We start from the raw sequence: 70,670 nt of genomic DNA on the forward strand, positions 1-70,670 counted from the left end.
TACTTCGCCTCTGGGGGAGGCAGAGGTGGGGAGGCTCCTCCGGATTCTTCTCTGGATTGTCTTGAACCTGGGTCACCTGGGGAGTGGGCTCTGCCCTGCTGTCTTGGTTGACAACCTGATCCAGACACCGGCCCACTCCCCTGAAGTATGGGGGCCAGGGGAGGCCCCAGGCAGGTCTGGGGTCCGAACCCCTGTGACCCGGCTCAGACCTGGGTCACAGGCCTGTGGGTGTGGCCAGGGTGCACAGAGGTTTTCCAGCCTCTGTTGGGGGTGAGCAGACCCACCCCCTTCCCCTGGAAGGAAAGGGGGTGTCAAGGCCGCGATGGCTTCTCTTGGTAAAACATGCAGATACGGATCCCCAGACCCAGGACACTGCCTCCTCCCACCCCTGCAGGTTCACCCGGACCCTGGCATATTGGGTGCCCCCACACCACCCACGCCTGCACATGGGAGGGCCCCGACACCCCCGCACGTCCGTGGACACATACAGCCTGGGCAGCGACCCCACTGAGTTCATTTGCATCCCCTGCTACTCCACGGGGTTGCTGGCTCACAGCCTGGTGCTCACACCACCCACCGGGTGCACAGGTTTGCTTAGGTCCCGCCCCTCTGCCTGAGCCCCGCCCACTTCTCTGAGCGCCAGTTTCCTCCCATCAGAGCTCTGCCAAGTCCTGAGCCCCGCCCACCTCTGGCCCCGCCCTAGAAGCCCCGCCCCTCCTCTGGACCCACCCTGGCTCTAAGCCTCACCCCTCCACCTGAGCCCCGCCCACTTCTCTGAGTTCTAAGTCCCAAGCCCCGCCCACACCTGGCCCCACCACACTGGCCCCATCCCTCCTCTGGGTCCATCCCTGTATAAGCCCCGCCCTCTCCCTGAGCCCCGCCCCCAGGGATGGGTAGGCCTTCGCCTTCCCGGAGGCCCGAGGCCCCGGAGCCCCAGGGGAAGGACAGAGGAGGACCACAGCCACCAGCGCGTCCCCAACCTCGGCGTCCTACTCCTGCTCGGCCAGTTCTGCAGGATCCTGGCAGAGCGTGAGTGCCCAGCCGGCGCCGTAGTGAGGAGGGCGGAGGGGATTCCTGGGGGGCACGGCGCTCCCCCGTCCCCGAGCCTCTGTGTCCCCGCACGGCGTCCTCGCCGCTGTGAGCGTGGGGAGGGGGCACAGGTGGGCTCCTGGAGGGTCCCCTCACCTGTCCCCATCCAGATACCCTGTTGCTGCAGGCTCGCCCACCTGTGGGACTCCATCCCCGTGGGTGTGCAGGCCTTTGGGGAGGGGATGCGCAGCCTGTCAACAACCCGCTGCCGCCCCCAAGGGGTCTGTGGGGAGGCGAGGGGGGCGGGGCGTGAGAGGCGGGCGTCCTCAGAACAGGGAGCGTCCTCGGTGAGGGGGAGCAGCAGCCCTGCTGTGCCACCGTGGCTGACCACTCCTGCCACTGCAGAGCTGCCCGCAGGGACGAGCTCCACCTGGACCCCCTGGCCGGCATCTCCGTGGTCGGCGGGGAACCCAGAACCGTCTGCAGGGTCCCCAGTCCAGCAGGTGAGGCGTCCCCTGCGTTGTGGGTACTTGGGGGGCAGCGAGGGAGCAGGTGGGACTCTGCAGCCGCTGGGGTCTCCCAGCTGAGACCTGAGCCCAGTGTGGGGATGGGAGGGGCCCCTGTGCAGTCAGCACCAGGGATCCAGGCGCTGGTCCCAGTGACCCGGGGCCACTGCATGCACCATCACCAGTGGCTGGCTGGTTGTCAGGTGGCCCAGGCCCCGCTGAGCCACCCCAGGTGCTCTGATACCCCAGGTGTGGACTGGGGCTCACTCGGGAGCCTCAGGCGTGCACCCAGGTTCACGCGGCTCAGACCACAGGGTCGGGGGTGCCCTGGGGTCTGGCGTCCCTCCTGACTCCGGGCTGGGGCAGTGCTGCCAGAGCCCCAGTGAGTATGGGCCTGGGACGGCCCTTTAGGAGCAGAGGTGCCCCTCTCCGGGGCACCTTGTGCAGACCCCGCGTGGTCAGTGCACCAGCCCAGGAGGGTGCTCTGGGCGGGAGTGCGGCTGGCCTTGCCCCCAGCCGTCTTCACGGCCCCAACAGCCACGGCAGGTGAGGGTCCCCCGTCCGCTTTCTGGGGACTTGCCAAACTGTCCTTGAACTGACTGGGAACCACCCTGTGGGCGGCCACGTGGTCTGGGCCACGTGGCCCCACGTGGTCTGGCTATGCGGGGGCCAGCTCCTCTCACCGCCAGCCCTGCCGTGGGCGCGTCTTCTGTCCAGCGCCACGGGCCCAGCTGCAGGGTGGACAGACTCATTCCCTGAGGTCTGCTCAGCACCCAGACCTTAGACGACCTGTTCCTGGCCCGGGCAGGGGGCTCGTCGGCCACCTCCCCCTGGACACGTGGGCCGTGCCCTCCCTGTAAGTCTCAGGTTGGTGCCGACTCAGCCGGGCGGACCCAGGGGTGGCCCGAGCAGCGTGGAGGGTGGGTGTCGGGGCCTCCCCGTGGTGTCTGCAGGGAAGGCTCGCACCCCCTCACGCACAGGTCAGAAGTGACCGTGGGCGAGAGTGGCCATCGGGTGGTGTCAGCCCCACCACCGTGGCCAGAGGGTCAGGCTGTGAGAGCCCCGGGGCCCAGGGCCTGGGACCTGCGCCCCCGGCTCCTTGCCCTGAGGGCCTCCACACCCTGCGGTCTCCCCACAGTGACACCACCGTCTGTCCCCATGTCCCTCTGTGACCTGAGTTCAGAATCCCCGGCCGCTGTGTCCGTTTTTGCCCCAAGGTGAGCCTGGGGCTGAAAATCTTTAAATTCTTTATTTGAAAATACAAACGTGATCTCATAAAACATTTTTAAACTGCTCTGCACAGCAAATAAAACTCAACTTTACATATGCTGTACATTTACACAAAAACAATAAAAGATATGCTGATGTGGGCGCTCCCTCTGGGGGAGAAGCTGCGGCCGGGACAGTGGCCCCTGCGGGGGCGCCCACGGGATGGAGGCGCAGGGGCTCCTGGAATGTTCCTGACGACCACACCCCTCCCTGAAGTCAGCGCACATCCACGACCGCAGGCAGATCTTCTGGGGCGGCGCCTGGTTGCCACTCAGCCAGACGACGCGAGCCTGCAAACACCTACACTTGGAAGCTGGACAGTGGGGCCAAGGTCACCCTGACCGCTGGGGACGCTGGGGCGCGTGCGTCCTCACCGCCAGGCTGGGCCTGGGGCTCTCGCACGCGCGTCAGCTCCTCCAGGGCGGGTGGGGACCCACCTCAGTGACCGTGACCATCTCTGGCCAGCTTCTGTGCTGAATAAATAAGGTCTCTCCATACAAACGCACTTCACTTTCTGTAAAAGGGCTCAACAAGCACACAGTTCTGCTCCTGAGGCAGAGGCCGCGTTCACGCCCCACAGAGGCCACAGGTCACGAGGGCGGCAGGTCGTCACCCCTGTGCTCGTACTCATATAGCTCGACGGCGCCCAGGCCGGTTGGCACCTCGAAGAAGGGCCTCTGGGCCAGCGGAGACCGCAGCGCGCTCAGCTTCTGGTCCACGGGGCTGAGCTCTGCCTCGTACCTGCAGGGAGGGGCTTGGTGAGGATGCGGGCAGGCGCGCGCCCCACCTGTGCTCCCCTACAGCCAGAGGTGCTGCTGGCAGCCCCCCGACGCGTGAGCGCAGGACTGCCACGCCGACGGCCTCCTTGCTGAGTCCTGCCCGCGGGGAAAACAGGCACGTCCTCCACCCAAACTCCTCCAGAGGGTGGGTGGAGGCACCCTCACTGTTGCAGGAGGCCGTGACCCCAATTCCAGGATGGTTGCCAGGAGGCCAGCGTGACCCCGGTGCCAAAGCAGGGCACAGTGTCACAAGAAAGTGCAAGTAATCTCTGCAGCACAGTCCAAGGACAAACGAGAAGGCCCATGAACCGTGACCAGGTTTGTCACGGGAAGGCAAGGCCGGCTCAACCACAAGAACCTCGCCGTATCTGTATCGGCAGACGACAGGCGAGGAGCCATCTGGCCAAGGCACCTGACAAAGGGCAAGATTCAGAGTCTCTGCGGACGGCGGTGAAGCGGGGTGTCCGCAGGCTGGGGAAGCACGTGGGCGGAAACATCCCACAGCAGCGTCACGCTTCCTGGGCAGCGGGGGACTCCACGCCTGACGTGGATCAAGGCCAGGCCGTCTCCCTTCACCACTTTCCTTCAGCATCGTGCTGGGTGGTGGGGGAACCGCAACGAGGGGAATAAACCGTATTTCTCTACATCACCAGTGAACTGCGGGGATGGAGACTTTAGCAGGACCTTTCCAACACCGAAAACGATGACGCACTCAAGTACAAATCTCACAAAATACACGTAAGATCCATACACTGGAAATTACAAGACACTGGCAGGAGAAATCAGAGACCTAAATAAACGGAAAGAGTGCCTTGTGGATCAGGAAACTCGATGTCACTAAGGTGTCACTGTACCCAGAGCGCTCGTTCCTTCCTCAGAGTCTCAGCTTAATATTGTGTAGAGACAAGCCTGTTCCTAAGCGTCCACATCAAAACAAAGGAACCAGAGCAGCCAACACCACGCTGAAGGGTGCAGGGTCTCACCACGCAGAGGCCGGGTTACCTCGGAGCTGCAGGAAGCACAGCCGGGGGGTGGGGCGGCAAGAGGCCAGCCACACCGGTCACGGGACAGACGGTTCCGAGACCAGCTCACAGGTGGTCACCCGGTCACGGTGCCAAGTCTCACCATGTAGAGACCCGGCTCAGCCCAGTAAACGTTCCCCAGGCTCTTCCCGGACAGTCAGGCCGACTCTATATGATTCACACAGAAGCCAGAGCAACTGGAGTGACCCAGACGATTCTGGGCAAGACCAGAGTCGGAGGCCTCGCTACATGAGTCCACTGCCCCCACCCCGAGGCCACGGCAGGCGAGACGGCGTTGCACTGCTGGCTGGACAGATGAGCATCAGCAGAACCGAAGGAGCTCACAGACAGACCCCACAGACACGGTCAACTGATTCTCCACAGAGATGCTGACCTGGGGGTCTTGCGTTAAACTGGACATCCACGTGCATAAAGAAATAAGCTGGACCAGACCCCATGCCCCGCAGGGGAGGTCACTCAGAGCAGACCACAGACCCAGCATAAAGTGGAAAACGCTGAAACTTCCAGAAGGGTCTCTGTGGCTTTGGATTAGGCAATCCTTTCTTACACGCGACACCAAAGCCCAGCCCGTAAAGACAAAGTGACAAATGGCAGTTCATCAAAGTTCACAGCGTCTCCTCCGTGATACACAAGGTTAGGAGAAGGAAGAGATACACCACAAACCGCTGGAAAATACAAGTCCCCTCCCTCCAGAAGGACTTGTATCCAGAAGGTAAAGGACCCCTGAGACTCGATCAGAAGGAAACAAGTCACCCACGATGGGGAACAGACAGAAGACACAGCCATTCACCAGAAAAGGGCAACAAGGACACGAACAGCTAAAGCCAGGGTGCAATCCTGCTGCACACGTCCGAGTGGCTACAATTTAAAAAACAAGCCAACCGTAACCACGGCAGAGCCGGCGAGGCTGTGCAGCTGCGGGAACGCACGCCCAACGCTGGCGGGGACGCAAAGTGGCGCAGCCACGTGGGAAGATGGGTGGGCGGCTCGTGGAGGTAAAGGTGCGTCTGTCTACCAGGTGACCCGGAACCCCCTGCCCAGGTTCTAAGCCAGGAGACGAGCGCTTACAGCCCCACAAATCCAGCTCGCACAGCTCGACACCAGGGCCGGCCACACGTGCCCAGGCCCGAAGCAACGGACACCAGCAAGCCAACGTCCGTCGCTGCTGAGGACGCGGCCAGGTGTGAAGGGGCCCAGCTCCTGACGCGCCCAGGGACCCGCAGGGCTCTCGGAGGCCTCGTGCTGAGAGCAAAGGCGGGCATTCAGGGGCTGTGGGGTTCTACCTCTGTGACCTTCTGGAGAAGGACCACCTGGACCAAAGACAAGGCCTAAGGGTGGGCGGGATCTGGGGTGACGGGCGTGCTCACCCTCCTGCCCACTCGGAACCCCCTCAGGATGGTTCCCTGGGCAGGCAGAGCTGCTATCAGCAAACTGAAGCCCCTCCTCAGAGGCAGAGGGTGACCCTCAGGCCCTGGGCTTCACCGCCACCCCATGCACCACACGAGCAGCCGTGCCAACCCCGGCCCCGGTGCCGAGCAGCCCCGTCAGGGGAAGAGGCAGGTCGGGAGGCTGTGGGCGGGGGTCCGAGCCCGCCAGGGACGCAGGCATGAACACTGGACCCCAACACTCCTCTACTGCAAGGCTGCTTTCAAGCCTGAGGACCAAGGCCCTGGGGGAGACGCCCAGTCCCCAGCCCCGCTCCCCTCAGCTGTCCACACCCGTCAGCCACGGGGGAGGAGGGACATCGTCGGCAGACGTGCCCACTGAGCTACAGCCATGCTCCCCGACGGGAGACTCCACGAGGGGCTGCCGTGCCGGCTCCCCCGGCCGCCCCTCCGCAGGGGTCTGCGCCCCTCCAGCCGCCTGTCGGTCCCACCCGCAGAGGGCAGAGGGAGCTCAGGAGACGGAACCCTGGGAGAGCCCGTGGGAGCCGGGGAAGGAACTACCTCAGCAGCAAGCCCTCCCGGGGTCAGGGCGGCGTGAGGCCGGGCGGTGGGGAGTGGGGCGGGGGGCTGAGGGCCCGGCCTCCGTGGGTCCCTGCCCTCCGGGGGGACAGCGGCACGTGGAGCGGGGCAGGTGTCTCTTGCCTGCGGCCTCAGGCCTCAGGCCGTGACATGGGGCGAGTGTCCCCGCGTCCCGGGCCCCCATGCCCGCCGCACCCTTACCCGTCCTCCCAGGGCTCCCCCATGGCCTCCTCAGCCACCAGGATGTCGTACTCCTCAGCGGCGTACCTCTCCCAGTCAGACAGCTCGGGGCCCTCGCTCTCGCTCTCCTGCGGGAAGCATGCGCGTCGTGTCACACGGGGCGGGGGGGGGACCCAGAGGTGCCCCCCTGCGCCCCCTCCACGCCCCCCTACTCACCCTGAACAGGGAGATCTGCTCTCTCTGCTCGTGGTCCAGGTACTTCTCGATGTTGAAGAAGGTGTCGAAGAAGACACTGGCCAGCTTGCACCTCTTCAGGTCGTGAAGCGTGATCCTCCCTGCGGGCGAGGGCGGCACGTGAGCACACGCGGCTCCCACGCACGCCCAGGAGCCACGTCACCTCCGTGCGTGCGTGCGTAACGACACGCCTTAGGACACGGCACCCCCTGCCGCGAACCAGGCCACGGGTATGCGCAGAAGCCCGGGGGGTGGAAGGGGTCGGGAGACAGGGCCCAACACAGCGAGGGCCGCCCGCCAGTCACCTGAGGGCGGGACCCAAGCTGCCCTGGACCCGCGGACATGGGGCAGGAACCCGCAGCCAGGGCAGGAAGGCCCAGGCCACCATGGCCCCCGGTGACGACACCTGAGACCAGGGTCCAGGACACGGACGCACGACACCGACTAAGGCGGGTGGGTTCGGGCAGACCCTCCCTTTGACCCTGGAAGGTGTCCTGAGCACCCCAGGACAGACGCACCTGGTGGGCTCCCGGCTCCCACACCCACCAAACACAGCCCGGGGGCCCCAGCACAGGCCCTCTGAAGTGCTCACACCAGGGGTCCCGGGCTTGGTCTCCATGTGGGCCCTGAAGGAGCTCAGGCACAGGACCACGGGGCTGGGGACCACCTTCCCAACCCCCAAGAACCCACTCCCCCGGGGTGTCCCTGTGCCACTGGGGGACCCGCCCCCCGGCATCACCTTCGCTCTGGGGCTTCACCAGGTCCAGCATCTGGCACAGGCAGTCCTCAAAGGGCAGGGCCTCAATGGCCATGCTGTCCAGCCGGCGGCACTGCTCCTCATAGAAGTACTCCAGCTCGAACATGGACAGCACCCCGTCCCCATCCAGGTCCATGCAGCGGAACCAGTACTCAATGCTGTGACACCGGGCCACGGTCAGCATGGCCGCCCAGGACGGACCCTACCACCCGGGGACCCCTCCCCCAGTGCGAGCCCCGCCTGGGACAGGTGCCACCACCTGGGGACCCCTCCCCCGGTGTGAGCCCCGCCTGGGACAGACGCCACCACCCGGGGACCCCTCCCCCAGTGTGAGCCCCGCCTGGGACGGACCTCACCACCCGGGGACCCCTCCCCCGGTGTGAGCCCCGCCTGGGACAGACGCCACCACCCGGGGACCCCTCCCCCAGTGTGAGCCCCGCCTGGGACAGACCTCACCACCCGGGGACCCCTCCCCTGGTGTGAGCCCCGCCTGAGACAGGCGCCACCTCCTGGGGACCCCTCCCCCAGTGTGAGCCCCGCTTGGGACAGACGCCACCCCCTGGGGACCCCTCCCCCAGTGCGAGCCCCGCCTGGGACAGACGCCACCACCCGGGGACCCCTCCCCCAGTGTGAGCCCCGCCTGGGACAGACGCCACCACCCGGGGACCCCTCCCCCAGTGCGAGCCCCGCCTGGGACAGGCGCCACCACCCGGGGACCCCTCCCCCAGTGCGAGCCCCACCTGGGACAGACGCCACCCCCTGGGGACCCCTCCCCCAGTGCGAGCCCCGCCTGTGTCTGACCTTGCTCAGGTGGATCACGGAGCGGGGGCGCCCTCGCTCAGGGGTGACCAGTAGCCCCTGCTTCTAAGTGTTCTAGCAAGTGGAGCAGAGGACAGCTGCCAGACACTCACCTGGTCGGGGTTTTCTTGTCTTCCTCGGAGATCAAGAACCAGACAAAGTCAGCGTAGCTTATTTTTCCTTCTTTCTGCACTTTTTTCCCTCTGGATTCAGAGCCGAATCGAGAGACAAAGACTGCGTCAGGGAGAAGCAGCCTGAGGACGGGTCCCCGCCCACCTCCCCCGGGGCGTGGGGAACCCTGCGTCTGGCCCAGTCCTGTACCCTTGGTTCCTACTCGGGACAAGGCCTGAGACAGACCATGTGACCCGGAGGAGGGTCCCTGGGGCCCAGCTCCGGCAGGAGCAGCTGCCACGGTCACAGCCTCAGGTGCAGGGGCCTGTGTCCCCCGACTCACGACCTCGTGGCAAAGGCGTGTATGTGTCCCAAGCTACGACCCCGTGTGACAATGGCGTGCCCCTTACATGTGACCTCATGTGGGTGGCACGTGTCCCTGACTCGTGACCTCGTGTGACAAAGGTGTGTACGCGTGTCCCTAACCCACGACCTCACGTGACGATGGCACGCACTCCCAGAGCACGGCCACCTCACATCAGGAGCGAACGAGTCAGGTGCGGACGCGCGTGCGGAACGTCAGCCCACACGCTGACGGGACCAGCTAGCTGAGCGGCGGGCCTCACCGCGTCACGGCTCCCGAGAAGATCCTCTCGATCATCTTGGTAGATATGGCTGCGAAAGAGGAAGCAGGCCGTGAGCCCCGCACGCCGCTCCCGGCCCCACGTCGCAGCCTCGCAGGCGGCTGGGCAGGCTCAGGTCTGAATGCCGAGACCCAAGCCCAGTCAGGCGGAACCCTCGGGACCCAATCTCCTGCTCCCGGCCTCCCTCGGGCGCTGCCCGGCACGTTCCAGTCCAGGACCTGAGCCCAGAGCAAAGCGAGAGTGAAGAGCTGGCCCAGGGGCCCCAAGACAGAGCGGGCGGTAAAGGCAGGACACACACGTCTGCCCTTGCAGAGGCTCTGCCTCCAAACACTCAGTTTGCTGTGATCAGCACACAAATGCATCCAACCCCCAGGCAACTAAGAGGATAAAAGAGTGAAAGACACCAAATTAGTGGGCTGGGGCTGCCATAATGACGGGCGGCTTCAACAGCACACGTTATTTCTCCCCCAGTCCCGGAGGCTGGAGTCTGAGATCCAAGGGTCAGCAGGGCTGGTCCCTCCCGAGGCCTCTCCCCTGGGCGTGTAGACGGCCATCTCCTCCCTGGGTCCTCACAGGGTCGTCCCTCTGCGTGTGTCTTGACCTCCTCTTCTTATAAGGACACCAGTGCTATGGGATCAGGACCCACCCTAGTGACCTCATTGTACCTTCGTCCCCTCTTTAAAGACCCCATGTCCAAATCCAGTCACATCCTGAGGTCCTGGGGGTCAGGGCTTCATCGTGTTAATTTTGGGGACACTTTTCAGCCCATACCCGAGACCTATAACCACAAAAATGGAGAAATAAAGACAAAGTGTCTTTTCCCCCAAGTCATCCTGCCTCAATGAAAGTCACCTCTAATGGGAAATGACTGGATGGTGTCAGAGGCTGAACAGTGTTTCTCAGAAAGACATGTCCACGTCCTCACTCCTGGGCTGTGAACGGGACCTTATGTGGAAACAGGGTCTCTGCAGAGGTGATGCAGTGAAGGGTCTGAGATGAGGTCCTCCTGGAGGAGGGTGGCCCTACATCCCATGACAGGGTCCTTCTAAGACACAGAAGAGGAGAGACCCAGACACAGAGGAGAAGCCACGTGAAGATGGAGGCAGAGACGGGAGGGACGCGGCCACGAGCCCAGGGATGCCTGGAGCCCCCGGAAGCTGGAAGAGGCGGGAAGGACCCTCCCCTGGAGCCTCTGGAGGGAGTGTGGCCCTGGGACACCTTGACCTCAGACGTCTGGTCCCCAGGGCTGGGGGAGGATGGATTTTAAGCCCCTGATTTGCAGTCATCCGATACAGCCGCCTCAGGAAGCCCCTCCTGGATGACAGTCCTTCATAAATGCGTTGATTTTGGACCTCTGGCCTCAGAACTGGGAGGATAATTTCCTGTTCTTTGAGGGCCCGCCCCCACCCCCCGCCTGCCACGATGAGAGCCCCAGGGAACTGGACAGCTGACTCAGACTCACTGCCATGACCGGCAATCTGAGAACAGAACCTGCTCGTCCGTGGGACACGGGAAAGGTCAGCTCTGCCCCTCTGCCCGTTCCTTCCCATGACGTAAGGAGGAGCCCTGCCGCCTCTCGTGCAGGACCTGGTAGGTTAGGAAGCGGCAGAGGGAAGGGAAGGGACGCATCACGGCGCTCACGTCCACAGCTGGGGGGCTGTGCCCGAAGCCACCCAGTGTCCTGTGCTGGCCGCAAGACCACGGTCCCCACAGTCAGTCGTGTCTCGAGGCCACAACGCCACCAGCCTTTCCTGGTGACAAAGCCCTAACACCAGCCCCACGAGATGCCCTGACGTGAGACCTCGACGGGGTGGACACAGGGATGTGGGCACCAGGAGAGAGTCGTGGGGACGGGCGGGAACAGGTGACCCCCGATCTGGGGAACCACGTGCCAGCCACCACGGGTCTGCGCCTGGAGCTATTCCCGAGATCACAGAGGCAGTTGGAGTTGAGACCAGGCGTTGAATTTAGGGACGGAGTTGAGAGAGACCCACATCCGCTCAGGCGTCCACACGCCAGCGTTCACGGCACCCTCGCGAGGCCAGTCAGAGAGATACAGCAAGCAGACGGTGCGCCGGGGAGCTCATGTCAGGGGACCGTCCGGGTCCCGTCGACCAAAGACAAAACATATGCCCGGAGGATTGAGAAATTCGGTCGTGCGTGTGGGTATATGAAAAATCCGTTATGTGAAAATGTGCAGTCTTAAGAAAACTGTTTCTAAAACTAAGAACCCGCGGCGCACTTAAATTCTGGTCCACTCTACACTCTGAACATGTGATTTCTTGTCACGGGAGGTGGGAGATGATCATTTTCTCTTATCCCAGAAGCATTTACACTGGATCCCCCGCTGCTCCTGAGCTGTGCGGAGGCCAGAGTTCCCCTTTTCAGGCCCCTCTGCGATGAGAACGCAGGGAAGCTCAGACAAACCCAGAAGCCAGAAGTGAAATCTCTCAGGGAACCGCGTCTCTGCTCCGCCGCTCCCTCCCCTCAGGACGACTACTGGGGGGCCACTGCTGTCCGACCCACCACAGCCCGAGAGGCCCCGAGCTGGAATTTGGCCTTGGGACGGTGCCCCGAGCCGCCCACGCAGACAGAGCACCGTCCACCCCACGGACAGGCGCTCGAGGCCCCGACACAGAGCAGGAAGCCGCGGGAGGAGGGAGGGAGGGGAACGCTGCCCCACCTGCAGAACAGGTGTTTGCTCAGCTACGGGAACAGGTGCTGGGAGCTCAGGGCGGCACCCAGACTGGCCCACACTGGGGCTCATCAGGAGACCGGGCATGAAATGATGGGTGGGGTGGCCCCCAAATACCTGAGGACAAATGGAGGGGAGGTGGGGCGGGGAGAGCGGGGGGATGGACGGATGCGGCCTGTGTGTGGCAGCCACTACCTCTACTCAGGACGGGGCTCCACGCCCCCAGAGAGCGCCTCCACCAATGGCAGGGCCTGTGCATCCCGGTCCCCGTGCCTCCCGTGCTGTGACCTGCGCCCGCCCCGGTCCCCGTGTGTCCCGTGCTGTGACCTGCGTACGCCCCGGTCCCCGTGCGTCCTGTGCTGTGACCTGCGTCTGCCCCGGTCCCCGTGCGTCCCGTGCTGTGACCTGCGTACGTCCCGGTCCCCATGCGTCCTGTGCTGTGACCTGCGTCCGCCCCGGTCCCCGTGCGTCCCGTGCTGTGACCTGCGTCCGCCCCGGTCCCCGTGCGTCCCGTGCTGTGACCTGCGTACGCCCTGGTCCCCGTGCGTCCCGTGCCGTGTCCCGTGCCCACCCCGTTCCCCATGCATCCTGTGCTGTGTCCCATGTCTGTCCCGGTCCCCGCAGGTCCCGTGCCGTGTCCCGTGCCCGCCCCGTTCCCCATGCGTCCTGTGCTGTGTCCCGTGTCTGTCCCGGTCCCCACAGGTCTCGTGCCGTGTCCCGTGCCCACCCCGTTCCCCATGCGTCCCGTGCCGTGTCCCGTGTCCGCGCCGTTCCCCATGCGTCCTGTGCTGTGTCCCGTGTCTGTCCCAGTCCCCGCAGGTCCCGTGCCGTGTCCCATGTCCGCCCCGTTCCCCACGCGTCCTGTGCCGTGTCCCGTGTCCGCCCCAGTCCCCACGCGTCCTGAACCATGTCCTGTGTCCGCCCCGGTCCCCAGGGTCCTATACTGTGTCCCGTGTCCACCCCAGTCCCCACGCGTCCTGTGCCGTGTCCCGTGTCCGCCCCAGTCCCCAGGGTCCTGTGCCATGTCCCGTGTCCGCCCCGGTCCCCAGGGTCCTGTGCTGTGTTCCGTGTCCACCCCCGTCCCCATGTGTCCTGTGCCATGTCCCGTGTCTGCCCCGTTCCCCACGCATCCTGTACTATGTCCTGTGTCTGCCCCTTTCCCCACGCGTCCTGTGCCGTGTCCCGTGTCTGCCCCGTTCCCTACGCGTCCTGTGCCGTATCCCATGTCCGCCCCGGTCCCCATGCGTCCTGTGCCGTGTCCCGTGTCCGCCCTGGTCCCCAGGGTCCTGTGCTGTGTCCCTGTCTCCCGTGTGTCCTGTAGGAGGAGACCAGAGGCAGGACAAGGTTCAGGCCTCGAGGGTCAGGGGAGGCAGCCACGCTGGCCTCCCTGGAGACGCAGGAGCCCGGCAGGGCAGCGCCCGCCCCAGTGCTGTGTCCCCGCCGCCCGCAGGCCGCGTCCTCACCGTGGTCATTGTGCCGGGCCAGGTCCTGCGCGTCAATGAGCAGGTCGTGGTCCGTGTCCAGCTCCCAGAACTTGCAGTAGATGACGTAGAAGTGCTCGTAGGAGAAGAACTCCGTCAGCTGGTTGATGTCCACCTCGTCTTCCAGGAGTGCCACGTTCTGCCAGGACACACCCAGAAAACCGCTGCCAGGAACCTCCGGCTGCAGCGTGGAGACGGGCCTCCCGCAGGAGGGACACCCCCCAGGAGTCTCACGTCGTGAGGGCGGAGGGTCAGAGCTGGTGGAGACCTGCTTGAGGGCTGGGAGCCCAGCACCCAGGTCGGGGTGCGCCCGGTCAGGTCTGCGAGACTGCAGCACGGAGCAGCCCAAGCACGTACGCTCTCGTGGCCGGGGGCTCCTGACGCGAGCGGGTCAGCCCCGCGCTTGTTGACACACACACGTCCACAGAACCCGGGTGCACCGGGGCGGGGCCATGCCTCCGGGATGGATGAGGGGAAAGGAAGGGTACAAGACGAACGGAAGAAGACAAACGGTGGGCGGGTGGATAAATGAAAGGCAGGAAAATGAATGGATGATGGACGAGTTGGGGGATGAGGGATGGATGACAGGTGGGTGGGGTGATGGTGACAGGTGGGCAGATGAACGGGGTGGCCGCTGAGAAGGTGGGTGCTGGAGGGAGGGATGGAGGGAGGGAGGATGGGAGGGGGGAGGGAGGGGTGGTGGTGAGGGATGGAGGGTGGGAGGGTGGACAGATGGATGACCTAGGAGTTGGTGTAGCGACAGGTTACTGGTGGGGGCTGGAGGGATGAACGAGAGCGTGGGTAGACGAAGAAGTGGATGATGGGTGGGGGATGGATGCAGGCACACGTGATAGGTTGCTGGAGGAATGGGTAACGGCCGGGTAGATGGACAAGAAGGTGGACGACGGGTGGGTGGACTGGCTGGGAGAAACAGGTGATGCGTCAGTCGATGGAGGGACGGGTGACAGGCTGGTGGGTGCAGGGAGAGACGACGAGTGGGCGGAGTGGTGGGTGGACCGACGGATGACGTGTACGTGGGTAAAGATGCACTGCTGGAGTGTGGGTCGAGAAATGGATGACGCCGGGGAAGGGAGGGAGGGAGGCGGGGTGGGGTAACGAGGACGGCTGGGTAGACGCGTGCGCTGACCGCTGACAGGCTGGTGGAGGGATGGGGGATCGATGCGGGCCAGGTGCAGGGATGGGTGGATGGGTCGCGGTGGAACCTGGGGAGGACGGATGAGTGGGCGGGGGCATGCAGAAGGCCCTGTGTCCCCTCGGCCAGCCGCCACCCACCTGCAGGAATGTGCTCCTCCGGAGCTCTGCGCACGTGATCCTCCCGGACCAGGACCTGTTGACCGTGTAGAAGATCCTCTGTATGACCTGTAGGAGGAGGCCCGTCGGCTGAGCACCGGGACGTGGGGGGCTGGGGGCCCTGCACGTGACTGTGCAGCAACCCCACGTGTGGTGCTGCAGGAACCCAGCCTGGGACCTCGCCTACGAGCTCCTGCCTGGCCTCACCAGGAGCTCCGCACCCTGGGCTGCAGGGCCCCATGTCGCCAGCAGAGGGCGACCGCCCCACATGTCACCAGACCGGGGCGGGGGGAGCAGCCCCGCCTCCAGCTGCAGGGAGGACACAGGTGGCAGGAGAAGCGGACCTGCTGCCACATGTGGGGGGATGTCCGGGTGAGACGGCCGCACCTGAGCTGGGACAGCACAGGCACGCAGTTCCTGCGTGGCTGGGAGCCCTTATTACACTGCGGGTGGTTTGAGAGACTGCCCCGAATGCTTCCGCGGACACTCAACTGACCACTGAATGAAAAACGTTAACTTAAAGCCAGAGAGTGGCCCCTGCCCCCTGCACAGTGAGGCCCACCTTGGCCACGGGGCTCAGCTCCGCTCCCAGGTGGGCATGTCCCCAACTGTGATACCCCTCACCTGTCCCAGGGCATCTGCTCACCTGTCCTCATCTGAGACGTCCCCTCGCCTGTCCCTGTCACGGGCTGTCCCCTCACCTGTCCTCCCAGGGCATCCCTGCCAACCTGTCCTCGTCTGAGACATCCCCTTCCCCCGTCCCTGCTGGAGGCTGTCCCCCCACCCCCCGGACGTGCCCTGCCTTGTCCTGTCTGCGCAGGGAGGTCGGGGCATGGGAACAGAGCACCTGGCGCACAGCCCCGTTCACACGCAGCACTCCCTGCTGCCGCTGGAATGAGGAACGGCTCCGGGCACCGCTCTTCGGAGACGGGCCCTCAGGGCGATGTGGAGCGGTGAGGGGGTGGAGGGAGGCCTGGGGAACCACGGGCACGCGGACTGCCACGAGCATGCGCTCCGCTCCGCGCCGCGCGACAAGCGTGCCCCCGGCCGGCGTGCCACGGGGCTGCCGCGCCGCCCACCTCCACCTAGAGCCGGAGGGCCGACCTCCCCGGGTGACCTCTGACCAGGGCGGGGGCGGGGGATGGGCCATGGGGTCCTCGTGTCCCCGGGCCAGGCCGGCATCCCACCTGCAGCGCTCAGAGCGCCGTGCTCCAACTCGCTGGGTGTGCTCGCCTGGACCCGAGGAGACCCGGCCCTCAGGAGGAGGGGCCCGGGTGTCCTCTGAGGCCCCTCCTGCCCAGAGAGGGAGACCACTGGGTCTCTGGACATCCCCTCGCCTGCCCCGCCCTGTCCGACCCCGGGGCACGCGGCCAGGACCACCCAGGCTCTCGCTGAGCGCGCCCAGCTGGGGACCCAGGTGGGACACACAGCCCTCCCCGTGCCCAAGCCCCACGCCCGCCTCCTGGTGAGAAAGCGGGCCGTGAAGGGCCACAGGTCCGGGGCTGGGTGTCCGTTCCCTCACGGCGGGCCTGGAGCCCGGGCCTCAGGCGCCCACGGAAGCCACAGGGGCAGCGGACGTGCTCGTACTCACCGTGGTGATGTAGCGGGAGTGGAACTCTGACGCTTCCTTCAGGAATGCCAAGCCCGGGTGGGTGTTCACCACGTCCTGCACACAGGGGATGGGACACGGCCCTGGGATGTGCCGCCAGGCCCAGGGATAAGAACGCACGTGTCCACCAGCAACATCCAGGTTCACACATCCAGCCACAGAGCCACTCACGCAGCATCACCCCAAACACACGGTTACAAGAAATCACATCAAATTAAAGGATCACACAGAATCATCTGGGCCACGAGCTAAGGAAGCAGGCCACCTCTCGCGGCCGAGGGTAATAACCTGACATGTAAATGTATAAAAGACCACCGTGCAAGTCCATCCCAGATTCTGAGAAAGAAAATTTGCGATATCCTCACTTAACAGAGCACTGCAGTCCCAGGAGCCCTTTAAGTCACTTCTATTCAAATGGTTTTGGTAACTTCGGTTCCTCCGTGTTCACGGGGAACACGCGGGTAACCGGGGACCACCTTCGATTCCCCTCTACAAGATGGAACATAGAGCGCTAAATAAAACCGTGTTTACATGAACCGGAACGGCGTTTGGAAACGAGCATTCTGCAAACCGCGGCCGGCTTCTCGTGGGCGGCCCAGCCCCGAGGGTGCTAACCCCTGTCCGGCTCCACGCTCCGCAGGCTCATGTGTGGAGCTGTCCGCACCGCCCTGTCTCTCACGCGGGTTTGGAGGGCTGCGTGGAGCCAGCTTCGGGGAGCCTGCCCGCCTCCGGGGTGTAGACACGGGCGCGCCTGCAAGGAGGGGGCGACGCACCTGCAAGAAGGGGATGAAGTCCTCCTGCGCCAGGGAGCTGCCGCCGGGGCTCACGAGCAGGTGGACGAACTTGGCCGCGTCATCATGACAGCTCTGGAGCATCCTGGGCAACAGAGGGCACTCCAGCTGCACCCCACGCGCGGTCACAGGCCCCTCCCCAGACTCCGGGGTCGGGTGTTCCGTGAGGACGGGCACAGACGGATGGGGCCCCGCAAGGGACACGACGGACGTGCCGGGCACCCCCGGACATCCGTCTCAGTCCCTTACTGTCCCGGCTGCAGGAGCGCCGGCCAGTGGAGTCAGAGGCAAGGCCGGACCACCACTCCCGCCCCGGGACTCACTTTCTCCACATGGCGACGAACTTGTGCACGGAGACGGAGCCCGTGCGCTCTCCACCGGCGCCGCAGAAGAGCGGCCCCTTCCAGTAGAGCGGGCAGCCGCAGGCCTGCGGGGGGAAGGGTGGGGGACGACACAGGGTTAGCGCGCCCTGGCACCCCGGCTGCCCGAGCCCCCGAGGCGCTGGGAGCGCACCGCGTGCACACAGCCCGACCGCGCAGCCCAGCGCCTGCGCCAGCCCCAGGGGCCTCCAGGGGAAGGGGCAGCCTCTCCCAGCCGACACTCCGGAGACGCTGACGGAAATGGCGCTCCCGAGCCTGGGGCACAGACCACCCGCCCCAACGGGAGGTGTCACATCGGCAGCTGTACAGAGGCGACGAGCACGTCTCCAGCCCTGGATGTGCAGCACCTCCGATGACGCGTCAGGACAGCGTAAACGACAGAGAATGTCAGGAGACACTCGGGGTGCGACAAGGACGAGGCTGTGACCCGGGCACATCTCAGGGGTCGAGGCGACCGCAGGGCTGGCGTCCACAGCTGTCAGCGCAGGTGCTGACCGGGAAGCAGGCGGAAAACCCCCGCTCTGAGCTTCCCTCCCGAAAACACAGAAGAAGAAGGGCGGAAACAACAAAGGCTGAGAGAAGAGAAAAAGAGAGCAGATACGCGGCAGAGAAAGTCAACAAGGCCGAGTCAGCTCTTTGGAAAGCTTTTAAGCAAGTAATCACCCCTCAGCAACACTCCTGGACAAGCAGAAAAAGGAAACGCATGCTCCGCACATCAGCGGTCACTGCAGAGCCCACCAGCGCTTGACAGACAGGCAGTGGACACTCCCAATAACTGGAGGCCAGGAAACGTGACGACTGCAGGGCGGACTCCTTGACTAATGAACGTGCCTAACCAGAACTGACAACGGACATCCAGACGGTTCTACATTTCAAGAGACCGAACCCGTGGCTTAAAACCTTCCCACTAAGAAAATCCCGGGCCCAGCTTTAGGGAAGAAATCACGTGGATGGTACCCACACTCTTCCAGAGAATGGAAACAAGGGACGTCTCCCAAATCCTATTACGAGGCTGCACGTCCTGGACCCTGACACCTGTAAAGGGAGATCAGGCGCCCTCAGCTCCCAGGAACAGAGATGCCAACATCCCACACAAAGCCAGGCTGGCAAATTGAATCCAGCAGTGAAAAAACAAGAAAAATCACAGTGAAACAAACAACAGGCCAGGAAACTTAAGAAGAGGAGGGAGCACAGCACTGTAATCAGGGGCGTACACAGGAGCCCACGGCTCACATCTGCACGTGCGGACGCGCGCAGGCCGGCTCTGCCCTGAGCTGGAATGGGACAGGCTCCACCAGCAGAGATGGAGGAGGGGACGCTCCGGGCAGAGACAAAGGGGAAACTCTGGTAATGCAAAAATACGCGACGCTAGGGAGAATTCCGAAAGGGTTACGAAATACCAGAATTACACTAAGTCCCCTACACACGAACGAGTTCCATTCCGAGAGCACGTTCCGAAGTCCAGTTTGTCGGTAAGTCCAACAAAGTCAGCCTAGGTACCCAACTAACACAATCGGCTGCATAGTACTGTACTATAACAGGTTTCTAATACTTCCCATGCAAATGATACATAAAAAATAAACACAAAAGATGAAGAAAACATTTTTACAATCCCTTGAAAAGTACAGTAGCCAGTACAACAGCTGGCACACAGGGGCTGGCATCGAGGGAACAGGCAAGAAGAGTTACTGCCTGGAGGAGGGAGAGGAGGTGGGAGATGGTAGAGCTGAAGGGTCGTCAGTAGTACGAGGCGGAGGGCGAGCTGCAACGTCACTCTCACTCGTGCCTGACGCTGACAGTAAGCACGTTCGCATCTCTAAAAGTTCGCAACGTGAAGGTGTGTACGTAGGGGACTTACTTGTAACAGAAAACCAGCAAAGCTGCGGGACCCCAGGACAACGTACAAAAATCAATTGTATTTCCACACACTGGCAACAAGCAATTAGAAAATAAAAAATGTAACGGTGCCGTCTATGAACAGCATAAAAAACATGAACCTACAGGTAAACGTAACTGAAAGTGCGAGATCTCTACAAAGGGAACGAGAAAGCGTGGCTGGGAGAAATCAAAGACCCCCCCGTGGAGGGACAGACCATACAGATTCCTGGACTGGACACTTAATGCTGTTGACACATTTTTGACTGGAGACATTACAGTCACAGGCGTTAGTTTCTGCAAAAATCCCCCGGTCAATAATGTGTTAAAATGTCAACTCTTCCCCAGACGCCCACAGATTCAACGCAAAGCCAATGCACACCCAGCAAGGTATGTTTTGCAGAAATCAACCAGCTCATTCAAAGCCCACGGGCAAACGCAAACGACTGTCAAGCCTTCCGTGCAGTCACAGCAGTGAGGCTGTGCATCAGGGCAAAGAGGAAGGGACCAGTTTAGGGTCAGACGCCCACGTCCACCCACCAACTCAGCACAGACAAAGCTGGCGGCAGCTCCGAGGGAACAATCGTCTCTACTGAGAGCCCAGCTGGTCAGCGGGGCAACTCTACAAAACCATGAGGGAGGGATCCCGGCCCCAAGCGTGGACGGTGAAACTCCAGAAGGAAATGCAGGAGATCGTCCCGATGCTGGAGAAGCAAAGGTTCCCTAAACGTGACTCAATCACCAAAACTCTGAAAGAGAAGGTGGGTAAACTGAACTGCTTCCCCACCAGAACTCCGGGGCAGACGTCGCCGAGGGCACAGAAACAAGCCGCAGACCAGGCAAACGTTCGCAGGGCGTTATCCTGACAAAGGGGCCACACACAGACTGTAAACTAAGGCAGAGGTACAGGAAAAAAGGCAAAGGGCCCAAGAGAGCGACAGGCCCTGCAGGGAAGAGGGTGTGAACACGGTCAGGACTCCGGAGGGAGAGGCAGAGGAAAGGCGCAAACCGGATCCCCACAGAAGCCCACATGGGTGATGGCGCTCACAGGACCCGGCTCACGGGCATCGCCCGCGGGTCGGGGAGCTGCCGGCAGATGGTTTGGCAGGACGCGCCCCCTGACCCGAGCACTGGCCACGCACGCCCGTGGCCAGGGGCTGCCCTGGGGGACACCACCGGAGTCCACTCCTGCCCATCGCGCCAGGCCCAGAACGTGCCGGCGCCTTATCCTTGGTGCCCCAGGAGGGAGCTGCCCAGCTGCGCGGGAGCCGTGCGTCTGGACGCTCTGTGGCTTCTCGCACACGCTGGGGCGGGGACCACGGGGCAAGGCTCGGGCACAGTGCGGGCTGAAAGGCCTCTACTCCACGCAGGCGGGCGTGCGTCCTGGGCGACGGGCAGCAGAGGCCTCCTGCCAGGGATGGTGGCGCCAGGGCCCTGAGGGGGCTGTGTGAGTCAGGGTGTGGAGGGCACTGGCCGCTCCCCGGGGTGGGAGGGCGCAGGCGGCAGGGACAGGGGAGCCAGGGGCCTCGGGCACCTTGCCTGGGGTGCTCATGCGGGCACGTGAGAGCTCGCTGGGCGGACTCGGGCGATGGCACCGTCCTGTCCCACGGCCGTGCGTCCGTCCACCGCACAGCAGGAGCTGTGCCCTTGCCCGTGGGGTGACGCCTGCATTCACGTCCCCAGAACGAGCGGTGCCTGCACTTCCAAGCTCACCCACCCCCCAGGCAGCTGGAGAGCCCAACCTAATGCTTTCACTGTGACCTCCGTCCACCACCTCTCAGGACCGTCTGCAAACATTCTAAGGGAACGGGAAGCACCAACTCTGAAATCCAGAGGTACGAAGAAACGCGTTTAAAAGTATGGTAAAATGCCACCCTGAAGGGAAAAACACACGACAGGGTCAGGTTTTACAGGTCTGTAAGGTCTATCTAGTGTACGTGACGGGAGACCCGGGCACACGCCGAGGCCCGCGTCACCCCGTCAGGAGCAGCCCTGCGGTGACCCCGATCCCCGCCCTCACGCCCCTTACGGCACCCCCCGACGCCCGCGCACACACAGAGCTCCCCGTCCGTCCACACAGCCTGTCCCGAGCACGGCAGCATCTGGCCGGAGCCTGGGGTCTGGCTGTGCTCACAGGGCACAGGGCATCTGACGTCCCCCGTGCAGGACTCTGTGTGCAGGCCGTGCGCAGGTGCGCGCTGGCCTTTGCCCGGTTCCCGGTCAGGTGCCCCGTGGGGTCCCCTAAGAGAGGGAGCCCCAGAGCAGCTGTGCTCCCACCACGAACACCTGGTGCCAGGAGCGTCTCCTGCTCTGATATTTGGCCTCTGCCCCCGGCTCCTGACACGGAGCCCCCAAGTCCCTTGGAATCTCCTGGGGGGACGGGAGCCTGTTTGGTCGTGGATGGGGCTGTCCTTAAAGAGCCCACGCCATGGTTACTGAGCTAGAACTTTCAGCCCCCCGGCATTCTCTGCAGAGGGCGAGGGCAGAGGTGGAGGGAAGCCTCGATCATGCCCATGGGATGAAACCTCTGAAACATCCCCTAAGGGAGCAGGTTCAGGGGCCTTCCAAGTTAGGGAACAAATCCGCCGTACCAGGACAGAGATGCACCCCAACTCCATGGGGACAGACTGCTGTACTAGGGAGCCCCCGACGCCTCACCCTGATGCCTCTTCACCAGGCTGCTCACCTGTACCCCTCATCATACCCTTCATAAGGAACACTTTATAATGAACTGGTGTTTCTCTGAGTCCCGTGGGCTGCTGAGCAAACTGCAGAACTCGAGAGGGGGTCGTGGGAACCCCCAGAATCCAGAGTTGGTCAGACGGACACACAGGTGACAGCCTCGGACTCGGGCCTGGCGTGTGAAATGAGAGTGGCCCTGGGGGTTCAGCACCCCCCCCCGTGCTGACTCCAGGCAGAAGGGCTCAGAACTGGATGAACTGCAGGACGCCCAGATCAAAGCCCACACGTGTGCCGAAAGAGGCCTCCGTGCGCCGGGAAAGGAAGCAGAGACTGTCCTTTTCACAGATCAGCCGTTTGCCCCTTTCTGTGTTCAGAGAAGCGGGTCCACTGATCTCGGGCGCGCAGGCTCCCGAGAAGCATGTCTCCGGCAAGAACAAGGGCCGTGTCGCAATGACGAGAGAGAAGAAGGGGTGTGAGGGCGGAGCTGATCTGGGGACAGGAGGTCCTCACACGACACAGCCGCCCACAGAGGCACAAAGGCCACGGCCCCCGGCCCACAGCTCCCCAGGGAAACCCCGCAGTCACTCAGCATCGGGAGCCGCACCCTCACCGACGGAACAGGCAGAAGCTGCCGGAACGCTGGGACCTGGACACGCTCAGAACCCAGGGAGCAAGCTGACACTCAAGGGCTGGACGGCCTTCAAGTGCGCGTTTACCAAGACGACCACCCTCAGCCCAGAAAACAAGTCTCAGTACATCTGGAAGCACTGAGACCAGACAGAGCACCCCTGCCCACGACAGAGCTAAACTGGAAATCAGTAACCAAAACATGTCTAAACAAGGTGCAGGAGTTGAAAATCAAAACAACGAAATTCTAAATAACACATCAGCCAAAGGAGAAGTTACAAGACAAACACAAATGTAGTTTGCACTGAATGAGAAGGGGAAAAAAAAAAACACAAAAAAACCCAAAAACCAACACATCAACAATGTTTGGGATGCCGGTCAAGCAGCGGCCGGAAGGAAGTTCACAGCATTAAGTGCTTCCGCGAGCAAAGCAGAACGGCTGAGTGCACAAAGCTGCCTCGTTAAGAAACTGCAAGGAGAACAGTTAGCCCTAAAGGGAGCAGAAGAGAGGAAACAATAAAGACGGGAAATCGATGCGATAGGAGATCATTCCAAAAAGTTAGCAAAACTAAAAGCTAGTTCTCAGAAAAGATCAGGAAAATAAAAAAACTTCTGGCCAAGCTGACTGAGGACAAGGACAGAAGACACAAATGCCAACATCAGAAGTGGCAGAGGGACGTCAGTCAGTACAGACCCTAAACGTGTGGAATCTTATCAGCAACGTGTGTCAATAAATTCACCAAGTCACGGAAGCTGGGCACACACTTGAAAGATGGGAACTACCCCATCAAACGCAATGTCCACAACCTTCCCAGGGAGAGAATGTCCAACCCCAATGCTTCACCGTGAATTCTGCCAACGTTTAACGTAGAACACCAGCCCAGTTCTAAACACGTGGCTCCGGAAAAGAGGGCAATAGCCCAACCAATTCTGTGAGGCCAGGCCACCCTGCTACCGAACCAGAGAACTCACTAGACAAGGCATCTCTAGATGGGTGTCTTTCCGGAGCCTGGATTTAAACCCTAACAAGACACAAGCAATCAGGATCCAAAAGCACGTAAGCAGGAAGAGACAGGATTTATGATGAAATGGGATTCATCCAAAGACGCAAGACGGCTCGAGGGAAGAAGAAAAACCACAGGAGCCCTCAGTACGTGCAGAAAAGCACTGGGCAAATTTCAACACGCCTTCGAGATTTCACACAGTACAAAGGCTCTCAGCAAACTAAGGTTCCTCAACCTGGTAAAGGACACAGGAGCAGCTGCAGCCCCCACACTGCGTCTGCGGGGAGCGACGCGCCCTAAGGCTGGGAGGGGGGGAGGGCTGTGCTGCTCCCACACCCTGAGACAACGTCCTCAGGGAGGCCTGGACAGCACAGTGAACAGGGCAGGAAAGAGGATACAAGACACGCAGATTACAGAGGAAACGGGGACACCCTCTTTATCTCTGGAGGACGTGATCGTCTATTAGAAACTCCTAAGGAACCCGAAAAAGTGATCTGATGAGTATGTTTCGTCCAAAGTCAACACAGAAAAACCAACAGTACTTCTGTACACTTCAAGGAACAGCCGTCAACTGCAGTAAAATAACGCTACTGACGGTATCATCAAAGATAGGAAACACTGGGTTATGCCCAAGTATTCACACGTTTGATGAAAGATGAACATGACAAAACGGTACTGAGAGAAATTAACGATGACTTGAAGTCTGAGAAATGCCGGGGTCATAACCCAGCAGACTCGATGTTGGAAAGGCGTGGACTGTCCCCAAATCCACCTGCGCACTCAAACGATCACAAGCCGAATCCCAGCAGGCTTCTTGCGCAGACGTGCGGAAGGTGATTCTGAAGTTCATGTGGGAATGCAGAGACACCAGAACAGCCTCAGCACTTGAGAATCAGAGAGAAGCAGGAAAATCGGCACTGCCTGAAATGAACACAGCAGTGAAGCTACAGCAGCGGGGCCGTACGGTCCCGCTGTGACAGACAACCCGTCACCGACACCCAAGAGCGTCCAGGGACAGACTCACGTACGGCAATTCCCGTCGGAAGAAGGTGCCGAGGCAAGTCAGCGGGAGGACGAGGTGCCCAACGAGTGGGTCTGGGGCCACTGGACACCGTGTGCAGAGATGCACCTTCCCTCCTACCCCACATGTGCCAGTACCCAACTCAGAGTGGAGCACAGACCTGAAGGGAAGAGTTACCCGAATCGGCCTTTAGAAGAAAACACAAGAGAAAAATCCTACTGGCTTGGATTTTCCAGCACTTCTCATCAAGGATACAGATGCATAAACCAAGTAGGGGAAAAATCTGAAAGCTGGACACAATCAAAATGAAAAACGTTTGCAATTCCAAAGACTGTTACGAGAGCAGAAAGACGAGCGAGCACGGGGAGACAGCGTCTGCTGCACGTACCTCTGACAAAGGACTGGGATCCAGAACGCATGCGAAGCACACATGACTCACTAGCAAGAAAACACCAGATTTCTAAACGGGCAAATGATCTGAACAGGCGTGTCATCGAAGAAGACACACAATGACAAATGGGCACATTCAAAAGATGCTCACTCAGTACTGTCCGCCATTAGAAATGTGCAAATGAAAACAAGTTATCTCCATATACCCAACAGGATAGAGCTGTGGTCTGAATGTTTGTGCCCCCCCCGGCCCCCGCCCGAGGTGATGGCATTAGGAGGTGGAGCCTTTGGGAGGCGATGAGGTCATGAAGGTGGTGCCCTATGAACGGGATTAGTGTCCTTAGAAAAGGGACTCCAGAGAGCTCCCTCACCGCTTCTTCCGGGTGAGGACACAGCAAGAAACTTCTGTACCCCAGAGGACAGCCCGCACCAGAACCAGCCCTGCTGACACCTTGATCTGGGACGTCCAGCCTCCAGAACTATGAGGAGCAAACTTCTGTTGTTTATAAGCCACCCAGTCTGCAGGATTTGGTACATCAGCCTGAACCAAGACAAATGGCTACAGTGAGAGAGAGAAAAGCAAGCGTGCAGAGGACGTGGAGAGACGGGAACCCACACGTGCGGGTGGGGACGCAAGATGGCGCAGCTGCCGTGGAAGTCAGCTGGGTGGCCCCTCCGTCAGTCAAACACAGAATTACCACATGACCCAGCAATTCCACTCCTAGGTATGTGTACACACACACACACCACCGCCGCCCCCCAGCCAAAAGAACTGAAAACGGGGCCTCACACAAACACTCATACTCAAATGTTCACAGTAGCACTGCTCACGACAGCCAAAAGGTGGAAACCACCCAAACGCCCATCTATGGGTGAGTGAATAAGCAGAACGGGGTCCAAGCACCTAATGGAATATGACCCAGCCATGAGAAGGAGTGAAGCTCTGACACGTGGACCACGTGGATGGACCTTGAGGACATGACGCCAAGTAAAGGAAAGAAGCCAGACACAGGACAATTCGTGTATTGGTTCCATTAATATGAAAGCTTTAGAACAGGCAAATCCACAGAGACAAGAAGCAGAGGAGCGGTGTCAGGGGCTGGGGGAGGGGGAACGCAGTGATGCCAAGGGGCCCAGAGCGTCTTTTGGGGTGATGAGAATGCTCTGTAACTAGACAGCGGTAAGGGTCGTGCAACACTGTGTATGTAATAAGGGCCCCTAAATTTTAGATTTTAGAATGGCTAACGTGCTGACAGATTTTTATGTGAATTTTACCACAATTAAAAAAAATAAGTACCTACTCTGTGATTCTATTTACATGAAGTTCTAGGAAACTCTAATCCACAGTGACAGAAAGTAGACCAGTGGGGGCCTGGGGCTGGGCCAGGATGGACTGGAAAGAAGCCAATTTGGGGGACGCTGGAAATGCTTCTCATCTCGGTTGTCTGCATAGTTTCATGGGGATTCACACACATCAAAGCTCACTAAATGTACACAGTAAACATCTACTGTTTACCTCACATCAGTTATACCTCAAGAGAGCTGCCAAAAAAAGAAAAAGATGCTGATGAGAAACAAATACATAACCAGGGATTGAACATCATCATTAGGGAAATGAGACACGAAGCCACAGTAAGAGACCTCTGCATAGGCACCAGCTCGGCTACAGCTAAGAAGCATCAACACCAAGTGCTGGCAGCTTACGGAGCAACTGGCATCTCACACACTGCTGGCTGGACACACATAGTGGACAGTCACGCTGGAAGACGGTTTTACAGCTTCTTATAAAATTAAAGATATAGTCACCAGATGACCAAGCAATTCAACTCTGCAGCATTTCTCACCTCAGAGAACTTGCAAAGGTGTCGCACAAATCCCGTGTACAGACAACAGTTTTATTCATGAGACAAAACTGGGAACAACCTTTCATCCACCAGTAAACAGATACACCGAGGGACATGTGTGCACAGAATGCTACTTAGCAGTAAATGCTAAGGACGAACATTGACGATTAGGCTGGGTGAAAGAGGCCAGAAAAACCCAAGACAACCCACCACATGATCCCATTCACGTGAAATTCTAGAAAAGGCAAAACAACAGCACCATAGGGCCAGGGAGTGACGGTGAGGTAGGCCAGGACCTGGGATGCTTTGCTGCAGGGCTTGCACATGGACAAACATCTCCTCCAGCAACAGATACAAAGAAACTACAAGGGACTAAAAATAACTGCACACACGTGCAGCTGGGCAAATTATGAACAAGACACAAAAAAGTCAGAACCTAACTGTCACTTCTGCGGTGCCAGGAGCAAAGCAGGGTCCTGCACCCATGATCCCTGTACACGGCACCACCACGGGGGTGGGCAGATGCCCAAGCCACGCCCTCTGGCCCCACCCACTGATCAAGGAGGCCAAGGGACGTCCCTGGGGGATTAGTGTTCCCTACCTTGCCAGTGATGTGGATCCACAGGGGTGAACTTTTATCAAATTCTGTCAAACTGTATACTTAGAACTGGGGAGTGTTACTCTGTGTCCATTATATCTCAATAAAGCTGACTGAAAAATAACTGTTCAATTCAAGAAGCTGGAAAGAAGTGACAACAGAAAAAATGTAAGAAAGTAACAAAAATGAAAGCAGAGGTTCATGAAGGAGATGAACAAAAAATTAAAGTACTCAATGAAGTTGATAGATCTTATCTGAAAAAATATAAGTTAACCTCTAGCGTGACTAGTCAAAAGGAATCTGAGATAAATAACCCTACGAAGACAAAGGGTCAAATGTGCAGACTTGATGTTCTTGGATTGAAAGAATCAATACTGCCAAAATGAATATACTACCCAAGGCAATCTACAGATTCAATGCAAACCCTATCAATTTACCAATGGCATTTTTCATAGAACTAGAAGAAAAAAAATTTTAATTTATATGGAAACACAAAGACCCCCAAATAACCAAAGCAATCTTGAGAAGAAAAACAGAGCTGGAGTAATCAGGCTCCCTGGCTTTGGACTACACTACAAAGCTACAGTAATCATAACAGTATGGTTCTGGCATAAAAACATTCAACGGAACAGGATAGAAAGCCCAGAGATAAACCCATGCACCTATGGTCAATTAACCTACGACAAAGGAGGCAAGAATATACAATGGAGAAAAGACAGTCTCTTCAATAAGTGGTGCTGGGAAAGTTGGACAGCTACATGTAAAAGAAAGAAATTAGAACACTGTGTAATACCATACACAAAAAAACCTCAAAATGGATTAAAGACCTAAATGTAAGACTGGATATTATAAAACTCTTACAGGAAAACAAAGACAGACACTCTGACATAAATCACAGCAGTATCTTTTTGAACCTAGCTCCCAGAGTAATGAAAATAAAAACAAAAATAAACAAATGGGACCTAATTAAACTTACAAGCTTTTGCATAGCAAAGGAAATCATCAAAACAAAAAGACAACACACAGAGTGGGAGAAAACATTTGCAAACGAAGCAACTGACAAAGGATTTATCTCCAAAATATACAAACAGCTCATGCAGCTCAGTATGAAAGAAAACAAGCCAACTGAAAACCGGGCAGAAGATCTAAATAGACACTTCTCCATAGAAGACATACAAATGGCCAAAAAGCACATGAAAAGATGCTCAACACTGCTAACTATCAGAGAAATGTAAATCAAAACTACAATGAGGTATCACCTCACACTGGTCAGAATGGCAACTGTTAAAAAATGTACAAGCAATAAATGCTGGGGAGGGTGTGGAGAAAAGGGAACCCTCCTACACTGCCGGTGGGAATGTAAGTTGGTGCAGCCACTGTGGAGAAGAGTGTGGAGGTTCCTCAGAAACCTAAAAACAGAGTTGCCAAGTGATCCAGCTAACCCACTCCAGGGCATATATCCAAAGAAAACCATAATTTGAAAAGATAAACGCACCCCAATGTTCGTTACAGCACTATTTACAATAGCCAAGACATGGAAGCAACCTAAATGTCCATCAACAGGTGAACGGATAAAGCTGTGGTACATACGTACAATGGAATATGACTCAGCCATCAAAGAGAATGCAATCATGCCATTTGCAGCAACATGGATGGACCTAGAGATGATCATACTAAGTGAAGTAAGTGAGACAGAGAAAGACAAATACCATATGATATCACTTATATGTGGAATCTAAAAAAATGATACAAATGAACTTATTAACAAAACAGAAACAGACTCACAAACTTAGAAAGCAAACTTATGGCTACCAAAGGGGAAAGGCAATGGGGAGGGATAAATTAGGGGTCTGGAGTTAACATATACACCCTACTACATACAAGACAGATAATCAACAAGGACCTACTGTATAGCACAGGGAACTCTACTCAATATCGTGTAATAACCTAAGTGGGAAAAAAATTCTGAAATAGAAATAGATATATGTATAAGTGAATCACTTTGCTGTACACCTGAAACTAACACAACATTGTATATCAACTATACTCCAAAAGAAAACAAAAATTTTAAAAGAATCATACGAGGAGATAAGGAAAAGCTTTAGAATAATACATTTATAATCATGCCAACGACTGTTTTAGAAAAAAGCATAAATGACCAAAAGTGACCCCAGAAATTAAAACCCTTAATAAAGCAGTAACATTAAAGGAAATTAAAACTCAAAGAGGAAAATGTGGAGGAAAGCGGAGGAGGACATGGAACTCACATCCTCCCACAAATACAAGAACAATCCGCCTGCGTGTGGAACAGCTCTCACTGGACGCCTACTGCACGCTGGCAGGAGACCTCAGACTTCAGAAAGGGCAAGAAAATCTCCATGGAACCAGGCAAGGTGAAACAAAGAAGAGAGAGAGAGAAAGGAATGGGGACAGGACCTGGGCCCCAGGGAGGGAGCTGTGCAAGAGGAAAGGTTCCTGCACCCTGGAGAGTGCCCTCGCTGGCAGGGAGATCAGCGTGGACCAAGGGGGAGCTTCAGGGCCTCAGAGAGAGCACAACAACAGGTCTGAGAAAGGCAACGCAGACAGTGACCTGCACATACGGTGGTCACTGCTGCCCTGTGCTCCCCAGACTGAGACACCCGTCCACTGGGGCGGGTGGGGGCTGGGTGCTGAAGCTTGGGCTTCAGAGGTCAGACCCGGGGAGAGGACGGGGGTTGGCTGGCTGCGTGGAGACATCCTGAAGGGGCTGGAGTGTGGCCATGGAGGGTGTACGTGGAAGAAGCCTGGGTCCCCCCAGAGAGGCAAGGCAAGGTTGTTGGGGGATGTGCAAGGGGAATGGCAGGACCACTGAAGAAGCTTCTCTCCCCAAGCACGCACGCTCTCAGGCAACAGCACACCGCCTACACGAGCCCCGGGGTGGGCGTGAGCCACCGCTGCTGCGAGAGATGAGGGAGCAGGCAACAATCACTGCCCCTGCCATCCTGGGAGCAGGCCGGCTGCCACTGTGCCTAAGAGACCGGGGAGCAGGTGCTAATCACTGTCCCTGCCCGGCGAGGGCCTTGGGAGCGCGCGCGGGCCACCGCCCCTGCGGAGAGACCTGTCAGCAAGCGCCAATCACTGCCCCTGCTGGTAGGGCCCCGGGAGTGCGCACGGGCTGCCGGTCCCTGCACACCCCTATTACGGGGGTAACAGCAAGCACACGCTGGGGAAAGAGGTGGCAAGCATGCAAACTAAAAGCTGCCCTTGTGCCCAAAATATTAAGGGACAGAGTCCCACATAAAATAGCCTCCCAAGACTACAACATGTAATTGTTTCTCCTAAACTCACAGAGTAAGAGAAACGTTAAGTACAAGAAGCAGAGAAACCACTCGCAGTTAACAGACCAAGAGAATTCCCTGAAGGGACAGACAACAGAACAGACCACTTCATTCTAACAGACACGAGTTAAAGAGGGGGCAGTAAACACCCTGGAGGAGGAGGGGTCCAGACGGCTCAGCCAGGTGCCGGTGGGGCCTCAGACATCTAAAGGGAAGGGAGGGATCCCCAAGCAACTGGGCAGGACGTGGAGGGGAAGGAGGAGGGGAGGAAAAGTGGAGGTGGGATGGGACCAGCACCCTCGGGGCGGGGAGGGGAGGGGTTCCCACATGGGAGGGGGATCAGGGGGTCAGAGGGGAGCGTGGCCGGCGTCTCCCCCGACCACTCGGGCCCTGGCGAGCCTGCCGGGGTCCTGGGCCTACCCCTCAGCCCTCCAGGGCCCCTCCCGCTGTGCTGGGCCTAAGCCCCGCCCCTCAGGCCTCTTCCAGCCCCTTTTTTCTTTTTTCTGCTGTCGTGGTTCTGTTTTGCCTTGTTGTTGTTGTTTTATTTTTAATTTTACAATATTTTTATTTTTCGAATTTTATTTTAGTTTTTATTCTTTCTTATTGCCCTGCTTTGCCTTTTTTTTTTTTTTTCAGTGCCGTGTGGCTTGTGGGATCCCGATTCCGAGGCCGGGGGTCGGGCCTCAGCTCCTGTGGTAGGAGCACCAAGTCCAAACCGCTGGACTAACAGAGAATCTCAGGCCCCAGGGAATGTCAGGCAGTGTGAGGCCACGACCGCAGGGGGACCGCGGGCCACGTCCCCACGCACAGACACCCACCTTGGCCACTCTGCCCATGTCCCCCATGGTGGCCCTCTCGTGCGGGAACTGGGCGAAAGTCCTCTCGATCTTGGCGATGATGGCGTCTACGTTCACCGCGTCCTGCGGGCGGCCTCGGGGGAAGTAGAACGTGGGGATGCTCAGGCTGGCAGCGGGCGGCAGGGGCTGTTCCTTCCTCGTCTGGACCTGAGAGAGAGAGCAGTGAGGACCCAGCACCTGCTGGGTGAGCAGGTGAGCACCTGCTTCCCGCCGGTGCGTACTGAGCAGAGGCGGGCTGGACCAGAGCGGCTGCCCCGAGCCCAGCGAACCCGACTGTGGACAGAACGCCCAGACCATCACCGGGCTGACTGCAGACACGGGAGGTGACGGGGCCAGTGGCGGAGCGCCACACACACGGCCCTGCTTCCCCGATCCTGCCTCGGGTGTGACCCCTCAGGACAAGGACGGCTGCTGAGAGAACCTGCCCTCCTGCCCTCCCGGGAGGCCAAGGTCGGCACAGGCGGGCTGTCCCCTCGTTTGCGTCTCGCGCCTGGAACCGCCTGTCCCCACACCGCCCTTCCCTGTGGACGGGATGTGAGGCCAGCGCCGTGGCTGGGCACGGCCCTCAGAAAGCACCACAGCCCCGAGGGCTCAGCATCCTGGCACAGGGAGCGCCCGGAAGCCATCCTGGAGCCACACCGCGCCTTCCAAACGGCAGTGTCAGGATGTCTGCCCGGTGGCCGGCGGGGTGACCCGTGAGCTCGGTGCAATCACAGGTCAGAAGCGTGCACCACGCATGCAAAGGAGGGTTGCGTTTGCCAATGCCCCTGAGTAGACGGGACCAGTCAGTGGAACCACTCAGGAAGCACCTGCTGGGAGTGGACGTGCTGGGACTGGGCAGGTCTGGGGAGGCCGGGAGGGCGGCTGCACGCGGTAAGGCTTGCTGTCCCTGGACTGTGGGGCACTGTCCCCCTGCAGGATGTGCAGTGTGCCTCTGCGCTGAGCCGGGAAGGCCTTCTAGGTGCCAGAAACAGCTGCCCCGAGTCACGGCCTGTAATGCCCATGGAGACTCACGCATCCGGGCATCCCTGATGGGCAGGGACAGGGAAGCACAGTCCAGCCCACGGCCCACCTCCTAGACACACCCCAGATTCCCTGTGGTTGGGGACACGAGGACACACCGTGACGCAGCAGAAAGAGCCCAGGGTCCTGGTGGGAAGCGCTGGAGCGAGGGATGAGCACCCAAGGCCTCAGGCCATGGGACCGGCGGGGGACGGGGAGTGACCAGGTGTTCCAGAGAGGGGACGGCGAGGGGTACGCCCGCCAACGAGGTCTCGGAAACTCAGCGCACCCAGGGCACTAGGGACACACGGAGCCCACGGCCCCTGGGCATCCAGAGACACACGTGGAAAAGCAGATGGAAGGCAAACGCAGGAGAGGGGGCTCACAGGTAGCACCGCCCCTCCAGGGTGGTTACGTCCAGGGGGTTGGGCCGGGCAGCCAGGCCCGCACGGCCAAGGACGGGGCACGGTGGCGGTGTGCTCACGGCGGGGTGCCCCCGTCCCAGCTGCCCCAACCAGGCTCACACAGCACAGTTCCACGCCCACAAGCACCAGGGGCCCCGCCACCAACCTGCAGCCGAGACACAGCACACGGCCCTCAGGAGTCACGCTGTGCACTGATTCTAACGTTGTGAGCGGACGTCACTCCTACAGTCTGCAACTCAGGCCGCTTCTCCACCCGCAACACAGCAGGAGACAGCAGGCATCCCCCTCAGTCACACCTCGGGACTTCCCGCGACCCCTCGGTCACATCAGGGACCTCCCGCGTCCCCTCGGTCACACCCGGGATGTCCTGCGGCCCCTCGGTCACATCAGGGACATCCCGCGTCCCCTCGGTCACACCTCGGGACGTCCCGCAACCCCTCGGTCACATCAGGGACATCCCGCGTCCCCTCGGTCACACCTCGGGACGTCCCATGTCCCGTCAGCCACATAGGGGATGTCCCGCGTCCCCTTCTGTCACGTCGCGGATGCCCCACGTCTCCTGTGTTTCCTGAGGCCCCAGCTGAGGAGGCAGCTGTTCAGTGCTTGGTGACCTTGCACGGGGCAGTGACCGTACCGAGAGGAGGTGGAGCCATCATGAGTCGGCTGTACCAGGTCCGTGTGGCAGCCTGGGGACACTGGGCGACGAGCTCTGTGATCACCACGGAGCCAACACAATCCTGAGGGGCTGCGTTCAGACTTGGCTCAGTCCTGAGAGGCGAGCGGGAGATGGGAGGCGCCCGGAGGGGAAGGAGAGGCGCAGCAAGCCGCCCTGAGGACCGGCATGGCCACGGGCTGGGGCAGCGACAGCACGGGGATGGGGTGGGGGGACGGCAGGAGGCGGGACGACAGGCCCCGGAGGAGCCCCTGCCCCGGGAGGGGCCGCGGGACGCCTAACGTTCCATTCAGACTCGGCCCTGTCGGCGCCCAGGGACAGAGGCTGACCCCCTCCTCCCAGCCCTAGGACGTCCTGGCTCTGGGATTTGGTTTCGGGGCAGAGCTGTTGGGCTGTGATGCCCACCTACGGCGGCAAAGAACAGCCGCAGGGGAAGCAAGACCCAGCGCCGGTCCCGAGGACGGAGAGATTCGAGGGTTCACGCGTCACCTGGGGACGCCCAGGCTTCACCTGGGGAATGTTTCCTCTGGTTTCACTCCTCTGGGCGGGTTCAGTTTTCCTCGCCTGTGTTTGGAGGGCAGGATGGAGCGCAGGCCCCATGTCCTGGGCTGTCACCTGTAGCAGCTCATGGCTCACGCCTGTGGAAAGGGCTGCTGGCTTGCACTGACGCCTCTGGCATCCTCCGCGGCGCGGCGGCACTCAGCGCCGGGTGCCACCATCGCCCACCCCCGAAGCAGCTGGGCTGGCTGGTCCCAGGGCAGGCACCCCACCTGCCAAGCCACGGCCGCAGACACATACAGACAAGGTGCCGCTCAACAACACGTGCTATTTTCTCCGCTGTCAGGACGGGGACGCCGCCCTCACCAGCCACCGGGAAGCGAAGGGAAATGAAGCCGCCAAGGACACGGCGGAGTGGAGCCTCGCCTCCTGAGAGCGGGGAGCTCTCCCCACGTCACCAGCTCCGTGGCGCCTGCCCCACGGTCAGCTCGTAGGCCCCTCCCAGGAGAACTGGGCTCAGGCAGGAAGCAACGCGCTCCCAAATGGAAGGTCTGAATTGCAGGATGGAACGAAGGGCAAGGAACATGGTGCCTACATGGGTAAATCCACGCACACGCCCTCCACGTACATCGGTAATGAGAATATGGCTTTACCTCTCTTTAAAGACTCTCTCAGGACAACAACATGAAACGAGAGGGTGCCGGCAGTGAAGGGTTTGAAGGTTTTGAGCTGGAGGGTAAAGATACTCACTCTGTACCTAGAGAAACGAAGTCACTGACCTTGTAAGATGAGCAGTAAGCGAGTATTAAGTGCTCCGGCGAGGGAAAGATAAAAAAGAGGGAAAGGAGAGCATAAAAAAAACATAAATAAGACTGTGAAAATAAATCAGAATGGATTAATAGTCCTTATAAATGTAAATGGATGAAATGTTCCAATTAAAAAACAGAGATCAGACGGAAAAAAGAAAGTAAGACTGACTTACAGGAAACACGTGTGAGATATAAGGACACAGAGGTGGAAAACTTTTAACAAGTGGAAAAAGATACAGCAGCCAACAGTGACAAAAAGAAGGCTGGCATTGCCAGATTCGTGCCCAGATAGGGTAGAAAGTCTGGATGTGACAGACAGATGGTCAGGACACCACACTGGGCGTCCACCACGGGAAGCTCTGCCGACCCGGAGCTGACCGGTGCCCAGCACAGCCTCGGCGCCCACCAAGCCAAGGTGCTGGGGAAATGCAGGGACGCGGCACAGAGGCAGGCCAGGCCCGCTCCCCCGCCACCCCTGACGGACCACCGGATGATGGAAAAACAAACAGCTGGGCACAGACACGAGAGATTTACAGTGTAATCTCTGGGACATAAATAGAGCGCGGCCGGCACAGCTGCGGGACACACGTTCTTTTCCAGCACACAGGGCGCTGTTGGGAGCCGGCCACCTCCAGGCCCCAAACAGGCCTTAGCAGAGCCGGAGGGGACCACGGGGGCTGTTTCCTGAGCTACCTGCGTCCAGGCTGGACGTCCACAATGAAAGCGGACGTGGCACAAATACGTGTGTGTGTGTATGTGTGTTTGTGTGTGTGTGTGAGACAGACAGACAGACAGGGAGGATTCTCAAGCAGGGCTGAAGCCTCTCAGAAGCCAACACAGCAGGTGGGGCACTCGGCTCCCAGAGCAGGGCAGCTTCCCTCCCAGCGACACGCCTGACGCCCGCCTCCCGGCTGTCACCCGGGCACCGGTCAAGATGACACCTGCTCGCAAAGAGCTATTTCTGTCGCCCGCACGGACACCAGCGCTGCCTGACTCATCACGATTCCAGACATCACGGAGACGCCCGGGGCCCCCAGAACACAGGCGGGCTAAAAACTCAGCCTCATGGGAAAGCACGGCCATCCCTGCGCAGCGGCAGGGGCCCCGGGAGGTGGGCCTGCACGAGCAAGCGCCCAGGCCAGCCTTCTCTAAACGCAGTCTCGCATGGCCAGCGCCCCATCGGGCAGACGCACTAGCTGGGGCGGCGGAAACGACCGTGGCTCCGACTCTGCCAGGGCAGGATGCAGGGCAAGTGCGGCACAGCCCGGGGTCAGCATCCAGTGGGCCGGCCCCATCCGAGCCGAGACCCAGGGGCAGCGGCCAAGCCCGGCGGGCGGCGCAGGGACACAGGCGGGCATGGCGCCCACCAGAGTCCACCACTGAGCTGGGAGGCCCTGCAGGCCGGAGCTGCTTCTCCTCCGACCCCAGGGCCCCTCGCCATCGGCTGGCGGCAGGCTCCCCAGCTAGACCTGCCAAGGGCCCGCTGGACGGACAGCAAGAGTCCAAATGTGAAAGTTTAAAGCAGAGGCGCCAAAACAAAGATGAGAACGGCTGGCCCTGCACGTGGGTTTGTTCAAAAGTCCTCTAGCCACCACAGGAGAGGGACCGGCGTCGAGAGGCCACATGAGCCACGGAGGTTTCCAGGGGAGAAAAGGTGGCTGGAGAGCAAAGTCTCAGACCCACGAGGAGCTGGGCCGAGCAGGGCGGCTGCCGTGAGGGGACAGGCCGGGGCTCCACGTCCACGAGGCAGGGTCCTGAGACGTCGGCTGGGTCTGCACCCCCGGCCAGAGGATGCTGGGGCCCCACAGGGCCGGAAGGCAGGGCTGGGGGCGTGGACGGGACGGGGGGGCGGCGTGAGGGGTCACATCCGTGGGCTCAGGGACCCGGGGGCCCACGTCCGACCCCTGGGTCCTGGGAGCATGGATCAAGGGGGTACTCAGGGCCCACCCTGCGCGGGGCCGTGACCCGCGCGGTGTCCGAGACGGTCAGAGTCCCCAGGCCAGGCTGTCACCGTGTGGAGGAGAGATCAGGTCAACACCCAGCACTGTCCCCCGGGGGCGGCTGCGCTGGGTTCTTGGTGCCCCGTGCATCCACCTGAAGGACCCCACGGGGCAGCTGGACGGGCGTGAGCAGGACCAGGGCACGGTGACAGCGGAGGAGAGCGTGTGCAGAGCCCGACAGTCAACCGCCGGGGGAAGGAGGGTCGGGGAAGCTGGACGGGTGTGAGCGGGACCAGGGTGCGGTGACAGCGGAGGAGAGTGTGTGCAGAGCCCGAGGGTCAAGTGCCGGGGGACGGAGCGTCAGGACCCGGCTTGGACAGGGCGGGCAGCACGGCCATAGCGGGCCCTCGAGGGCTTGTGACGAGGTCTGAGGGACGTCGCAGTGGACGACCTGGGGGCCTCGGGGCTGCTCAGAGCGCGCAAGGCGCGGGCGCCACAGGCAGGGCAGGCAGGCGGACACAGGCCGCAGGGGCAGGACAGCCTCCCACGCATGACACAGCCTCGCTGCACACCTTCCCTTGGCCCCGAAACCAGCGCGGACGCCCCAAGCTGGCAGCAGGGCCGGCATGTACGAAGCACCCCCCATCCCTCCACAGTCCCCGTCTGCCCACAAGGCCAACCCCACCTCCCTCAGGCCATCCTCTCCGGCCACACCCCCATCTCCACATGCCCTCCTCCCCACACCTTCCCCAGCTGCCCTCCGCCCCATCATCTCCCCACGCCCCCCACCATCTCCTTCCACCCTCCCCCCATCTCCCCATGCCCTGAGGTCTGCCGACCACCCACGGCTCTGCACCGAGTCCACATTCAAACACCAAGGGGCGAAGGGAGCCAGGAAAACTCTCCTCCCGGACACTCCCCCGATGCCCGCCCCAAGAAGCACTCACTCCACGCAGTGCGTGCGGACGTTTGTGGGAAACGTCACGGGAACACATCTGCTGTAAGGTGAAACTTCTACCTCTTAAAGGCAACCGTGAATCGCGTATCCCAAAAAGTGATTCTGTAAGACCAACAGCCATCCTGGAACAACCAGGCTTTCATGAACAGTTCTGCGTGGAGCCAGGACCCCCCCCCCCCAACCAAGATCAAGTCACAGCCGCCATGGGGGGAGAGGGAAGGGCTCCCCAATCCAGGGAACACCCCGGCGCAGCCTGTGTGCACCATGTGTGCGCCACGCACACAAACGGTAACCAGCAAACCTCAGACCTCCTCTCTGAAGAAGATCACCCTTAGCTGAGTCCACTTTAAGGTCTCCACGTTCAGATTCTAAACAGACTTTCCTTCTCCACAAGCAACAAACACACATGCATCAGCCACTTGCAGACAGAATTTCACAAGTTGAAGGATAGAGGTCAGACAGAAAAGTACCAGAAGCCCTGTAAAAGTTGAGACATGATCCCAGGAAAAAAATCCAGTTACACTACCAGCAGAAAGCAGGTCTTTTTTCCCACCCCAAACAGCCTGGCTTGATTCGATGTGATTTTTTTTTGGCCACGAGATGACCTTTCACTCCTCGCCTGGGCGAAAATACAAGTGATTAATGTGCCGAATATCCGTGAGGCAGCAGAACCTCCACTTGCCGCAAGGTCCCAGGTGGCCATGGCTTTTCAACTCCATGGTCCCCTTACACGAATTTACAAAGCACACACGAGGCACAGACACGGGGTTTGCTTCTGTGCGCGCTGAGGAGAAGCACCGTGATGTTTACAAGCCGAGTCGTCACTGAAGCCGCGGAGAAGGGCGCTCCGGCTGGTACGTGCCTGCGATAAAGCCCTTAAAACAACAACAGGCGCTCGCGGCAAACCGCGCTCTCCTTTCCAACAGCGCTGCGCTGTCATTACCCAGGGCGCCACACGCTCCAACGACACGGGGAGGCTCGCTGCGCACCTGCGGAGGGTCGAGTCCCGAAGCCTCCTACTGCCCGAGGTCGACACCTCCCCGCCTCGCGCAAGACGCACCACGACGTTGCCCCGCGCCGCGCCCGGGGTATCCGCTGCTAGAACTCCAGGAAAAGAGATGCCGGCGGCTCCCTTCACAGCGCTTTCCCTGACAAACTGCACGGGCACACCTGCTCTCTGCGCGCACGGGCGCTGTTCCAGGGGAGCCGCGCATAGGCGCAGGTGGAGCCCCCCGAGCCCAGGCAGCCCCCCACCCCGACCTCGCCAGAGGGGCGAGGGGCCCGCGGACGCAGCGGACCCGCCCGCCGCACCTGCTGGAAGGCCTTGAGCCTCTTCTTGAAGCGGGAGGGCAGCACGAAGTCGCAGCCGCGGGCCAGCGAGGCCAGCTCCTGCCGCAGGTCGGGGTCCTGGCGCAGGGACAGGTCCCGGAGCCGCATGTCGGCTCGCATGGGCCGCCGGGGCCCGGGCCGGGCGCGTTCGCGGGACTGGAGCTGCGGCTGGCCGGGGCCGGCGGGGTCGGGGTGGTCCGGGCGGCCGGGCTCAGCGCGCTCCATGCGTCGCTGGCCGGCGCTCTGGGGGCCGGGCCTCGGGCGCGCGCATTCCTCAGTCGGGGCCGGGCGGGCGCACGCGGCGGGGGCAGGGGAGGCGTGGCGGACGCGCGGCCCCTCCCGTGGCCCGGGCTGTACTCCGTGGTGCTGGACGGAGCGCCGGACGCCCGCCCCGAGCTGGCCTGCTGCGCGCGGAGCTGCTCTCCCGCCGAGAGCCTCCCTCAGCTCAGCCTGTAGGCAAGCCGGCAAGGGCAGCGGACCTGGAGACGCCGCCTGCCGGCTCCTGGGAGGGTGGGCCTTCTCTCCGGACAAGGGCAGCCTGTCCAGGACTAAGCGGACCCTGCTACAGAGCCCGCGGCCGGCATCCCGGCCGCGCCCGCCCAACAGCCCACGTGCGGCCCAAGAGCTGGTACGTCGGGAAAACGGCCCCAAACGAAGGGGGCACCCACCAGCCCTTCAGGAGTTGAGAAGATACACTTAACCGGCAGAGGATGCTCTGACGGCCTTTGTTTAAACTCGGGGTTGGGGTGGAATTCAGGGTCTTACTGCTCTCGCCCTGTCGTACACGGCTGTGTAGGGTGTAGTGGAACGCAGATGACATAGATGGTGTGAGTGGTGTGGAATACGACACAGACGATGCATACTGTCGTGTCATGTGAGCGATGAGAGCACGCGACTCAGCCCCTGACACGAGGATGAACCAGCAGCAGAGCCAGGCCCCCCCTCTGGGTGGTCTTTTCCCCCACATACCGTCTAGATCAGGCCTGCATGTCCCACCCCTGAAATCCCAGGACCCCAGGAACGCCTGCTCCGGCCAAAGCTGACCTTCCCTGCCCCCTTCCCTCTGCCCCAGACAAAGATGTTGGGAGATGACCTCGGGTCCGAAAGGCACTTCACCCATCCACCCTCCTCCTTGTCTTTCTAATGGACTTTTTTTGGGGGGAGGGTAGCTTTTGTTTTACAGAGACGCTGGGCAGAAAGTACAGAGCTCCCGTGTGCTTCCCCTGCGGAGCCCAGGTTCCCTGTCACAAACACCCCGCACTGGGTGCTGCATCTGTTACAGCGATGAGCACACAGGATGACCCCATACTGATATGCTGCTATGAACAGAAGTCCACGGTTCCCCCTAGGGCACATCGTGGTGGTGCACATTCTGTGGGTCTGGACAAACGCACAGTGACGTGTGTCCACCATTACAGCATCACACAGCGCAGGGTCGCTGCCCTGGAGCCCCCTGGGCCCAGCCTGCCATTACAGCATCATGCAGCGCGGGGTCCCTGCCCTGGAGTCCCCTGGGCCCGGCCTGTTCATGTCCCTCCCCAACATTGACTTCTTACTGTGTCCGTATTCTGTCCTAACCCTAGCTGGGATCTGCCCTTCCCGGCGTGTCCCCTAGCTGGGATCACAGGGCTGCAGCCTCTCAGACCCGCTTCCTCTTTCATTTGCACCAACACCCCGCCCCAAATTCCTCTTCAAACTCCTGTTCAGGGGGCTGCCCTCTCTCCTGTCCTTCCCCTCTGCCTCTTTCCCATCTCTTTACCCTATTTTGTCCTTCTTCCCATTCCCAGAACATCCTCAAAGATTCAGAGGTTGGCTGGCGACCCCTCTGGTTCTCCAGACACGCAGACGGGGCAGTGTATGCCCCGCAACGCGGCCACAGAACCAGCCTAGCTGGTGTAGGGCCCCAGGGCCTAAGTTCTGCCCTGTCCAGACCTGGACACAACACGCAGGAAGGCCCCCAATACCACGCCCCGGGCAGGGACCAGGTTCAGGACAAACTTCTGATTTCACGGTGTCAGCAGCGGGTCATCAGTGGCTCAGGGAGACTTCCGGACCCAGGCGCAGCCCTGTCACTCCGCGCTACGTCTCTGCCACGAACAGCCACACCTGCAGGCTCACTCTCGTTCCCCCTCCCCTGCAAACCCCAGGGAAGAGGTGCTCCTCCTGTAGCTTGAAAAACTGTCCAGGTCCTCCACTGGGGGCCCCTTCTATGCTGCTCCTCCCAGGGGAAGGCAGAGCATGTGTCCTGCCCCAGACCTGGGCTTGTCCCTGTGCCTGGCCCTGGCCAACCAGCCCACGGGATGGCCGCAGGTCCCGTGCCGGCACAGACTGGGGAACACAGACTGCCGAGAACACAGGGGCTGCTAAGCCCAGGGGTGAGTTTTCACAGCAAAGCTCGGCGCTGCTGCACTGAGCGTGAAAGATGAGCACAAGGGCAGGTGGGGCAGCACAGGAACTACACACCTGGGCAGGCCCTGCCCGCAGGGCCTCCCGACCATACAGACTCTACCTTTCCAAGTCAGCTCTCAACTTTTCTGTTTAAGTTTCTGTAGCGATGCTGGTACACGTGCGTCAACTGCAGTGCTGAGGGGGCATGAAACCGACACCGAGAGAGTCCCCAAGACCCCTCATGTGTAGGTTACAATTTGGCTACAAACCAGAAATTTAATCCAAGTAGAAAAAAGGAATATTTTACTCATTTCTTCACTTCTAGGTAAACTGGGGAAAAATCCATAGCTCCTCCAACGCTCAAATGTAGCTCAGGAGAGAGGGAGACTGAGGCCCCCAGCAACCTTCAGTAACGTTTCTGCCCCAGAGCAAGGGCTCACCTGCAGGACAGCCCCGGACAGAGGGAGCAGGTGAGGAAACAGGCCGCAGGCCACGGGGTGGAGTGGGCCTGGCTCAGGTAGGCAGCTGACCCTGCGCAGGACTGGCGGCTCCGGGCCGCTCCACAGACGGGGAACATCTGCCCCCCGCGGCCACTGCTCTGAGAGCAGCACACCCACCGAGGCAGCGTCTAGAACCACGCGGGCGCTCGGCACGTGCAGACACAGCATCACCGGCTCTCTTTCCCCTCCTTCAGCCCAGGCCCTGGTGCTCCGGAACCTGAGCCACCAGCCAGGCTGGAGACACTGTCACGAGGAACAGAAAGAGCCATGGGGGCCGGGGGCGGCCCCTCGCTGGCAAAACACCTGTGAAAACTCCTCTCAGCCACGCCCGGTATGGACGGTGCCCAACGCCGGCGGTGCAGACCCTGGGGCTGGCAGCAGGCCACGGGCACCCCTGAGGCCCCGGGTCTCCGCGGAGGCCTGAAGTCCCCGAGACAGCAGAGAACAGCTGATCCCTGCCACCAGCACCCCCTCCCCATGTTGCTCATCCCATGATTCTCTGAGCTCGGAGCCAAAAGCTGGCCAGGAAAACTAAGACGTGATGTACTGTCCACAATTTAGCGTCGATGCAGATAAAATAACAATTCCCGACAATCAGCTCTGCAACCCGGCTACAGAGTCACCTCAGCACTGGCCCATCTCCTGCCCCGGCTCCTGAAAGGCCCAGAGGCGGCCAGGCCACGTGCACACGAGGCCCCCAGACGGCGGCGGCTAGAGACGAGTTAGTGCCAGCCTCCTCGTGCGGTCTGAGCGATCTCAGACAGCTCATGGTGCTTCCCCTCTGGCAAAGGAGTTTTCTGGAAGTCTGCTCTTAAGTTTCTGGACTTGTCTGACAACGCTGATGTCTACGCTGCTCTGTGACGACAGCGTGTAGTCTGTAGGACGGAAAGGAGCTGACGTTTGTTCAAATGGGCTGTGGTCTGGGACTCGACACCCAGGGAGGTATGCTTCCAGACAAAAGAGGAACGGAGACCAGATTCACCCCCTGCCTAGATCCTACAGAGCATTTTTAGGAAGAAATGATACCGATATTGAACACCCTTACAGAAAACAGAGCAAGGGGTAACCACTGCCAGCTCCTCTTGGGAGGCCGGCATCCCCCTGACACCACCGCCAAGGACATCACACAGAAGACGGGAGACGGGTGTCCCCCGACCACAGACACACTGACCTCACAACACGGGAGCCCTCAGAGCCCAGCAACGTGCGAGATCATCAGCTGGGATCAGTGGATTCATCCAAGGAAGCAAGGCTGGTTAACACCCACAGATCAAGTGAGAAAACATCACGTGATCATAAAGAATTGGACAAGATTCAACACCCATTCATGTTAACAGTTCCCAACCAACTAAACATACAGGGTACCTTCCTCAACCTGCGAAGGGCGTTATGAAAACACCTGTATCTATGTCATCCTGAGGAAGACGGGATGCTTTCTGGCTGAGCCGGGACAAATCGAGCACCTCCGCTCTCAGCGCTGACCCCTGACCAGGCCCCGAGACCCCAGCTGAAGTGTTGGGCAGGAAGGAAAGTCCCAGGCACGCCGGCCGGGAGGGGTGACGCGGGACAGCTGTCCCTCACGCCAGCACGACCCTGGTGCAGAGTCCTCGAGCATCTACTGACCGCAGAACTGATCAGCGGGTCAGCGACATCACAGGGTGGGGACTCAAGTGCACGGCTGTCGGAAGTCGGCATGCGGAGGTGACGGGAAGACAGTTCCACTCCCAGCAGCACCACAAGGAACAAACGCCCCAGCAACTCGTCTAAGGGAGGCACCGTAAGACCCGCCCTCCCAGCCAGAAACCCTGCGGACAAGGACGGGAGCCGCACTGCCGGGCGGCCACTGCCCCACAGGGTCTGCAGACCACGTGGCCTTTTTGTGTAGAACTTGGCACCATGATTCTAAAAGTCTACGGAAGCAAAAAGCACCCAGAAAAGCCATCCCAACAGTCGTGCACCGGGGCGGGCAGGGTGCTGGTTTCAGCTCACCAGAACATGGGCGACCTGCAGTGCGCACACAGGTGCTCACAGGCGCGGGACAGAAGGTCCAGGAACCAACCCAGACACCTGCGGACACGGGACTTCCAGCAAAGGCGCCGGCACAATTCAATGGGAAATCATTTCAGAAAGCGACGCCGCAGCAATTGAGTAATCACGTACAAAAAAGCACGCTTCGAAACTTACTCAGACCACACATAGAAATTAACCTGAACAAGACCGTAAGTCCAAGCATAGAAGCGAAATTGGGAAAAGTTCTAGAGAAGACACAGGAGAACACCTATCTGCCCCAGGGTATGACAAAGATTGTTTAGGTTATGGACTACACTTTCGGGAACATCAAATAAGTAATCAATTGGACCTCGTCAAAATTTAAAACTTTTCTGCTTCAGAAAACACTAATAAGAATATAAGAGAAGGTGAAGGAGACTGAGATACAGACTTCCAGTTGCAAAATAAATGAGTCAGGGGTATAAATGTACAGTGTGGGAAACAGTAATTATGTAACATCTTTTTTTTTTTTTTCCCTTTTTTTTTTTTGCAGTACGCGGGCCTCTCACTGTTGTGGCCTCTCCCGTTGCAGAGCACAGGCTCCGGACGCGCAGGCCCAGCGGCCATGGCTCACGGGCCCAGCCGCTCCGTGGCATGTGGGATCTTCCCGGACCGGGGCACGAACCCGTGTCCCCTGCATCGGCAGGCGGACTCCCAACCACCGCGCCACCAGGGAAGCCCCTATGTAACATCTTTGTATGGTGACATATCATTACTAGATTCATTGAAATGTATAGAAATACCAAATCACTATCTTGTAGAACAAGAACATAGTTTTATAGGTCAATCATACTTCAAAACAAACACTCATAGCAAAAGAGATCAGGTTCCTTACTAGAGGAAGTGTGGGTGTGAGGAGGGAATTGAATGAGGAGGTCAAAAGATACAAACTTCCAGTTAGGGGATACATGTGTACTAGGGATGCAATGCACAACATGGTAAAAATAATTAGCACTGCTACATATGGGAGGTGTTAAGAGTAACTCCTAGGAGTTCTCAGCACAACAAAAGAAAAGCTATCTTTTTTTAATATATCTTTAATGTTGTATCTATACGAGATAACGAACTATACTTATCGTGGTCAGCATCTCACGATTACATGAGTCTAAATATTACGCTGTACACAAACTTATGAAGTGCTGCATGTCAATTATATCTTGATAAAAGAGGTAGAAGAAATGGAACATAAGAGAAGTCATTCACTAGGAAGACAATTTGCAGATCCTGTACATGATAAAGGAGTTGCATCCAGCATACACACAGGACTTACCAACTGAATGAGAAAACCAACGACCCAGTGGGGAAAATGGTAGAGGCTCTGAATGGACACTTCAGCAAAAAAGCCCAACATCACCGTCACCAGGGAAACGCAGATAAAGCCGCAGAGGTGCCCCCAGAGGCCCACATTCCAGAGCGGGGCAGGTCAGGGACCTGGCGATAGCCAGGGCTGGTCAGGATGGGGCAGGAACAGCCACCGCGCAGCCCCTTTGGAAGGCAATTTGACAGGCTCTTAAACAGCAAAATGCACAGGTGCCATAAAACCAGCGATCCCTCCTTAGGCCTGTCCCTAAGGTGAGTGGAGACACGGTCCTCACGAGGACTCACAGGCGAATGTGCTCAGCACGAGTACCCGTGAGCTCAAAGCCCGGGACAGGCCCAGGGTCCAGCAGACACAACACGAGGCACCCCCGCTCAGGGAGCAGTGCTCAGCAAGGAGACGAGGTGCAGAAGCACGCGCTTGAACTCGGTGAGCTTTATGGGATGAAGGACACGAGAACGCAGCTGGTAAAAGTCCGCCTGCAGTTGCAGAGGAGACCTCGAACTGCATGGACGTTGCTGAGAGCCCTGGCTGCCTCAGGGGTTGGCTAAGGCGGGAGAGGGTTTGTGCACAACTATTAACGTCCTTGGAACCCTAAATGGGAAGGCACCGCATCTCTAAAACTAAGCCATCCACTCTCGGCCACCAGAGGGACACTACAGCACCTCCCTGGACAGTCTGTCGCACCTCTGCACAGCCCGGTGAGCTGCAGCACCCTTCAGCACAGGACGCTACCGACGCCAGGCCACCCCGCTTCAAAGCGGAGACGCGGATGACACATGGGGAATGGCACTTCCCAGCCGCTCTGTGGCAGCCGGAGAAGCCCATGTCACAGCCAGGGAGACGCAGATAGAGGTGGAGGTCCAGGACCTCCACCCAGGGCGCCAACAGAGCCCTGCAGCTGCAGGCCTGAGAGGACCCCTGTCTGCCACAGGCAGCCCCGCAAGTCCAAGGACCAGCAGCTGCCCCCCACCTCCTCATGGAGACGCTGCACCCACGTCCTCCTGGAGACCCTGCACCCACCTCCTCGTGAGCCCCCGGACCCTCCCCTCAGCCCCTGTCCTCTGTATCCTGAGGAGCCCCGTTCCGTTGCCCCTGACCCCCGCCCGGGTGCCCAGCTGGGTGCTGGTGCCACCCCCAGAGCTCCGCCATCCTCCCCAGCAAGCGTCCTCCAGGGCCCCCCTGCGTCCCTTCTCCTGGGGCCCCGGGGATCCTCAGGGACCCGTGCACCACGCGTCCTCACTCTCCCTTCCAGCACGGCCTTGCAAAGGTGCTTCCTTCTTCCAGGACCACTGATGGGGCACCTGCAAGAGGCAAGGAGCAGGGAAGGCCCCGCATCACCTCCCCGGGGCTGCAGCGCAGACAGTCGGGAAGCGGGAAGCAGGTGGCTCCAGGGGATGAAGAGGTGCACGGTGGGTGGTCAGGCTGGCAGGACACGCAGCACAGCCCGGGAGCAGTTCCCAGGCCCAAATGCTGTCCCCGACCCCCGCCATGCGAGACAACCACCACTCTGGCCCCGGCAGGTGTGGGGGAGCATCCACGGGGACCCTGCCGCCTTCCCCTGGTGGGGACCCAGAACGGTCGCACCCGGCCCCTGAAACGCGAACTCTGCCCAGAAGACTGATCCACGCCGCTCCCGAAACCTCCTCCTTTCATCCCGGTCTAATTACACACACGTTCGTACCAACAGCCCGTGTGGGGATACGAAGTGTTCTTCAGCACACAAACGTACCCCTGGAACACGTTTGCGTGGACAGGCTTCCTGTGGGACTGCGCCTTCCTGGACACCCGAGCCTAACCACGCTGTTAAGAGCAGGCAAACAGGGAGCCATGACAGCGGGGTCTGACCTCTGACCCACCACAGGGTCTGCTGGCTCTGTGCTGTCAGGACACTGCAGCCCGGGGCAAGGAGGTGACATCGTGAAGGGACCGGCCAGCGGGCCTCCCGAGCAGACCTCGGCCTCGGTGCTGTGAGCATGGCGGGGTGGATGACTGTCTGCGGGGCAGGGGGTGGCGGGGGCAGCCCTGGTCTCCACCCCAGATGCCAGGGCCCCTCCCCCAACTGCAACAACCAGAAACGTGGCGCACGCGGCCGTCGGGTGAGCAGTGGTGCTGTGGCCGCAGACCGACACACTCACTGGCCCCCCAGGCTCTGTGCTGACAGCTGGTCTCGGGGCACCGGCAGCTCAACTTCCACCTAATCCTGAAAAGCACAGACTCCAGAAACGGCACAGGGTCACTCGGACAGAAACGTTCCCACGTGGGAACACCACGGACGTATTTCCGAAAGCACGGACGCCTCCGCCGTGGCCCCCCTGCAGGCCTGCCCGTGGTGTGAGTACAGCGGCTCCGAGCGCCCAGAGCCCCTGCTCCGCAGCTTCCCCACAGGGAGCCGATGCGACGCGGTCTGGCACCCCCGGTCCTGTCCTAACCACGCGGACCGGAGGCGGTGCACACGCGCACACGTGGGCCCAGCTCCCGCCGCAGTCACACGCGCCAGCCCCTCCAGCCGCACTTCCCGCGGCGACACCGCTTCCGGGCCAAGGTGAAGACTGTGTAGACGGCAGGGCCCCTGCTGCGGGGTCCGAAGTGCCTCCTCAGAGCACCCCCATCCCCTGCACTGACTGACTGCCTCCACTGCTCCGAGCACAGGTCCTCCCAGGGGTTCCCAGCAGCAGACCCTGGAACGGGGTAGAGACACAAATTCCACCACCACCGCTGCCCCCGAAACTGGAATTCTGGAAAAGGGCTCAGCAACTGTTTTCACGGGCCTCCCTTCCACCTGTCCACCTGTCCCCACCCACACATCCATCCAGCCTCAGGACTCTCCCATCCACGGTCCACCTGTCCCGAAGACCGTCTCATCTGTCTCTTCATCCATCCGTCCCCAGGGCCCTCCTGAAGGATGTCATCAGCTCCGCCAAGCAGGTCACCAGGTCACAACACTCACAGAGGCTCCCACAGCACTCTCTGCTGTGGACCTGTTCCCAAACTGCCCTTCAAGGCTCTGAAAGACCCGCTGAGTCTGACCTGAGACCCACACAGAACTGCCTAGAGTGCTGAGAAAATGAATGCTCCAAAGAAACAAGTGTAAAGTAAAAACAAAAATAAACAAAGAAACAAGTGCAAATCCTAGGCAATGCTGTCACAAATAGGGGTGAGGGGTGGCACACAGCTCTGCTCTAGACAGTCACTAACCCAGCTCCTGAGGCCCTGGGCTCTGACGCGCCGCCACGAGGACTCCCCCTGCAGGCACACACCACCGGCGACTCTGCGGGTGAGTCCTCTGGGGTGGGGAGGGCCCTGATTCTGCCCCCCTACAAGCCCCATTCAAAGGTCCCATCCAACATGGGGCAACGTGATGGACGTGTTGTGCCTTTGTGGGGCCCTGGGGATAATAAAGACCCAGGCTGAAGGTACCTGCTATATGGGGAACCCATGGAGATACTCCCTGGCTTTAGCTCCAGCACCCTCCTGAACCAGGACTAAAACAAGACTCAGCCAGGACCACTGAAGCAGGGCCCAAACCAGGGCTGAACCAGAGCCCTGGGCCAGATCTCCTGAACCAGAACTTGAACCAGGGCTCCTAAACCAAAACTGATCCAGGACTCCTGACCAGGACCGGACAAGCAACTGAACCAGGGCTGAACCAGGGCTGAACCAGGAACCCTGAACCAGCACTGAACCACGGCCCCTGAACCAAGACTCAGCCAGAGCCTCTGAACCAGGACTGAACCAGGCCTCCTGAACCCGACCAGACAAGGGCCCTGAACCAGGAATGGACCAGGTTGAACCAGGACCCCAGAGCAAGGAATCAAACATGGCTCCTGAACCAGGACTAAGCCAGGACTGAACCGGTGCTGCCCTGGACTGGGTTCGGCCATGTAGTGTCCCCCCCGGGCCACAGTGGCCATCCAGTGGCCGAGCCTCAAGTCGGCCCCTTTCGACCCAGCAGCCTGGACAAGGCCTGGGGAAGCTGGTCCACGGGGGGTCCACAGGCAGCTTTGGGGGAGCTGAGGACTTGGGGGCGAGGCGATACCCACCATCGCTGGGGGTGGGCTGTGGCCAATCTGCATCTCAGGGCCCTCAGGCTCCTCACGCAGCCCTGTCTGTGGCGGCCCAGGCAGCACCCGGTGGACGCCGGGTACCAGAGTGAGGCGCCGGCGCCGTTGGTGGCGCATGCAGGCTGCGGGCGCGGGGCCCTGTTTGGGAGGCCCGAGGGGACAGGACAAGAGCACTCACACACACCCCACCACGATCCTGAGAAACCTCCTGGTTCCACTCGTCAGGAAGAGAACGGAGGGCGTCTAGCTTTGTGCCACTTCAATGTGGCAAACTCCTGACCAGTGATAAAAAGTTCTCAGTATTTCCCCTCCTTCCTGCACAAAGATTCTCGTTGATGCCAACTACGAAAACCAGAAATCGTTCTTCACTAAGAGATCCACAGAATGGAACATGGCCAAGCTCAGCCCCTCTGTGAAGTCACGGTCACTGTGCAAACTCAAGGCTCCCGTCAGAAACGCTCTCAGGATCCTGACCTTCTGCTCCGAGGACTTTCAGGCCCTTTCTGTCTCCAACACATCTGCAGGAAAATCTAAGCATGCGTCAAAGTAAACACACGTGACTGCTGTGTGTACACGCATCTGCACATACACACGAGCGTGTCTCCAAGGAACACACTTCTAACCTAGAACATGGTCACATGTCCTGAGGGAATCAACGGTTAACTGGATACCCCCAAAACTACAAAATAGCTGCAGAGAAAGATCTAAATAGATGGATAATAAATTTAACCAAGGAGGTGTGACACCTGTGTGCACACAACATTGCTGAGAGAAACTATGGGGCACGTAAGTAAACGGAGAAACACCCAGAGTTCACGGGCTGGAAAACTCAGCTGTTCGGGGGCATCAGTTACACCCAGCTGATCTACAGATTCAATGCAATCCCGATCAAAATGCCAATAGGCCCTTTCTGTACAAGTTCATAAGCTGATTCTCAATGTTAGGTGGAAATGCGAATGTCAGCATAGCTAGAGCTGTTTTAAAAGAACAGAGTTGGCCGTACACCACCCACTTTCCACATGTTAGTCTACAAAGCGCCCCAGAGTGAGAACACAAACACAGATCAGTGGGTTAGGGATGAGAAAATAGACCCAGACGCATACGGCCAATTGATTTCAGACAATGCAACTCAGTGGGAAAAGGAGAGATTTCAAAACTGCTGTGTTCCTGGATATCTTACACCACATGCAGAAACTTATGAAACGGATCAGAAGTTTAAATGCAAAAGTGAAAACCAGGAAGCTTTTAGAAGGAAAAGAGCAGATAACCCTGAAAGCTTGGGATAGGCACATATTTCGTAGATTGGATGTAATAAATAAGAACCATAAAAGAATAAAATTGAAAGAATCAAAAAAGTAACAGCTTTTGCTTTCAAAACACATGTTAAACAAATGACAAAACAGGCCACAGACTGAAGAGAAATATGTGGAAACGTGTCTCATAAAGGAGCTGCATCCAGATTCCACATAAAGAGCCCTTACGACTCAACGACAGAGAAATACCCAGTTTTCAAAATGGGCAGAAGATTTGGACAGGCGGCGCACAATGGCTGATAAGTCATGAAAAGATGCTCGCTGTCACCAGAAAACAGGGAAATGCAGGTAAAACCATGACACACAACATGCCCGCCGGGACAGCTGAAGTAGAAGTCTAAGGACAGCCAGTGCCGGGGAGGCGTGGACGAGGACCCGCACGCACGGCTGGGGAAACGGGACATGACACCTGCCTCAGAACAGTGTAGGGGCTTTGGAGGCTTTTCAGTTTTGTTCTGTTTTTTAAGTTAAACACACACACAGCGCACAGCCCAGCAATTCCACTCCAAGGTCATTCATCCGAGAGAGACGCAAACACCTGTCCACACGAGGTTCTCAGCAGCTTCATTCATGAGAAGCACACACAGAAACAGCTCGAGTGGCCCCCAGTGCTGAAGTGACAATCAGGCTGTGGTCCATCCACGCAACGGGATCCTACTCGGCAGGGAGAGGGAAGCGCAGGCTGCGCAGCACCTCAGACAGATCCTGGGAGCGGGAGTGGCTGCCTGGGGCGAGGGGCACGGGGCCTGGGGGCAGGAAGCGCTCTGCTCCTCGGCGTGCTCACACGTGAGTGAGTGTGACGACCGGCCCGCACACCTATAGGCACCATTCGCTGTATGTAAACTAACCCCCACAAACTGGACTTTTCAAAAATCAAGGGCTAAGAAGAAGCCCCTCCCTCTCCCTGACACCTCTACTTCCACACTCAGGGAGGGGCTCAGCTGCTGCTGGGCTGGGGGGTCAGCCGACACGCGCACCCCTCAGCAAACCCACCGTGGAGGTCTGAGTGTGTGCAGGCACCCGGGACGCAGCAGGCGGCAGAGAGATAAAACAGAGCCCTTCGCTTCCGATGGCGATGGCAAGTGGGGAGAGGAGGCACAGCAGTGAAGGGGGAGGGACAGTGCCCAGGGTCTTTGCAGATGGGATAAAGTCAAAGATCTGAGCTGAGGTCCTCCTGGAGGAGGGTGGCCCTACATCCAATGACAGGGTCCTTCTAAGAGACAGAAGGCGAGAGACCCAGACACAGAGGAGAAGCCCCGGGAAGACGGAGGCAGAGACGGGAGGGATGCGGCCACAAGCCCAGGGACGCCCGGAGCCCCCAGAAGCCGGAAGAGGCGGGAAGGACCCTCCCCTGGAGCCTCTGGAGGGAGCGCGGTCCTGGGACACCTTGACCTCAGACATCTGGTCTCCAGGATGGGGGAGGGTGGATTGTTGCCTGTCACTCCCAGGACTCTGAGGTGTCCTGGGCTGTGCGAGGAGGGTCAGGACCCAGCCTCCTCCCCACCGCTCCCATGGGTGAGGGCCTCACGTGAGTCTTACTTGCTTCCTATTAGTTGTTAAAGAAACAAAGGTTCAGAGCTTTCCTCACAGCACTTTACGTATGAACGTTTTTCTGAAATTAATTATCCACTTCTTGGGGCAAAAGAGCTCTTATCATTTTGTCCGAATGAGAAACATCCTTTTGGGTTACTCGCTGCTCGAAATCCAAGTGAAGCGCGCCATAAATTCCAAATACACTGAGATGTGCTTAAAGTCACCTTCAAGTACCAGGCAAGGTCCATCATCACTTTTTGAACACTCTTGGGACGACTAAGAGGAAGTCATTCTGTTTTCCCTCAAAACCGGTTTCTCGTGCTGACTTGCTGTATCTGGTCATGAAAACCACAGGCCAGATGAGGGGTCTTCAGTCTCACCCCACCTCCGTCAGCACTTCCTTTCATTCACCACCTTTCCATCCTGGCCACGCCCCCCAGGCCACGCCCCACCCCTCCAGGCAGAAGCTCATCTCTCTGCGGGCCCCATACAGCGCAGCGCAATGCGATAACGAGGTCTTGCGGAAACACCATTCCCGCCATGTCGCTGCCCTCGGGAAGCCCAGCAGCCGGCCACAGAGGCAGAGAGATTACCCAGCCCTGAGCTCTGCTTCTGGCTCAATCCCAATCCGGCTGGCGCGGCCCAGGTGCAGCAGCCTGCCGTGCAGCGGCTCTGAGCATAAACATCTGGTCCTCACACTTGGAACATAGCCACCCCCCCACGTCCCCTCCCCCCCCAGGCGCCCTCCCCCAATTCAGGGCACCCCCTAGTCCCACAGCTCACTTCCTCCACGCCCCATCCCTCCAGACAGAGAGGAATGGCCTCTCCCTGCTGTGAACACCTACAGAACTTAACTTCCACAGGTCTGTGACTTCCTACTTGCTGCGCAGAAACACATTCTCTTCACATGCATCCAAGTCACCCTCCTTGCATGAGCTGATCTTTTGTAGACATCTCCAGACCTAAGGGGACTCACACCAAGTCATGGGGTCACGAAACACAAGAATTCATCTTCCAGCAGTGTCCGCCAGGCTGTGTCACCGGAGCACACTTAGTGGCAAAGTGGGGAGCTCCCCACAGAAGGCCTGAGGGATCCCAGGGCGGAAGAGTGCCTGAGGGTGGACGGGCAGGGGGCTGTCACTGCTAGAGAGATCTTGCTGAGCCCTGGCCCTCCTCACGTACCCACCTCCTCAGTTCAATGGGGGCTCAGGCAGGCCTTCTGGAACACTGTGGTTCTGCAGGTCAGTGGGGGCACTGCAGACGGTCAGACTCAGGGATGGGTCCCAGGACACACGTTCCTGCAGATCCAAATAAGCCTCCTTCGGGGCGTTTCTACAGGGTCTCCCAAGCTGCCTCTGGGTCTACCTCCCATCCTCCTTGGAGGCTCACTTTCTGGAAAATATCCTTGATCTGTGAGAACATGTCAGACACCCGCGAATCACTTGGAACCAGACGAGTTCCTTCCGGACTGACATCCACCTCTCACCCTCCCCTTCGTGGCTGGGAACCAGCAGACTAAGTGATGGGGGAAGTCCCTCCTCCTGATATGCTCAGTGCTGTTGATGGGATGGATGCGGGCTCAACCGAAAACACTTCAATGTTATCATCAAGTCTCAATGGAACAGTCACACTCCTTCAGGCTTAGGCGTAGGCTAGGGGTACGATATGCACCAACCATACGTTTTCCCGTAACACCTGGAGACGCTTTATTACTTTTAACCGACACTATTAAAAATCAAAAAGCACCTTTTGTAAAAATTAAATATACTGCTGTCCCAGAATGACGACCAACTTGGGAATGTGTCAAAGACAACATTTTTCTGTGTGCGAGACTTTGCTGGCAGAGGGAAGAGGCTAGCCATGCAAGCGCTTTCATGCCTGACCCTCCTCCAGCATCTTCAGCCACCCTCAGCTACACACGTCAGGCGACCCGAGTTACCTCCGCAGGCGTTAGAAGGAAGAGTAACTTACTACTCTCGTCCCTGCGGATCGACGAGGCCCTCGAACAGGTGGTCCACTCCGGGCACTAGAGGCGGCTCCCAGGGGGAGAGCGGTGGACGCGGGGGACGGGCTGGGCGCCCCTGGGCTATCCAACCCGCGCGGCCTGCAGGCAAGGGCCGGGGCTGCGAACGGGGGCCCGGGCTGCCCTGCGTCTCCCCCGACCCCCTCGGGCCCCCCGGGCATCTTGATCCTCTGCAAGCAGTCTTGGAGCATTGCCTGCGTGCTGGACTCGCTGAGCCAGCACAGGAAGAGTTCGTCCACCTTCATCTTCAGGACGGGCTGCAGGACTTTGCCGGGCGGCATCTCCGGGGCTCGGACCCACCTTCCAGGGGGACTCCTTCCTCCTGCACAGGTGCCTGGAGCCGGGACCGAAGTCCGGCCTGAAAGGACCTCCGCGTAGTAGGCGACGGCCGCCAGAGGGGACGAGCCCCACGGGGGTCCCGGACCCGTGGTCCCGGGTGAAGGCGGCCGGCCCGGCGGGCGTCGCGGGCCCGGGGTCCGGTGTGGGGTCAACTGCCCGGCGGGCGTCGCTGGCCCGGGGTCATGGGTCAGGGGTAGGGCGGCGCCCCGCCCAGGGGCTGCGCGGACTCGGGGGCTCGGCGGAGGCGGAAGGCCGGACCGCGGCGGGGCCCGCCCAGCTCAGGGCAGCTTCAAAACGGGCGCGCCGGCTGCGCTCCCAAAGAAGGTCGCCTATGTCGTGCGTCACCGTGACACGTGGCGTCATCACGGCGCCGCCCGTCGGCGCCCACGACTCCAGCCGTGGCTGTGCCGGGGCGTTTCAGTGGGCTGGACAGCGCTCAGGAGCTGGAGTGGGGACGGGGGCGGGGGATGGCGGGCACCCCACCCCATGTCTTTCAGCTTTTAGGCTTTCTTGGGGTGCGGCCCGCACCAGCGACGTGCCCTTTTGTCCGCGGAAGTGCAAGCATGCGCGGTGCCATCTCGCCGGGATGGGCGGGGTTAGTTGGCCGGTCTGTTGGGCATTCGCAGTGCATGCCTGTAGTGGCGGCGCTCGGGAGGCCCGTCGGTGGAGCATGAGCAGTGCGTGCCCGCCGGGAGCTAGTCGGAGGCTGGACATTGTGCGCGGAGAGGGCGCGGTACAGGGGAGGAGTATGCGCAGTGCGTGCCCGCCGACCGCGGGAGCGAGCGGGAGGCGGGCGTGGCGGCGGTTGCGGGGAAATGCAGATTTTAGATAAAACGGGGCCCCTTCAGACCGCAATGGTCGCGGTTGCCTTAAATGTGTTAAATGATAGTGACGGGTTGGAGGCGTGCAGCTGCTTTAAAGCTGGCCTTTCAGGCTGAGAATGAATTGCTTTTGTAATTGCAAAAATAATAAGTTTATTTTGATGGAAGTGGAAGTAATTACTTAAATGACTTTGGCCCCATGACTAGCTTATTTCAGTTTATCCTTTTAATAGTGTCGATAAATCATCCACACAGCACACGTGCACCTCTTTTTTTTTTAATGCCTTGATTTTTTTTTTCTTTTCTAAGTTTTTTTTTCTCTTAACATTATGAGGTTTCACTTGGGTTTGCTCTCTTTTAGGAGGTAATTTCGAGGTCTTATGAGCTGGGCTCTCCTATTTCTCAGGAGTATAAATATAGCTAGACTCACTAAATAACTCTTAAACTATGGTTTTATTTTGTGCCTACAATGATTTCAAACTTCATTTGTGTTTGTTGACTGAAGGAAAATGCACAGCCTGAGAGTTGAGTATTATGTTTTATTCCGTGGACTTGCTGAGGACTTAAGCCAGGGAGGTAGCCTCTCAGATGGCTCTGAGGGACTTCTTCCAAGAGGTCAGGGAGGAGCCAGAGTACAGAGGCCTTTTTTGCAACAAAAAATAAGATAGTTGGAAGGTTACTGTTAATGAAAGAAAAACAGACATCTCAAGTTAATGAATTTAGCACTTTTCTATGGATGGGAAGATGCTAAAGATAGGAAATCACTCTTTTGATATGCACCGTAGCTATCTGGGACCAGTATCCTGCTTTTCTCCATCCTGAGTCCCCCCAGGGTGCACAGTCCAGGGTGCCTGCAGTGGCTGAGAGCTTGATGGATGCAATATCCTTTGTTTACTGATATGGCTTGAAGATAAAAATCCGAGTATCCTGTGTCAGGACAGGGCCATAATGCAGGAATTCTGTGCGGTTATTTCTATTCATTGGGAAGCTAATGCTTGTGTGCACAGGCTGTGACTTCTGGAGAGAAGTAAATATTAATACACGTCTCTGAGTTTATCACATACAGACATCTTGTCCAAGAACAAATGTGCTTTTCACTCGGGGTCTGTAAACGAGCTGCCATTCATCCACGTGGTTTTGGGTGGGGGTGGGTGGGTGGGGAATGGTCTTTTTGAGTCCCTGCACAAGACGGCTTTATACGCCGGGGCTCGGCGGGGCCTAAAGAAAGGTCTGTGCGTCTGCCAACGGGACAGCAACAAACTCCGGGAATGAAACAGAACCTCCTTCAGTCTGTGCGGTGGATCCTGCCGCAGAGGACAGAGAGGTGCTGTGTGGCCCGAGGACGGCGGGGCAGAGGCCGGAGGGGCCTGGGATGTGCACCGCCCACCCCTGAACAGAGGCAGGACACTGCTGATGGCAGGAATGGAAGCACTGCTGGCTGCATCCGCCTTCCAGGGGTGGCGGAGGTCTCAGGGCGGTGGGGCGGGGTGTGGGGGGGGTGTGTGGACAGCGTGCAAGTGGAGAGGAAGATCCCAGAGGGCCCCCTGTGGGAGGGCATGCACTGCGCATGCTCCCCATGTGGGAGGGCGGAGCTTATCCAGGGGAGTGGGAGGGAGGGCAGTCCTTCCTTCGTCCACGGGAGCCCAGGGCCCTTCTGTGGCCATCAACTCAAAGCCGGTGGGACACACCAGCTTCAGCCCCAGGTAGAGCTGCTCGGAAAGGCAGGCGCTCAGAACACCCTGTGGCTCTGAGTCACACCTGCCTATCACCAAAGCCCAGGTCGGGTGGTTGATTGCACACTCAGGCGTGAGGCATGAAGACGCCCTGGACAGAGTGTCCTATGTGGTCAGTCTCACTGGTCCTGGGCTGACCCTGAGCTCCAAATATACGTGTTCTGTGCAGCTAGAGGTCGGAGTGATCAAGTTGATATCTTCCACGGCTGTTCCACCTGAGTTTCTTCTTTCTTCCCTCCTTCCTTTCTTCCTTTCTTTCTCTCCTTCCATCTTCCTCTCTTCCTTCCTCCCTCCCTCCCTCCCTCTCTTTCTTTCTTTTCTTTTTTTTTTTTTTTGGTCTTTGTCTTTCTCGTGAGAAAGGACTCCTGAACAGCCACGAGGGTACATGTGTTTGATTTCACGTGACTTCCTCTCAAAGTACTTAACGGGGAGTTCCATCAAGTACAGTGGGGGCTCTTTTCTGACTGGCGTGTCTTTTCCATCTCTGTCTTTTCCCTTCCTTGTCTTTATTTGCTTTGCTTTATTCCCGGCTGATTTCCTTTTCAGCCTTGGTTTCTTGCTGGATAAGACTTCCTTTCAGACCATGTGAAAGTGGAGGAAGTGGCTGGTGCATCCCATCGCTGTGGGGCAGCCCCGGCAGACACATCCCGTTACGGGAATACTGCACATTCCCTGATTGTCGAGGAACCATTTCCTTCCTGTGAACCTCGCTCACCCCTGCACCCTCTAACTTGTGGGACTCAGACAAACCCCGGACCCAGTGCCCCCGAGTTTCCCTCCATTGAAAGCAAAGTGGTTTCAGGGAAAGGTTTCCAGACACGGAACCAGGGATCAAATGGCCTTTGAACATTTTTTCAGCATTCCTTATGTGCTAAGGTTTTCCTGCAGCCAGGACAAAAAGGAGGGGGAAATCCATTGAACGTTTCCTATATAAGTAGTAGCATTTTAGGTAAAATGCGATATGGACCTGATAGTTAAAAAAAAAATTTTTTTTTGTTAGCACCCATTTTGATAAGCTTTCAAAGAATAAGAATGTTGAACAAAAGAGGGAAAATGAAACGAATTCATAGCAGTTCTAAGCAAACTAAAGAGAACTGAAAAATCTCAAATGCTAAAAAAAAAAAATTTTAAAGATTGGAGGGGGGAGGGATAAATTGGGAGATTGGGATTGACATACACACAGTATTATACATCAAATAGATAACTATAAGAACCTACTGTATAGCACAGGGAACTCTACTCAATACTCTGTCATGGCCTATATGGGAAAAGAATATGAAAAAAAAAAGTGTATATATAAAACTGATTCACTTTGCTGTACACCTGAAACTAACACAACATTGTAAATCAACTATACTCCAATAAAAACTAAAAAGAAAAAAATGGGGAGTATGCATATAATATGCCCTTTTATCCACAAGAAAGAGTTTTACAGAAGTTGTGTATGTGCATATGGTTTTGTACTGTTTATAACGAAACTTTCCAGACATCCACTGATGGTCTTGATTCAACATCCCAGTTCTAAATGCTGGCTCAGGACCCCATCCTCTAAATGACCTTTGACTCTGCCCCATTTTTTGTTGTATTTGTCCAGCTGTCAGCTGTAATGGTTGTGATCCGCTGTAACTTCACGACATCAGCTCGCCCGCCTCTATCAATCCCTTGTCTTTTAATTTACTAACAGTTTATTTGTTATGTTGGGACGCAGCATAATTAAACGGGTTAGTATTGGGTCATCTGAGTGTGTGCGATACGCCTGAGGACATAGATAAATAAAACAACTCAGAGATCCGGAAGTGGAATGGGGTGGGAGAGAGGAATTATTTAATTAGATAATTCAACATTCAATTATACAGTATGATGCAGAAGGATGATAGAAAAGTGAACGTGGGGAGACAGGACAGGCTTGCAGGGGGTCGAGGGGAGTGCTATTTAAGCAGAGTTGTTAAGGATAATTAATAGTGGAAAGCAGGCTGCGTGGAAAGAACACACAAGAATTGAAGCTAGAACCATTGTTTGAGGGTCTGTCGTGAGGGGCTTCTGTGCCAGGCAGAGACTTTGGACGTTCTCATGCACAAATACCTTAAATTAGGAGGCTGGAAAAATAGTGATCATGTTAAGTTATGGTGGGGTAGTTGGTAAAACCATGAGGAAACATAGTGATCATGTTAAGTTATGGTGGGGTAGTTGGTAAAACCATGACTTGCATTAACCTGGGAGGCAAAACATGTGCCTTGTACACCGGCAGCTCTGGGAAACCATCTGAAAACAAGACTGCAGGCTGGTTGTGACCAACTATATTCCATCAATTTCTACATGAAAGAAAAGAAAAGAATGGGCCAATTTGCCACCAGAATTTTACAGAGAATAAGGGCAAGCCCCCAAATTGCCAGGTTAGAAATTGAACCCATTTTCTTTCATCCAATCAGAAGTGTGTCCACTATAACACAACCTTGGAGAAAAGACCTAATGCAGGTTTGATTCCCTTTATGAAGACTTGAAAGAACTAGAGCGAGCAAATTGGGGGTGGGGGACTCTGAGAAAGAGCCCAGAATCCTTGTCACTGAGTTTAGAGAGAAGGGCCAGCCCATGTCAGCCAACTCCCAGCCATGGATACAGATGCACAAGGGAGAAGAAATGATGTTATTGTAACCACGGAGTTTGGGGATGGTCATTACACACGACTAACTGCCTGATACACAAAAGGCAGACTGTTGAAACGCAAAAGGCAGGGATTGAAATGATCCAGTATGTCTGAGGCCTTTAACTCTGACAGCGAGGAGGAAGATGAGTTACAGGCATGGGAATCTAGACAACGATTCCAAGGCTGTAAGGGATTTTAGTGGGTGCATTAGTTGCCTAGGTCGGCTGTAACAAAAAGCCACAAACTCAGTGGCTAAAAACAACCCAAATGTCCTCTCTCATGGTTGTGGAGGTCAGAAGTCCAAAATCAGTTTCACTGGCCGCAGTCAAGGGCTGGTTCCTTCTGGGGTCTCCAGGGGAGAATCTGCACCGTGTCTTTTCCAGCTTCTGGAGACAGCTGCCTTCCTGGGCCCGTGGCCCCTAGCTCCATCCTCAAATCTCATCACTCCAATCTCTGTTGCTGTAGTCGCACAGCCTTCACCTCTTCTGCCTTCAAATTTCCTGCTGCCTCCTCCAAAACGGACCCTTGTGGTGGCATTGGGGCCACCCAGATAATCCAGAATCACCTCCCATCTCAACACCATTGATTTTATGACATCTGCGAAGTCACTTTTACCACTGGTGTTAATTTCCTGGGGCTGCCATAAGGAAGTAGCACAGCTGGAGGCTTAAACAACAGACATGTATTTCCCAGTCCTAGAGGCTGGAATCTGAGATCCAGGTGTGGGCAGGGCTGGTCCCTACTGAGGCCTCTCTCCTGGGCGTGTAGATGGCCATCTCCTCCCTGTGTCTTCATGGGGTCATCCCTCTGTGTGTGTCTGGGTCCTGATCTCCTCTTCTTATAAGGACAGAAGTCCTGTGGGATCAGGACCCACCCTAGAGACTTCATTTTACCTTAATCACGTCTTTAAAGACAGCATCTCCAAATACAGCCCCATTCTGAGGTCCTGGGGGTCAAGACTTCAACATAGGAATTTCGATGACACGGTTCAGCCCGTAACAGGTGAAAGGGTGGGCTGGGGAGGGGCCTTGGGAACATAAGACATCGTGAATGGTAGCCATGACTATTGCCTGGAAACCTCACCTGTCCAAAAAGCAGCAAAGAACTCAGAAGCAGAGAAAAGACTGCTTCTTCTCGCTTCCTCTTTATAATTTCTGTCTCTTTATTGAAATTCTCTTGGTCTCCTTTAGCTCTTTGAGCTTATTTTAAGCATCCATTTAAAGTCTGTTGGGGATTTCCCTGGCGGTCCAGTGGTTAGGACTCCGTGCTTCCACTGCAGGGGGTTCGGGTTCAATCCCTGGTTGGGGACCTAAGATCCAACAAGCCATGCGCCATGGCCAACAACAAGCAGGCAAACAAAACAACAACAAAATAAAGTCTGTTGAGTGCGTGCAATGTCTGGGCACATACTGTGTGATTCCTTTTACGTGAGATGTCCAGAACGGGCAAATCCATGGAGACAGAAGGCAGATCAGTGGTTGCCAGGGGCTGGTGGAGGGGGACGGAGAGTGACAGCTCATGGGGACGGGGTCTCCTTTTGGCATGATAGAATGTTCTGGAACCAGACAGAAGTGGTGGTTGCACAATATTGTGAATGGGCTTAATGTCACTGAGTTGTCCAGTTTAAATGCTCATTTTTATATCATGTGAATTTCACCTTAATTTAAAAAAGAGAAAAGAAAAGAAAGCACACAGGTAGAGAAAAACCGAGAAACATCCCAGAGAGGGATCCCAGGCCAGGAGCCGGAAGACTAGACGTGGTGGAGCGCTTCCTCTGCCGTCCCCTGAATACTTGAGGCTTCCGAGCAGACTCAGCACTAAGGCGAGCGCTGCTTCTCGTTTTGCCTTAAAACCGCTTGGTGATGTAGGTCTGATTAGCCAGCCGTGTGTAACTGACGGAGGCATTTGAAGCAAGTTGACCAGTGGCCGGAGAAGTTTGGAGAACGAAAACCCGGCAAAGTCATCCCAAGCTTCGTGTGGCCTCTGAAAAGGGAAACACTGTTCTGATGGAGATGACTATTCCCTCATCACCCCGGTGTAAGTGATTCAAAGGGGGCCCCCAAAAGTTATGCCCTCATCTTGACCCCAGAACCTATGAATGGGACCTCATTAGGAAACAGGGTCTTTGCAGGTGTAATGAAGTGAAGGGTCTGAGATGAGGTCCTCCTGGAGGAGGGTGGCCCTACCTCCAGTGCCAGGGTCCTTCTAAGACACAGAAGAGGAGAGACACAGACACAGAGGAGAAGCCCCGGGAAGACAGAGGCAGAGACGGGAGGGACGCGGCCACGAGCCCAGGGACGCCTGGAGCCCCCAGAAGCTGGAAGAGGCGGGAAGGACCCTCCCTGGAGCCTCTGGAGGGAGCGCAGCCCTGTCCACACCCTGACCTCAGACGTCTGGTCTCCAGGACTGGGGGAGGATGAATTCCCGTGGTTTTAAGGCCCCCAGTTTTGGGTGATGTGTTACGGCAGCCCCGGGACATTCACACTCTGGGTCCTTGTGACAATGGGGTGGTCCTGGAGGGAAAGTCCAGAAATCTGAGCTTTAAGCCAGCCCCTTTGTCCGAGATGCTCTGTGAAACTCTGATAAGCACACTGTGTCAATTTTGCGTGTGTCAAGTCAGAGGAGAGGAAAAAGAAGAAGCAGAAGAAGCCAAGAATGGCCGGCACCGCGTCTCGCAAGGGAGCACAGAGGTGGCTTCTCCCTCCCCTATAACTTCTCAGGCCTGTGTCCTGCTCCATCGCAAGGAGACTCTGACAAACACCTCTTTGTCCTGGGCCCTCTCACTGCCACTTGTTTGGCAACATAAAAGGTCCGTTGAAAAAGGCTCCTTTTCCACTTTCACGTCTAATTGAATTCTCTCCCTGACCCCCCAGTTCCCCACGGCGCCATTTCAAGGTTTTGATGATAAGGGAAAGAATCTCGTATTTGGATAATAAAATTTTCTGACTTGCCTTCCGCCACCTTCAACTCAATTTCCCGTCCCTGGAGACGATGTGTATGATAGAATAGAATCAAATTCCTTATTCATGGGGAAAAAGCTCCAATTTAATCTGAATATGCAGCACTCTGCACGGGTCAGGGTGATGGATGGCATATGGAAATGCTTCTGGGGCAGGTAATCAAATGGGAGAATGCACGGCGGGAGTGCTGGAAATAATGAAGTCGATTGAATATCCCCGCAAAGTGCAAAAATGCACATTACACTGCGAGACCCCGCGTCCTCCTATTACTGTATCAATAACAGCTCTGTCACAGGGGAAAAAATGGTAGGTCACAAATTAGGACTTAATGTACGAGAGCACATGGAAATGCATCCGCTGGGCTGGGCAAGGCGGCAGCCGCCTGCCACCGCGTTCGTGGGGAAGGACAGGTGTCCTCACGGGAAATGAACAGAAGCTGTGGGTCTCGCCAGACCTTGACGCATTTCCGAAGGATTCAAAGAAGAAGATGAATCTGCGGGGGCTGCAGAGAATTGGAAGCACCTCGTTAGAGACGAGCATGGGAATTCACAGGATGGACAGCCTGGAAGGTCGAGCCCTGGCCCATCCCAACACCAGAGGCAGGACTGGGGTTCTCGGGCATAGAGGTGCTTCGGGGTGAGAAATCAGGCTGAAAATGAAGAGATTTGGAGCCTGGAAGGAGCAGCCCAGGTCCTAGGCTGCTGGGCCCTGTGCTTTAATGTTCTGGAAAAGCACGTACAGGAATGTTCCTTGCTGCCCCAGGCGCCCCTGTCACTCAGCCTGCTTTGGTGGGGAGTGTGGTCATAGTCACCGTGGTCCAATGAGACGTGCCCATGAGGAGCGCATGGGGAATGTGTTTTCTGTCTTCTATTTATGCTGCGAACGCTAAGTGTTTACTTTGTTTCTTCCTTGGTCACCAAGGCTGGGACGTTGTGGAGGGAGACTCGGGGGCCTTAGGGTGGGGACATGTCTTCCTGGAAAGTATTTAGGGGAGGAAGACTCTGCCTTCCCGTCAAAGTCCCCTTGAGACACGTGCGATTTCCACAGGGCCCCAGATACAAGAAGGGGCTCAGCACCATCCTTGTGTGGACTGGACGGTGAAGCCGATCGTTAGATGCCTAGACACGGGGCTGGACCAGCAGGGCATAGGGGACTGACATGTCAGAGTGACATCCATGACCCCAAAACCATCCCCTGGGAGACCTCTGAGACCCCACCATCCCTGATCTGTCACAGACACGACCTCACAGTGCCCTGGACATAGACGTCATCCTAGGTGACCCCTGTGACCTCACTATCCTCTGGGTGACCTTGACGTCGCCATCCCCCAGGTAATCTCTGTGACTGAGCCATCCCCTGGTCTGCTCTCAGGCATGACCTGGATGTGGGCCCTGTCCTTGGATGACCCCAGTGACCCCAGCTACACCCACTTTTTTTCTCTCAGGTCACCACTTCGCCAGCCCCTCCTCACCTGGGCACAGGTGGGAATCCAGGTGGCCCCGCCCTGCCCATCACACTGATCTCCTGGGCTTGACTCATGGGCAGTAGAGCAGGGAGTGGGGCTGTGCAGAGGGCCCTGCTGTAGGGGGCTCTGTCCAGCCCCTGGCCGCCCCCCCAGCCCCGCTGCTGGGGGAACCAGGTGGTCTCCGATGGTCACCTGGCAGAGCCGCTCTGTCGCTCTGGTGGTTCCCAGAGCTACCGGAACCCCTTCCTTTGGTCTATGATCCAGAATGTCACATGCCTGCACACAACTGTTCCATTTTATAAAATTTAGTTTTTAATTTATTCAGGTGAAATAACATAAAATTAACCATTGGAAAGTGGGCAAGTCGGTGGCATTTAGCACACTCACCGTGTTGCACAACCACCACCTCTATCTTCTTCTCATCCCCCCAAGGAGACCCCGTCCCCATCAGCTGTCACTGCCCATCCCCTTCCCCCAGCCGCTGACAACCATGAACCCACTTTCTGTCTGTGGATTTGCCTGTTCTGGACGTTTCCTATCAATGGAATCACACTGTGTGTCCTTCTGTGTCTGACTTCTCTCACTGAGCATCTTGTGTTCAAGGTCCAACTGCGTTATAGCCTGTGTCAGAGCTTCACTCCTTTTCACGGCTGAGTCATATTCCACTGTGTGGATGGATCCCATGCTGTGTATCCATCTGTCCATCCATCCATCCATCAATCCATCCACCCATCCATCATCCATCCATCCATGGACACTTGGGTGGTTTCTGCTTCGTACCTGCTATCTGTCGTAATGCTAGAAAGCCTTCATGTTGTAAGGGAAAATGTTTACCATTCACTGTGTCACTGAGGTTTACTCGGGGACCAGAGCATTGACTCACCCACTCTGACCCTCAGTTGCCTCCTTGGCAGTGTTGCCTCCATCACAGCCCTCATCTGGCAGATTCTGACACACATTAGATGAGCTGACATGGGAAAGGCACTCAGAACCATTCTGGAACCTCGCAACGAGGGCTGGGGATGCGGTGTGGGCCCCTCGCTGGGGTCACGTGAGCCCTGCTCACTTTCAAACACCCACACAGACCCTGCCCTGCCCCCACCGGGCACAGACCATGGTTATGGGCTGGACAGTGGCCCCAAAAAGATATGTGCATGCCCTGACCCCCAAAATATGGGAATGAGGCCTTATTTAGAAACAGGGTCTCTGCAGATGTGATGAAGTGAAGGGTCTGAGATGAGGTCCTCCTGGAGGAGGGTGGCCCTACATCCCATGACAGGGTCCTTCCAAGACACAGAAGAGGAGGGACCCAGACACAGAGGAGAAGCCCCGGGAAGACAGAGGCAGAGACGGGAGGGACGCGGCCACAAGCCCAGGGACGCCTGGAGCCCCCAGAAGCTGGAAGAGGTGGGAAGGACCCTCCCCTGGAGCCTTTGGAGGGAGCGCGGCCCTGGGACACCTTGACCTCACACGTCTGGTCTCCAGGACTGGGAGAGGATGGGTTTGAGATGTTTGAAGCACCTGGTTGGTGGTCATCTGAGTGGCCACCCCAGGACACTGACACACCACCACCTCCGCTGGGGCCACGGGGCCTGCAGATCCACAAGCCCTCACTGACCATCACCTGCGGCCCTTCATCCCCCTTAGAAGACAAGAGACACTTCTCTGTGACCCCTGGGGCTCTTTTGATAGATCCCTTAAGTCAAAGAAAATGAAAACATTAATTTGAAAGGTATGTAGACCCCAGTGTTCACAGCAGCACTATTTACAATACTGAAGACATGCAAGCAACATAAATGTCCATCAACAAATGAATGGATTAAGATGTGGTACATATGTACAGTGGAATACGACTCAGCCATGAAAAAGAAGGAAATAATGCCAGTTGCAGCAACATGGATGGGCTTGGAGGGCGTGATGCTAAGTGAACTAAGTCAGACAGAGGAGGACAAGCACAGTTCTTTACCACTTATCTGTGGAGTCTAAAAACTGCAGCAAGCTGGTGAATATGACAAAACAGAAGCAGGCTCACAGATAGAGAACAAACGAGTGGTTACCAGTGGGGAGAGGGGCAAGACAGGGGTAGGGGATTAAGAGGTACAAGTTACTATGTATAAGATAAGTAATCTACAGGGATATGTTGTGCAACACAGGGAATACAGCCATTATCTTGTAATAACCTACAATGGAGTATAAACTGTAAACATTGTGAATCGCTATGTTGTACACCTTCAACTAATATAATATTGTAAATGAGTTATACCTCAATTTTAAAAAGAAAAAGAAAACAGTCTCCCAAAGCAAGCACAGATCTTCATCCCTGCAAGACCCACAAAAACGGAAACATGAAAGCTGTCTCCATGCCCAAGAACAGCAGGAGGGACCCGTAAGTCACGGCGCATTTCCTCAAGGTACTGGGCAGCACTGCGCATGGTCAACAGAAGGCCGCGACGAATGAGGACCGCAGTGAGTGCGCCTGTCACGTCAGCAGAAAGAGCTACACGTGAAGCAGGACGCACTCTCTGTAAAAGGAGCCTTGAAGAGGACGGGGAAGGAATACACAAAAGGAAACTCATGCTTGTTAAACAGATGTGGATAATAAGTGACTTAAAAATATTTCCTCTATCTTCCAAATTTCAAATAGTGAGACCCACATGCGTTAAAATTACATGCGTGTTGGAATTATTTCTGGGAAGCGCTTGGCTATAAAAAAGCTTAGGTGATAATAGAAGAGAGAACAGTTGTACTGTTCCCAGGAATGTGTGGCTCTAGAAAATCACTCACAAATTCTTCTTTAAGGAGAGAAAGAGGATGTTTTCTGGATGCTTCTTTGGTTAACGAAAGCCTTAGCTATAGCTCTTCTGCTATGACATACACTTTCCCCTGAACTTAAAGCAGGTGGAAACTCAGATGTGATATTCTTTTCTTTCAGTGAGCGCAATTTTAAGGATGCTGGTGATAGAAACTAGTTTTTTTCCTGTTCAAGATGTACATTTGACTCGGAGTGTAGAGTGCACACTTTTCTAAATGATATGGGGCTGTATTTCTGAGGGCCAAGGTTAGTGATTTAGATCACCATATTCCAGACATCTGGTTATATTTATGACCGTAAAAGTGATAGGTAGCGATGGGAGAACATGGGGAAATCTAAGGAAAATATAAAGAACACAGAACTTGAGGGTCATCATCCCACCCAGAGTGGACCCAGTGTGTGCACGTGCCTCTGGGTCCAGGTGTGGATGGCCATGCTCAGGAGGACAGGTAACTGTACCCTCGTGAAGGTGGTAATGGGGCTCCCCTTTCTTGGGGAGAAGGCCGATGACCACGTGGGTGGTCAGAAGGGTTCTGCAGAGAACGGGGATCCGTGTTGTGTGTTTGAGAGGGTCCTGGTGTCCCCTCTCAGCTTCATGGTTGGGAGACACAGGCACTGGAGTCAGCCCTGCAAATGTGGGGAAGGGTCCTGGGCAGAGAAAACACCCAGGGTGAGGGTCCCAGGGCAGGAAGAAGCTGCGTGTGTCCAGGGGGACCAAGGCCCAGCTGGAGCCCATGGGCCATGGGTGCTGAGCTGAGCTGATGTCAGCGGGTGACCAGGGCCAGCCAGCAGGTCCTGGAGTCACAGCCAGCCACCGGGAGGGAGGTCTTACACAAGGGGGCACTGTCTGCTGCGTACAGAGGGGTCGAGAAACGGTCCGGCCATTCCTCCAAGGGTTAAACACGGGGTGACCATGTGACCCTGCGATTCCACTCCTGGGTGTGTACCCGAGAGAGAAGAAAACAGCCGTCCACAGAAAACCTCACACACAGTGCTCACAGCAGCAGGATTCACAACAGACAAAAGGTGGAAATAACCCAAGGGTCCATGGATGGATGCATGGGTGGTGGGTGGGTGGATGGATGGATGGATGGATGGATGGGTGGGTGGATGGAGGGATGGATGGATGGATGGATGGATGGACGGATGGACGGATCCTTGGATGGATGGATGGATGGATGGATGGATGGGTGGGTGGATGGGTGGATGGATGTTGGATAAACAGCACGGGGTCCATCCATACAGTAGAATATGACTCAGCCATGAAAAGGAGTGAAGCTCTGACACAGGCTACAACGTGGATGGACCTTGAACACACGATGCTCAGTGAGAGAAGCAGACACAGAAGGACAACCAGTGTGTGATTCCATTGACAGGAAATGTCCAGAACAGACAAATCCACAGACAGAATGTGGGTTCGTGATTTCTCAGGGGTTTACACGGACATGATAGCTGATGGGTGCGGGGTTTCTCTTTTGGGGATGAAATGCTTTAAAACAAACTCAGCGGTGATTGCACAACTGTGTGAAAACACTAAAAGCCACCTAATTATACACTTTAAGTAGATAAATTGTATAGGATGTGAATTACATCTCAGTAAAGCCACTAAAGAAAGACACCAGAAAACGAGGGGACGAGAGCTGCTGGGCGGAGAAATGGGGATGGGTAGGGGGCAAGGAGGCGGCTGTAGGGGTCCTGGGAAGGGGACGGTGGCCTGGGACACGGAGTTGTCACGGGGAGGGGACCAGGGGACAGTGCATGCTGGGCTCAGGGTCACTGAAAGAGGAACAAAGGGATCTTGGATCACCCCAACCTTGTGATTTGAGCCAGGGTGTAGGGTTCCATGAATACAGCACGAATGAGTGTGTATGAGTCACTCAAGGCCGTGGACGGACGGAACGACTGATGTGAGGTCAGTGCTTGAGTCCCCGGTGGGGGGGGGGGGTCACTTAGCTCTGTGTGTGTGTGTGTGTGTGTCTATGCATCTTCACCTGGCCAAGACCTAATTAATGAATGTTACTGAAGGTCAGGTGGGTATCGTGGGCTGAATTGCATCTCTAGAAGATGCATCTGCAACCTCACCCCTGGGACTTGCGAACGGGACATTATTTGGAAATGGGATCTCTGCAGATGTGATGCAGTGAAGGGTCTGAGATGAGGTCCTCCTGGAGGAAGGTGGCCCTACATCCAGTGACAGGGTCCTTCTAAGACACGGAATAGGAGAGACACAGACATAGAGGAGAAGCTCCGAGAAGACAGAGGCAGAGACGGGAGGGACGCGGCCACAAGCCCAGGGAAGCCCGGAGCCCCCAGAAGCTGGAAGAGGCGGGAAGCACCCTCCGCTGGAGCCTCTGGAGGGAGCGCAGCCCTGGGACACCCTGACCTCAGACGTCTGGTCCCCAGGACTGGGGGAGGATGAATGTCTGTGCTTTTAAACCCCCCACTTTGCAGTCATCTGCCACCTTGAGGAACCCACAGAGTGGGAGACATCGGAAACTGAGCACAGCCTGTCAGCCTGGTGCCTGGGTGTGGGCAGAAGTCCCGATGACCATCTTAAACAGCACAGGGTGGCATCTCGTGACAAACCATTCAAACGAGGCTGCCCCGACACCATGCTCTGTCTCTGGCCACTGCCCCCAAGGTTGAAGAGGCCACACGCTCAGCTGCTCTGGCCGTGCGCCACATCCCCCCAGGAGCCTCGGGAAAGGCATTTCCTCGTGGCGACAGCTGAGCACAGGCTTGTGTTGGCAGCACATAACTCGGGTTATTTTAAGGGCTCTCGTTCATGCCCCAGGGGTTACGTTCAGCAAATCTCAGGAAATCACAGCCACGCATGGCATTAAGGCTGCATTACTGTCTGGCCCTGGAATCTGAAGAATGTCATTAGCTTCTAAACCTCAGCGGTGACCTCGGTCGGGCTCTTCAAGGACAGAGACACACTGAGCGGTGGGCTTTCTCTGGGTGGAGGGGATGCAGAACCCGTGCAGGTTCGGCGGGCGTGGTAGTTGGTGCTGCGTGCACGGGACTGGGCGCGGGGACGGGACAGGATGGTTCCATAGCAACAAGAAGAGCCTTCGTCCACCTTCTGATGGGCTTTTCTGGTGACGTCACAGGCACGCTCTCACAGGGCTGGTGGCAGTTCTTTGGTATTTTTAAATTTTTTTAAAATATATATTTATTTTATTTATTTTCCTTATTTTTTTCCGGCTGCGTCGGGTCTTAGTTGTGGCGTGCAGGCTCTTCGTTGAGGCACGTGGGATCCTTTGTTGCGGCACGCG

The 70,670-nt window shown here is 57.6% G+C and overlaps 1 protein-coding gene across 6 annotated transcripts; it reads right to left on the reverse strand.

Annotated features, from left to right (window-relative positions):
• Positions 1-2,769: 2,769 nt before the first annotated feature.
• On the reverse strand, positions 2,770-55,467 carry PPP2R3B (protein phosphatase 2 regulatory subunit B''beta). 6 transcript variants are annotated; one of them, XR_004480240.2, is made up of 14 exons: positions 54,567-55,462; positions 31,758-31,943; positions 17,525-17,628; positions 17,184-17,286; positions 16,393-16,467; positions 14,784-14,870; positions 13,473-13,671; positions 9,297-9,345; positions 8,673-8,762; positions 7,744-7,919; positions 6,987-7,105; positions 6,792-6,898; positions 3,311-3,545; positions 2,770-3,094 (listed from the first exon to the last, which is right to left on the reverse strand). XR_004480240.2 is itself a non-coding variant. In XM_033417444.2 (13 exons), the coding sequence occupies exons 1-13, from the start codon at positions 54,897-54,899 to the stop codon at positions 3,076-3,078; spliced, it is 1,647 nt and encodes a 548-aa protein (XP_033273335.1). In that variant the 5' UTR covers positions 54,900-55,467; the 3' UTR covers positions 2,770-3,075. The 6 variants fall into 6 exon arrangements, 5 of the variants coding, with proteins under 5 accessions (XP_033273335.1, XP_033273334.1, XP_004286322.1 ...); XM_033417444.2 differs by lacking the exon at positions 3,311-3,545 and having other exon boundaries at positions 54,567-55,467; XM_033417443.2 differs by having other exon boundaries at positions 2,770-3,545.
• Positions 55,468-70,670: the final 15,203 nt, after the last annotated feature.

The sequence above is a fragment of the Orcinus orca genome, chromosome X (genome assembly GCF_937001465.1).
Source record: "Orcinus orca chromosome X, mOrcOrc1.1, whole genome shotgun sequence".
Lineage (NCBI taxonomy): Eukaryota > Metazoa > Chordata > Mammalia > Artiodactyla > Delphinidae > Orcinus > Orcinus orca.

Coding starts and splice junctions, on each gene's coding strand:
- PPP2R3B (XM_033417443.2), bottom strand. CDS start 54,899: ATGCCGCCCGGCAAAGTCCTGCAGCCCGTCCTGAAGATGAAGGTGGAC. Junction 14,871..16,392: donor ACTCCCGCTACATCACCACG/GTGAGTACGAGC, acceptor CTCCTCCTACAG/GTCATACAGAGGATCTTCTA. Junction 7,920..8,672: donor GACAAGAAAACCCCGACCAG/GTGAGTGTCTGG, acceptor CCGGTGTCACAG/CATTGAGTACTGGTTCCGCT.